This window comes from Leptosomus discolor, chromosome 11, assembly GCF_034619465.1.
Source record: "Leptosomus discolor isolate bLepDis1 chromosome 11, bLepDis1.hap2, whole genome shotgun sequence".
Lineage (NCBI taxonomy): Eukaryota > Metazoa > Chordata > Aves > Leptosomiformes > Leptosomidae > Leptosomus > Leptosomus discolor.
In genome coordinates this window covers 24,187,327-24,259,415 of record NC_141401.1, presented here as the reverse complement: position 1 = coordinate 24,259,415, position 72,089 = coordinate 24,187,327, and the positions used below count along the sequence as shown (strand labels likewise).

At 38.2% G+C, this 72,089-nt stretch overlaps 1 protein-coding gene across 1 annotated transcript; it reads left to right on the top strand.

Annotated features, from left to right (window-relative positions):
• Positions 1 to 21,475: 21,475 nt before the first annotated feature.
• Positions 21,476 to 70,681, top strand: TRPM1 (transient receptor potential cation channel subfamily M member 1). The gene is made up of 27 exons (XM_086471347.1): positions 21,476 to 21,482; positions 23,648 to 23,667; positions 25,840 to 25,919; positions 26,404 to 26,599; positions 28,186 to 28,399; positions 30,162 to 30,286; positions 30,987 to 31,158; positions 33,606 to 33,780; positions 35,128 to 35,251; positions 39,698 to 39,770; positions 40,314 to 40,414; positions 42,635 to 42,808; positions 43,857 to 43,991; positions 44,934 to 44,984; positions 46,505 to 46,645; positions 48,200 to 48,229; positions 50,669 to 50,958; positions 52,103 to 52,331; positions 53,820 to 53,942; positions 54,275 to 54,406; positions 56,396 to 56,524; positions 57,840 to 58,091; positions 58,834 to 59,026; positions 63,867 to 64,011; positions 66,110 to 66,309; positions 67,496 to 67,628; positions 69,409 to 70,681. The coding sequence occupies exons 1-27, from the start codon at positions 21,476 to 21,478 to the stop codon at positions 70,679 to 70,681; spliced, it is 4,917 nt and encodes a 1,638-aa protein (XP_086327473.1).
• The last annotated feature ends 1,408 nt before the right edge of the window (positions 70,682 to 72,089 follow it).

Here is a 72,089-nt window from a genome sequence, read left to right as displayed (position 1 = left end):
ACATGACTTTCTTTTCACAAACTGCAGTGCTTTTACATTGCTATTTTACTTTTGCAACACAGGGATGTGTAGCAGGATTGTGGTAGTTAAACTATAGTTATTTATACAGTTATTAACCAAAATCATCATTAGAGCAATAAATCAAGTAACTGATATCAGAATGCCCATTATTTCCTTAAGCCTCCAATGGATAAATGGCCTGATGAGCCTGGGAAAACTGTAGGCATACTTTTATGGAGCTGTTGTAGTTACCAGCAAAAACTAGAGACCTTTCCCCTGTGCTGATGAAATCCATTACTCAGTTACAGGGGACAGAACTTAGCAGCTCTCCCCCTGCTATGTTTGATTAGAAGCTGACACAGATTAGTGTCCAATATGTCCCCTAGATGGATTATGAGATTGGGAAAAAATGTAATAGCCATTTGCATTTTCTGAATTGGGCTTCATTGCGTTTTGGATTCACCATGTCATGTTGATCGGTTAGGTCTTCAGTACCAAGTCATTTCTCCCATACCATGTCTGCTGCAGAGCACAGAGGGTGCGGAGAGGTACCTAGCTTAGTCCTGCTAAGGAAGACTATGTTATCCCACAGTATGCTGCAGCCATTGCATGTAGATCATCGTGCTTCCAGGGTGAACGAGTCAGTGCCTATGCCCTCAGCATTCAGGGATTGCCCCTACCCATCCAGTGCTGTGGCTGGGGAACAGCAGCAAGCCTTCCTATCTCCCGCAGCGGCACACAAGTGGTTAAACAGAGGATTCCCAGCCACCTCTTCCACATTGCTCAAACATGCCCAGAATAACTCTGACAACTTTGAATCCCAATTTAGGGGGAAAAGCACATGTATACAATTAAGAACTGTCCAGCTGACCTTAATGGGTTTATCCGTTAGATCAATATTTAGCTACCCTGCTTGAATAAGTATTGGAGCCCCTAGTTTTTTCCAGCGTATTTTATTGAAAAAGGTCTCATTACAGAACTATCTATGGAATCACATTCATCAATGCATGTAAAGATAGGATTTAGCTAGTATACAACCTTTCCTGGTGTATTTCCAGACTTATGCAAGGTGGATGACAGTAGATCGAGATAAGAAAGTGTCACCTTCCCAAAACCTTTCTGGCCTCCATCAAATTCATGATTTAGTCTTCTTTAAACAGTCAGATGCACTTGGATTAATCAACCGCTAGATAGAGCTATGCTATATAGAAAGGACCTCACTATGAAGTCTTAACGCTAAAATTCAAATTTTCCCTAGTAGTGAGCCAAAATAAGGACCAATTATTGCACAAGACAGATACGACAGGAAGAGTTCTTTCTCCAAGCTACAATAAAGTCCCTCCTCTGCTTCCAACAATGAAGATCACAGACCTTTTTCTGAGTATACCTTATAATAAGACTTCAGTGAATAGTCCAATTTAATTCCCATACATTAATTATTAAATAAGGCATATCTTTAAATTACCACAGCAATTAATTTTTAATCAAGCAGTCATCATAGAGCTAGTTTATCATGACTGTGGACAGGAGCCTTGAAAGCAAAGGTTGTATTACCTTTTCTTTTTCATTCCCTGCACTCCCCCCTCTCCCTCCCTCCCCCACACTCCCCTGGTGCTGAGAAATGCTTACATATTGATCAAAGGGTCATAAACATGAGAAAAAGGAATTACCAATAATATTGTCTAATATAACTCTGAACCAGCGCAAGATTGCTCTGTTTAATGATTTCTGTAATTTTTTTCCAACTTATGTAATTTATAGTACTAAATGTACTTTTGACATTCGGGATGTGTTTATTATAAAGGCTCATTAGCAAAACAACTAATGATGGGTTTAGTCTTATGACTATGTTTAGGATTTTGTTTGCCAAAGTTGTACTGAGCTGGTACAAAAGCTACACTAAATGCCTGAAGCTGCAGAATACGGTACAGTTCAGACTGACAGATGTGCAGAAGTTGTAAGGGAGTTGAAAAATCTGTGGATTTGACAGCTTCTGCTGGTAGTAAATACTACTGTAAGAGAAGGACAAAACCAACCTCCCTCCAACAAAAAAATACCTCAGCACACCCACCAAAACAGGTGTCAGTGACATCCTGTAGCTTTCAGCAGGTACAGGCGTATTACTCCATGCTTATTCTGAAAGTGTGCCTCAGCCATGAACAGAAAGAAATACATCTGAGAATTTCTTAGCGGCATGTTCAGTTCTTGGCTCTCATTAAAACAGATCTGAAATTCAGGATTTGGGGCCAGGTCAGTGGATATGTGTCTTGCAGCAATAAGGCCATAATAATGAAATTATTTTCTAGAAAATTCCTACATTTACTTTTCCTATTTTCACTTTTTCATTTTCTGTGGCTGAATTAAGCAAAGAGCCCTTTATCAGACACAAGGAAAAAAGTTTAATAGCCGCTATTATGAGTATGTATTTGATTCCACTTTGTTCTCAATTCTTGCCAGTAAAATGGCACTCAGCCCACTGGTTGAGTGGATTTGTGATTCTTTCCAAGGATCAGCCACGGATTAGTGAAGTACAGTTGGTATGTTTCTCATTCCAAGTGGTTTTGGCACTTTTTTTTTTTAATTTTTAATGTCCTCCTCAAAATAAATCCTGCTTCTTTTTCTCTGCCATTCCTGGGGATCTCTTCTTGTTCAGTGGCAAACTTCGTCTTTCACCAAACTGTATGTTCATGAGACTGAGGAAACAGGCACTGCTCAAATGACTCTTTACCAAAAAGGGAACTTAAGGAAATGTTCTTTGTTTAGTTTAACAAGTAAAATTTTGTTCTTGTTTGAGGAGTCTAACTCAGTAGTGAGTGAATCTAGGTATACCATGAGGATGGTATATACTAATGGGTTCTTGAAATGTAGAATTCATGAGACTTCCCAGTAATAAAGCTGTCTTCATTTACAGTGCCACTCTGGCAGTGACCAGAGCTGTAATGCTTGTACTCCGGTTCAGGATCTGTGTTCCATATCCACCTTTCATTTAAAGTTGCAGACTAGAAAGTTTAATATTTCTACTGTGATGTAGAGAGCTATCAGAGTTTCTGAGCACCTTATAATACAACTTTAAAGTATTTAAGGTTTTGTTGTGGGTTTATTTTGGTTTTTACTACGTCCCGTAGTCACAAACTGATCCATCTTACCCTCTGTCAAAGATGGTACGAAACAGAGTAAACTCTTAAAACTTGCCCTCTGGCCTCACCATTAAAGCTTAACCCAGCAAGCCCTGCTGTATTTGGCACATGCCAAACCCCTTTTCTCTTCACCTAGCAGTATAAAGTATTCAAGGTAGTTGATTAAAATAGAGGTATACTCATGACTTTATTTTTCCTTGCAACTTTAGAAATCCTATTCAGTTCACTCACTTTTGTATCTGTGGTAGATAAAAATTCATTCTGATACATAAAGAAATGCTTACTAATACTGTCTGTTACGTTATTTCTTCTTATCCTTGTTGAATATAACTATACAGCTAGGTTGTGCTTTTAACGATTTATAACTTCGAACACCAACTTTTTTCAAAATAAGTGCTTGCATGTAGGCTTTCAAATCCATGTAGAGAAACCTATTAAAAAATCTTGGTTTTGGAAGCTTGAATCCTTCTTATCTCCCACTAAGTAGTGAGGAGTGTGTAGTAGTTTTAAAAGCTCTGCAGGTCTAGAAACTGAGGCATGTTTATTCAGATATGTACAACTTTTTCTATCAAAAAGCATGTCCCACATCTCCATAGAATTGGTTTGATTTTCTGTCATTTCAAGGTTCACTTTTCTGTGAACCAGAAAATTGTAACAATGAATTTAGAAAAGGATTTGATTGCATAGCACATGTCTTTAAGTAAGTAACTTCTATTTCAGCCTTCTACATCTGTTAGTTTTGCCCAGTTTCATCACAGCACTAGCCAATGCTTAAAACATCAAATGTTAATTATTTTGCTCCTCATGTAAAAACCATGACTGAAGAGTAAAAGCAACCCCAATCTGTCAGCAAGGAATCTCACTTCAGCCATCGAAGTATGAAGCTCACAATCTTTATTTGCAGATTTTTCACTCGTGGTACAGTTGTTCCAGGTAATTGTAGAAACTTCTGGAAACAACCTGGGCGGACAGATCCATTTTAAGATTCCCTGGTCATAGATTTGTTCTGTTGTGCCAGTGCTGGCAGACTCATAGGCTCCGTGGCTGGGTTCCTCAACCAGCTGTGATTCTGTTAGTGACACTGAAGGAAACTTAATATCAGTTCTAATATGAAGGCTATGCAGCTGGAAGTCGGATATCTTTCAGTTCCTGAGATGGTGATTGCTCCATGGGTGTAAAAGCAGCCCACAGCTGCAGCAGTGAGCACATTAGCAATTTCTGCTGCAGTAATCCTTATCAGCATTCTCTCTTCTCTGAAGGACAAAGATGAGGATTTGTAAGAATGACCATTTTTGCACGTAAAAGCAATAAATAGATTGGATGGATAATGAAAAATGCTAGTAACTGCTAGCAAGTAACTGCTAAAATACCTAGCAAGTGTATTACAAGGTAATGCAAACCTGGTTCTCTGTGTATATATGTATGCTCCATGAAAATTTTAGTGCGAGGCTTAACTGACTTGTTTGAATCTTAGCCCCTGTTTGGATTCATTTACAGTGAAAAGAATATGCATTTACTTTTAAGAAGTTCTCGAATGACATTTTTACACTATTGCTGTTTCTGATGCAGAACAGCTTTTTGCTGGAGAAGCACATAATATCTTAGACATTTAAAGCTATTCACAAGAAAAGACTGAAAAGTTACAAATCCCACCTTTCTGTGTGAGAAAAGTGAAGGAGGTGTTTGGTCTCTGTAATTTAGCTGTGTGGCAGAGCATGTTGAACTACAATGCACTTTCATCAACTCCTGCTTGTATCTTTGCATTCGGCTTCTGTTGTATTTGGTCTTACATTTCAGTGCTCGAAAGCATTGATCATAATGCTTTCCTTTTTGAAGGACTCATCTAACTTTCTACCTGTAACTGCAAATCAAGCATATTGCTTTCTTGTTAAAAAAAAAAAAAAGAAGCAAAATCATGAATGTTTCACTGGTCTTCTCCTGACAAAACAAACCAATGCTGTTGTGCACAGTTTGGTTCACTGATAGGCCTGAACTAGCATTATGATAAAATAGAATTAAGATTGCTGGCAGTGTTTTAAATAACATGTGTATATTTCCTTTACAACACTTGTTTTAGAATGCTGTTTTCTTTCACCATACCCTTCTTGAATGTCTGCAGGGCGGGGGAAGTAAAATCTTATGCTAATGCTTTATGCCAGTGAGCTGCAATTCTGTAGCTGCAATTCAGAGTTTCGTGGAACTGCACATTCAGCAAAGTTGAACAGTGCTGAGAACACGTCCTAAGAGCGTTGAGCTTAGCTTGAGCTTTGCAACTCAAAGGCACAAATCATCTTACCTAATCTTTCATGGGAACTTCCAGCCTGCAAAGCCAATAAAATAAGCATGCTGATGCTTTCTACTGCTCCCTGAAAAGCATTTTTTTATTATTTTGGCATAATTTAGGTATACCTTTATAATTTATATAGAGGCCTCTGTCAGAAGTGTGGAAAAAGTAATGAACATAGTAAAGAGAGGTATACACAACACAAGGAAGAATCTGAATTAATCTGTGCAGTGAATAATACGTGGTCAGTGCCTTTATGAATTAAAGCAATCGGCAAGCCACTCTGTGCAGAGCAGATAAGAAGACATGATGAGGGAAGAGTATGTCTTGATTAATGATTATAATACAATGCTTGCAGTATCTATAAGATGGAGTTTTGTTTTCTGGCTTTTTAATACTTGTCCCCGACTCTCTTCTATGTCAAGTCAAATACTGACATAAATACAAACTTCAGTTAATGCAAGTAATGCTGATAAGGAAAGCCTAGATTCTGCCCAACAGAGTCACTGGTGATGGCTCTGCTGCATGCACTAAGACTTGACAGCATCTCCGTGCCTTCATTTACACTGACCTTTTTTAAACTCCATGTGGCTCAATGCCCCTCCACAAGGATCTAGTACTCTTCTGGACCTGTTCAGGAACCCATTCAAGAAGGAAAGGAGCACATCATTTAATGATTTTTTTAGAACTATGATAGTTTGGGGGTAGAAGAGGATTCAAGACAAGAAGACTCCAGCCTGTATCTCTCAAACCACAGCCTTAATACCAGACAAGCTAGGAAAACAGTGGCAAGCACTTCAGCGGATGTTGAGATAAATGCAGTGGGATGTACAGAAATACACTTTGAAATCTTATTTTTCACAGCTGTAAGTTGAGAGAGCTCTTGTTTAAGCCTACCTGCATTTATCAAGTATAGCAAGAAGTCAGAATGTAAAACTTTTAACAGTAAAAGGGAAACAGTGTCGTGCTAGAGAAGAATGTCCTAAACAGGCTCAGGTAGCAGAAAGTTTAGATCAATATTAGGCTTTCTTTCTCTTTTTCTCCTCCCCCCACCCCCATGACCCCTCCCCCCCAAGAAAAGGGAGGAAAAAGTAACTAACAGGCTAACAGGAATGCTACAAACCTTCACTGAATTAACAAATACCATATAATATAACTACATTAATGAAAACTGATAAGGTCCAAACAGAGTGCACCCACAAGCTCCCAAATGAAAGGGAAAGCAAGCAGGAAAGACATCTAAGAGAAGTTCTCATAGGTTCCAGTCAAAGAATATAGTTATCTGAGAGAAACATACTCCAAATAACTTGATTAATCAGAGCGCTGCAGTTCTGTAAGTGTAACCTGTGGTATAGCTTTGATGAAATATGAGAAACATTCACTCTTAAAAGGCAGGCTAAGAAGGTTAATATACACTGTGCATTCTGCCACGATTACTACAGAACAGGTCTTGGAAGGAGATAATGCCCAAGATTTCAGTCTACCACATGAAAGCAGCATAGATATGATTGCTACAGCTGGATTACCAGGGGATTTCTAAATGTTTTTGAAAGGTGTGTATAACATGTTGCACATGTACTTTAAATCACAGGTATGAGGTCTATATTTATGCTTTGTGCTTTACAAACAGAAAAAAAATCTGTCTCTGCCTTGGCAAGCTCTCAGTCTCAATAGCAGTGCATAATTGGAAGCTCAGATGAATGGTTTGGAGCGTGTATTTTGTGCTTCCACATCTTCAGTGTTCACATCCTCATATTAGATCCAGGAGTGTACCAGACCTTTTGTAGGGAATCTGAATCCTTTACGGTCTCTTCAGATGAAATTGTTGTGAGTCAGCATGGAAACAGATACAGAGTTATGGTCAAGTCTTCCCATATAACACCTTTTACAGAGTTTCATTAGCAACTCTGTTTACTTCTGCTTTAATATAAAACTGTGTTCTGTGTTTAATGAACCTCCCTCACGTGCTAGACAAGACAGAAAAGCAGTCTTGTGATGGGTATGGCAGTAGCACTGACTAGGAGAATTAAAAGAAAAATCTGTTCTTTGAACTCGCTTCTTTTTTTTCTTTTGCTAAGAGAAACATCTAAACTAATTAATTAAAAAGAGTCTTCCATTCAGAATAATTGAATTTGTTGCAAACTATACATTTGTTCAGTATCAATTTAAGTGAGGAAATGACCATTACAAAATTAGAGCTATATTAGTATACTAAGCAATTCAAGATGTATCTTTTAGGGCAAAAGAGAAATACCTTTTAACTGGGTGTTCTCTGAGTGTGTTTTTGTGCAAAGTGAATATATTACCTGAAAAACCACCTGAGTGGAACCCAGTGTCTGGATAACAGTCTCCTCTTTAAAAAAAGTGTTCCTGATTTGACTAAGACCAGCTCAGAGACCAAATGAACACCTCTTAGCGTGAACACGTGTCCTGTGCCTTACTGGACCACCACAGGCATTTCTGCTTCTCAGGCTCTCTTTGCCACCTGCTCCAGTTCCTCTCCAGCTACTTTTGTGATGGTGCACGGGGCTGTACGTTTCTCCTGTGGAAGACTGGTAGTAAAGCTTAAGTTCAGCATATTAACACATGCTTAGAATGGCAGTAGGGATTAAGCTTAGGTTGTTACTTTGTGCTTAGGTACCTGTTGATAGTGTACAGAATCACAAAGTACATTAAGTTACCACAGTCTTTCTAGAAGGAAATAACAAAACTTGGGGCTACCATATTTGAAACGTGCTTTCCTCTGTCAAAGAGAACTCGATAAGAATATCTTGAATAGAAAGATAGACAATTTTCTATATGAATTTTCATACCAACTTGCAAACTCTATGATTTTTCAAGGTGAAATAATGGTATTGTAACCCACGGGTGAATTGTGCACATATGTCTCATGGCATATAATGAAATTGAGCATTTATCCAGAAACACTTGCATTTGTTCAGCCATTACCCCACTTGTTAGCAGAGAAACTATTTGCACGAAAATGTAAAACTAAATACACTAGGGAGAAAATTGCTAAATTCTTGTCTAGCAGTTGTGCAGCTGAAGATTACTGAAACTAAATAAGATTTAGAGATTCCACCCTGCCCCCTCCCTGTCCCTCAGTAATTCTTAGAAGTATTATTAACTTTAGAATCTGTCTAATGAGTATTTTGCTGCTTGCTGGCATTATTGTTTTAATTACTGGGGTGTACTGGTTTGTCTGGGGTAGAATCACAGGCCAGCCATGCTAGGCAGGCTGTTAGCAGGGCAGCTGACCTGAGTTAGCTACAGGTGTAGCCTGTACGATAATGTCATGGTCGTTAGAAAGGGGGAAGGTTTGCTGAGGAGAGGGAGCTCCTGTGGAGTTCCTGCTTTATTCTCTTTATGGTAAAGACACTGTTTTATGCTGTTTTAAGACTCTTGATCCTGTGCATGCTTAAACACCACCTTAGCTTTAAGCTCCTGAAATGTCCCATCCACTTTGTTTGAACAACTTTCTGTGTTATGGCATAGTTTTGTGGAAATCAGGGGGGCTATTCATGGCTATAAAATTAAGCATGTGTATAAGCATTTACAGAGTCAAGAGTTAAGCAGATGCCTTTGGTGTTAAAACCTGGATGTGAGCAGTCCAGGTAGGAGAGGAATTCAAGTGCTCGGTTCCCTGTGGAGGTGGTATTGGTATGTTGCTGCCCTGAGTGATCAGCACTTTTTTCTTCTTTGTTACAGCTTATCTTAGATGTCAGTTGTGCTTAAACTGAACACGCAGTTAGTTGCTGTTTTTTCTGTACAAAGCCTCTTCTAACACAAAGAAAAGCGGGGAACGAGGGAGAATTGTGAAATACATACAATTGCCACTGTTGCTGTGTGAAGTTTAAAAGTGTTTCCATGAGGGAGGAGTAGTACTTGTGGCATTTGACTAAATTACAGAAACGTTTATCTGTGGGTGAAATATTGCCAAAAATAACTCATTTTCCTGCAGTTCTCACAGCATGGAACAGCCTTTCTTGCATTAGCACCAGATTTTTAAAAAAGCGGTTTCGATTTTTCCTCTGTTCTGCTTTAAAAATACTCTTTCAAATTCTAACCACTTGACGAAACTAGAGGAACGCTGAAGATGAGTTCAGAGATGAACCTGGGCAGTAAAGAAGACCATTATTTTACTTAGTTATACATGTATGTCATCCAGAGAAGAATTGCAGTGATAATAAACCAAAGTTGAAAGAAACCACCAAATTTCTTTTACAATCCTGTCCACCTAAAAGCATTCATTCCCTGCATAAGAAGCAGTATGTTTTTTGCAGGAACTCAGTGTTTTCAGTGGATTGCAGGTTTGGAACTTATACAAAGGAGGGAGGGAGTGGAACATATTTTTTACTGTTGCTGCACTGTGTGATTTCATCAGATCCTACTTGAGGCCATAATAAATTTGCTGGGGATAATATCCTGTACTTCAAACAAGGCAGATAATTCCCTTGCACATCCAAACCCATTTTGTGCAGAGATTGTCACATTTCAATAAATGCAGCTTGCTTTATAGAAATCAGATTGGGAACTAAGCCATTTCTCACCACTTCTGTTCATGGGTTATACTGTTAATTGATTGTACTTTAAGGCTTTTGAGTTGTTTGTACTAGCTGTTTGAGACCCAGAATGCCTGGGTAATTCTTCACCGATATTAAGAGGACTTAGGATCATTTTGTTATCAAACGATTTCTTCTTTGGGGTTGCTTTTTGGCTTTTATGAACTCAGGTCTTATGGGCACTCTAGAGGCTACAGTCAGTCCTTTTTTTTAGCTGTACAGTAGGCAACAGCCCCACCTTCTACATACCACAGCCACTTCACCAGCATGTTCCGTGTTGCAGTGAGACCTTGGGCTTGGAAGGGAAAAAAACTCAGGTGTTACTCCTGAGCAAAATTATAGTTGCTTTTGGTGAGAACGTTGCTCTGCCTTGGGTGTTTTGTCACTGACTTCAGTGCTCTGTTTGAGCTTACCAGATCATTTCATGTGAGCCTTTCATTTGTGCTCACGTAGTATATATATGGACCAAATGCTAACTGCTGCCTCCAAGCCAAAATGAGAATAACCAGAGCAAGAGACACTTTGAATCTAGTTCACCCATTCAGTCTTGCACAGTGATCGTAGCCCAAGGCACTAAGACACTCTTCCAATGTTTTGTCTTTGAGTTTTTCAAATAGTCCATTTAGATACAGATTTGATAGTGGCATCAGGTGATACGTGTTGTACCAGAATCTGTTGGGACATGCACTTTTAAAAATAATTAAATTTTTTAATAATTAAGAGACCTGTAGTTCAAGGGTTGCGTTTGTTTTTTCATATGTGCTTCTGCTTCATGAGTTCTTTGTGGTCAATGAGAGCATTGCAGTGAGTGGTCGTGCATTTTGCTGCTACAAAACAGTATTATTAGGATGGTTATGAATAAATAACCCTATTCCATTTTCATGTGAACAGGCTTGTCATGAGCAATCCTGCCTTTCATCTTTATCCGTTCCTGACTGAGTCTCAACTAGCTTATTTTTCCTCACAGGCAGATAGCTGTCGCATCATTTCTCATCTATTCTGACATCCATATCTGTGACATTTGTATTAATGCTCACCACAAGTTTCAGTAGTTCAATAGTGTTGTAGTCTGCGAAATCCTAGTCATTGGTTCAAGATTTAATTTGGCTATGAAAAAATACAGGAGTCCTTGAGCCACAGTTTGTCTCGATTATGATAACAGGCTTGGCTTGTAAGTAGCGTTCAGTTCCTCTCAGATATCGAAACTCAGGTCCCAAGGGGATTTTGGTACTGGTTTTTGTGGGTCCTCCACCACTCCTTTCTTCAACATTTTCTTAATTATGTCACAATGTAATTACTGTTCACTCCTTTATTACTTTCGTGTTTATAGTTTGCTTGGACATTTCAAATTCATACTGCATTTTGGCATTTCAGATTTCAACTCCCACATTTGCAGTCCTTAAATTTTATTTTTGATATATGGATGCACTAGTCTCTACATGACATGGCTTGTGAGATCTTGCAGGATGCTACGTAAACAGTGCAGAAGAAGAAAATGAGGGGGAAAATATTTCCTTCATACTAGGTGTATTAATTTGCTTTTATTAGGGGACTAGTTTCAAGGCCAATAAATACCTGAAAATAAATGATACGTTGTCTGTCTTTGTATTGATTTCATTGATATAGACACATCTGGGAGAGACCAGCATAGGCATCGGACCAGAGAAGAGTGTAACGTATTTCATCTTTTTATTAAAAAATGCTATTAGCTGCATTCAGCAAGTGAGCTATCAAACATGCCAGCCAAAACTTATCACTTGGAAAAAGTTAGGTTTCCTGAGTTTTCAGTTATACATACATATAGCTGATTACCCAGGTATTAGATTTGCATCAGTTGTAATAAAATGGTAACAACTTGTTACTTCTTGAAGGTAAGTTGTTCGCTATCGGTGAAGCAAGTACACTTTATTTTGGTGGTGGGAGTAATAAGGGCATGTGTTGACAGTGAAGGATGTAAATAAATCTTGTTTTGGCATGGACTAATGCCTCTATATTGTATGTGAAGATACTGTTTAAATTCATAAAACCAGATTCATCGGTTCTTCATTTCTGCCTACTCCCCGCAGGCATGTGGGTACAGAATACGGTTGGAAACCAAGGGAATTGTTTTTTGGAGACAGTCACAGTGAGGGCAGCAGAGAGATGCATATCTTTATCCCTTTCCTTCACAGTGCATTTATATCAAGCCATGTCACAAAACAAACTCCAAGTGCTGTGAGCCTTCCCATAGTATGAGTGCAGGCATCCATGAAAACTATCTTTTGTATAGTGGCATTTTCTCTGAGAATGTAATTTTTTTCACTCATGTGTGTTATTCCTTTGAACTCTGAATGAGCACTTTGGCTGAACTTGGCAGAATTATATATTTGGAATTAAAGGCCAGTGATTTCTTCCTCTTACTGTGCAGAATTTTGTCATAGGCATTTCAGACAGTAAGCACAGCAGACAGCAGGCTGTTTGCCCTTGACAATGGAAGCATGTTTATTAGGTTTTTAGCTAACTTGGTTAAGCTTTATTTCACACACACTGTGTATAAGTCCCTTTGCGTTTACATGGCTGTTCGTCACCCCTGGAACATGCTAGCAAATTCATATTAAAGTATATAAGTACTATTATATTTTTCTATCTATAGAATGATATCTTGTGTTATCTGAACTGCTATTCAGAACATTCTCGTTAGAGCGTAGGCATCCTGACAAGATTTGGCTTTGCTTAAAACACCCAGTCTGAAATTTGTGTTTTTCAAAATTTTCAAAACTTGTTCTTTATTTGCAAGAGAGGAAAATGTTCTTATTGCTCGGGGAGGGGGGGGGGGGGGTGGCGGGCTTTGATCTCAGTCACCTTAAACTGAACACTTTAACAGCTACAATTTTTTTTCCTTTTGGGTAGATGTACATAGCTTGGTGATCTTGGATCAGTCTCATTACTTAAACCGAGGTGCCAGAGCAGTTGCAGTGTTGTAGAAGAGATATGATGGCAGGCTTGCATGCCTATCAAATTTCCATTACAGGAAGAGTCAGCAAAACTTGCATTTGATTTTAAAAAATTTTGGTATACATTTCTGTCATTGCAGATTGAGCTAAGAAATAGAAGAACAAAACGCATAGGCGTGATATTTCCAGTATTGATTCTTAAAATGTGTCCCATCTTCCAAATGCAGACAGATACAACCTATGTTCTTGCACAATGGAAGACTCCTTCATGAGCAAAAAGGAATTAATTTCTTTCTTACTTATGTTTCTATAGAGAACCTAGCCAAAGATACATACCACACTGCACATCTGAGTTTCATTTTCAGAAAGAAGTGCCCAAATCACTTTTTTTTTAATAGGTTTTCTGACTTATATATCTTTGATAATATCTCTTGCAGTTTGTGCAATAGGTCAGCTTTTTCCTGTTCACAGAGTGCACCGTGTTCCAGATAGAAGAGGCATTCATAAATGCCACTACGTCTGAAATCTGGTTTTCACTGGAAAAAAGAAACATCTGTTGACTCTATCATATGTCCTCTATTTCTATGCTCAGCTTTCAAGAACGGTGGGTAGTGGCTTTGAGACAATCCCTTTGCTTGAACAGGATATCAGACACCTTCTGCAACAACTTAAACTTAAACTTCACGTGATTTCAGAGGTCAGAAGTAGCAACATGATTTTGAAAGCACAGAAGAAGAAATTTATGCAACTGTGGAGTACACCTCTGATATGACCTGTTTCAGTGTCTATTGAATACATTGATAGAAAGACTCTCATTAAATTTAGTGACCTTTGGATGAAGGCTTCAAGCAAAAAATGCCCTAAATGAAGGAAATCGCTCCATATTTCTGTTATTAATCGAGTCGTGTGCCCCACAACGGACTCTGAGTTCTTGGTCTCTTACTGGTGCCTTGCTTTCTGCAAAATGTACCGTTTCCTCAAACAGAAATGAAGTCTAAAATTTGTTTGGCACCCTAGTTTTCCAGAGGCATGTCTAATTCCACCATTCCCCATTGCCATTTCTCATGAAGTCAGCAGGAGCTTTGTCTCATTAGGAAGACCAGGGTCTGGGTCTAAAACAAAGCTGTTTCAGCATCACGCTTTGGCATTTAGGGCAGGACAGAAGTTGAAATGATGTCTGTAAAATATTTCTTTGCCAGTCACAAATGGCTATGTGTTCAGTACATTGGAGATCAGATACAGGAACAGTGAAACAAGATCAGAGCCTAGCAGGCTACTTGTCTGCACAGTGCAGTACAGCAGAAGCAGGGAGCTAGACTGCCTTTAGCTCTACATAGTATGATCCTTAGATGTGATTCTGGATGTCATCTTTGTCTACTGTGCTATGTTGACACCTGGCACAGCAAGACAAGGTAGATATCTGAAAGTCAGTGCAGAAAAAAGAACTATCTGCAACACATTGTGTCCTTTGCTATTGGTAGTTTTAAAGTATGAGAAGATGCAAAAGAAGCCCTTCACAGCAAAGGAATTAAATTGACAGAAGCAACAGGGTATGAAAATGCATGTGATACATAAAGTTACAAAATTAATGGCTTATTTACTACTTCATCTGTTTTAGTACAGCGTTTTGCCCAACTTCAAATTGTTCTAAAAAGGATTAGATATAATTAATGCTGTATGACCTCCTTTCTTCTTCTTTTCAAAGAATGTAGAGCTGTACATCTAATGAGGACCCCTGAAAGGACTATTATGTCCAATTGTCTCAATTATGCAAATAACATTGATATTTTAGCAGAAGGGAGGGGATACTTCAAATTAAAAGTTTCAGCTCCTGCTTTAGCCTTTCTGCAGTGCCGGCATTTTTACAGCAAGTACATCCACTGTTTGAAGAGAGGAAAGGAGGTTTAACAAATTGGAGATTTGGGCACTATCAAAGTAGATTTGTTGTGCCTTGTTCCACCATGAGATGAAAATACCCTCTGGGCAGGGAGATGGGTCATGAGACTTCTAAAGGATTACCTTCAAAGGGAGTCATGAGATTGGTTTGAACAAAGAAGCTGCTCACATGCTTATCATATGAGATTCTCTTCTTAAAGCTGTGGAAACCCATCTCCTTGGGAATTCTCATGAACTTCAGAGAGACTGGAAGTCCTAACAGTAAAATGAATGAGAAGTCTGAACAATAAACAGAAAGATGGAACAGAAGCTCAGAGTTAAATGCGATTTGTTTATTCTAGATGTAATTCATCTTCCCAAACTCTGAAACACTACCACTGATAAGCAGGTAGGACATGATTTTAAATTATTTTTTGTTTCATTCCTTTGCTTTGCTACCTTTTTTAGCCTTGATGTGCATAATTGAAATTTGCGCTGAAGAGCTGTATAGTGACCTACAATTGATTGGAGGAAGATATTTTAGTTGAAATGACAGTATTCTGACCAGACCGCTTCCTAGATTTCTCATTTATTTTGAAAGGCGTGAAACATGAAGTACTAATTGAAAGAAGACAAAATGAGTGTTCAAGTCCAAAAAAGGTGTCTTGAAACATTCCAGAATTCGAAAATTGTTTGGGTATTACTTATTAAAGAGGTAGAAATGCCAGCAAAGAGAGATGAGGCGAAAATGTATGTTAAATATTTCAGCGTTTTGAATTCTAACTTAGAGCTACCTCTGCAGCAAATGGAGTTGGAGTTCCAGGGTTTGTTTGGTTTTGTAGGTTGGGACTTTGCTTTGTTTTGCGGTTGTTTTCAGTTTTCAAAATTAGCCAGTAATAATTTCTGGACTTCACTTTTGGCAAAAAGCTTTCTGATAAGCAAGCCTCTTTCTGTATGTGTTTGTTTGTTTCCAACTGAGTTTATGAAGGTCCAATGGTATCTCAACTATTATGGAAGTCTTAGAACAGAAAAGGGCATAATTTATGGTGGTTTTCTTTACCCCAGTGACGGTTGCCAGTAAAGGGGCTTTCCCAATGAAACACTTACAACAAACACCAGCAGCCCCATCACATTTGTATCGACAATGCTGCTGTTGTCACTTGAAATAATGCATTTCTGCCATAAAGCATATTGGGCTCTGAGATGAGAAGTCTCTATGAGAACTCCCTCATCACAATTCAACCTACATGTGATCCCTGAGTACTCACGTACCAATCTTTCAAATGACTGAGCCAAGGAAGCCCAGTTTTGGCCCTTGTTACCCCCTAGCTCTTCAAATCACAACTCCAAAGAATGACGCTCCCCTCCACTCTTCCGTCATTACTACCCTTTCTGCTGTAGTGCAGCTGGGGTCTTGAGGAGGGACACCTCAGAGTAACAGTAGCTCCAAGAGGGCCTATTCCTCTGCTGAGCCAGAGACAGCCGTGATGCAGCTCCTGGTCTATTTGAGTCTCCTTTAACTCTCCTAATTCAGGCTTTAAAATTTTTCTTCCCCATTTTTGGTAATGTATTAAATCCAGTAAACTGACATCTTTATCATAATTTGTCCCCACTGTCATTTTAATTCAAATGGTAAAATGCAGCTAGCGTTTTTAAGGCAAATATGTTAATGAGTTATACATATTTGACAACTGTAAATCATACTGTGTATCAGTACAGCCAGAGTATTTCCTTCATTGTATTTCCTGGATTGTATTATGATCCATTGAAGCTAGATGTATTCTTCTCGCTCTTTAGAGAAGAACAGTGTGTTGCACACCATGAAAAAAAGTGCAGAAACATCACTGGAGATACTCTTTGCTGGTTCTATGGTGCCTATTAATTCTTTTCACTCACAGCTGCCAGGGTTTTGGATGAGTAAGGACTGAAAAGAAGATTGGCCAGATTTTCTGAAAAGTGTTTCTATCTATAAACTTAATTCAGATCTCCCATTACCCTTGCCCTTTGTAATTGTTTCAGTCCTGAATACTCAAGTTTTCAGAAGGTTCCTCATTTAATATTAGCAGCTCTCAGGTATATATAATACAGTATTTTAAACATACCTATTTAGCATCTCAGGAAATAATTTAACCCTTGAGTTCAAAGGCTTTCATAACTATTTCTGAAAGATCATAAGGAATTCTTTTGTGAAAACCCTGCAGCCCGAGAGTTAAATTAGCAGGAAATTCTTTCTTTTTTGAAAATGACAGAAAGAAGCAGGGTATAAAATGTGGCTGATTGTGGCATATTCTGTTAAAGCTTATATATTAGCTAATGCCTGGAAAAGTATTGCTTTACTGACTGTAAAATTAGCCACAGCAAGTTGCAAATTTTCAACAGCTCAAACTAACAGAGTTCTACCTGGAGAATCTTGCTTTCAGGAAAACCGTATGTACTGCAAACCAATGTTAATTTCTTAGGGGACAGATTGGCTAACTAGTATATTACACATATATTTGCAAAAAGACTGCATATTTACAGCAAGCAGAAGAGAGAAGTAAATATTTATGTTACCTTTTCTCAAAATATGCATTTGTTCAGCATCTCCAGATTTTAGAGACTGAGATATGCATATATTGTATTATATTGTGAATATAGAAATTTTACTTTGTAGTAATTTTAAAGTGTGTTTTATTAACAGGCCTACCAGTTTGCTTTAAATAGTCTCTTTCACCACATTTTGAAAATGTCAGTATAATAAATTCTCCAAGCCTACCTGCTCACTGCACTCTGCACTTCAGGTAGTACTAATTAGAACTATACATTTAGAACAAACTCTCATAGAGAAGTAATACCTCACACAACATGTAGTCATTCCTTCAAAATATTTTTCATTCATGGTTTGCCCTGTTTCTTAAAGAAAAATTATTATAAGGTCTCAAACCATACTATTACATCATGTATGAAAAATCGGCATGTTTAACTGGCTTCTTGGAAGTTCTATAGAAGTTATCTCTGAGCTAGTAACGTCTAAACTCTTACATCAAAGAACTGCTTATATTTTTAACCCATTTTCCAAACAGCGCATTTTTGATCATTTCTGCTCTAATAGTCATTATTCTTAATAATGTGGACTCAAATGATCCAGATCTCTCTGACATAGAAGCAATATTCTAGTCGAATTCAATGTTTTTTTTAGCTACATCACTAAGTGCAGGTTAGTCTTTGTTTGCATGCATAATTAACATCTATTGACACAGTTTTCTAAACCACAAATAACCAGGAGAATTAAGCATGTGGGTAGCTGTAGCTGGAACTGTTCATATGAGGGAAGTACTTTGTTGTGTTGGTTATGATTTCATAAGTATTGATGAATTTCACAAAGGAGGATCTGCTGTTAAGGGTACAGAATCCCACGGGGTTTCATGATAATAGCATTTTTCTATTTCAGGTCAGAATAGACTATAATAAAGGCTCATAGTTAAGAGCAGTTTAAGAGAAATATCCCACATGCATATAAACTGGAAGCTTCCATAAACATATCTAGCAAAGAGTCTTTATGTTAGACAGGGCAGGTAATTGTTACAGTACAAAAATAATTCCTGAGCCTTGTCATAGCTAGATACCAGGGTCATCTTATATCTTCAGATAAGAATTATTAACAAACTATCTTATAGGAGAAACTAGTAATTACCAGGCTACTTTGGCTAGCATCATGTTAGAGGCTGCTTGCTGTCTCTCCCTGCTCATCCACTCCGATCTACTGAGCCTCTTGAGAATGGTTACTTACAGGCAGGGATGACTCCACTACCCATACAGAAAGTTGCTCAACACTTCCTATCCTAGCATCTTGGTTTGTGTTCGTTAAAACTCTGCTACCCAATTAAGATCTTGGAGTGAAACTGGCTAGATGGAGTGTCGGCAGGCTGAAGGGGTTTTGGGGGAAAAAAATCCAAAACAGATCTCAGAAAGGAGTCTAAATACATTTGTGTCCTTCATCTCCCTAGCATCTAGAGCAGAAGGGCTAAAGGCAAGAGGAGAATTTGGCAAGTTAATAACACAACTGGAATAGGTAACAAATGGAGATTATACATTATTGTTAACATTTCTTAGAAGATCTCTTCCCTGATATTTAGTACAGTAAGGGATGTTGCAAGAATGGCTTTTGCTACCTTAAAATGTGGCAGGTGTGGTGTGTAACATGGTCAGTGAGTTTCTTTCTGCATTCTGCACACACAAAATGTTCTCCATTGCAGACCTACACAAGTATGCTTTAAATGGTTGTTTAGTTGCTTTATTTTAGTTGCATTAGCTGTATAGGTACACTAGTGCTGAGCTATGCCCAAGCAGTTGTGCCTGCCTCTCAGCAGGATATATGAGCCCATCCAACACACTTCACTAATGTGCTTCCAAGGACTCTGTGCTGGAGCTGGGTATATCCAACCATGTCAGAGCAAGTCAGGACTGCTGTGGTGTTGAGGCTATAGCTGTTTTTCACGTCTCTCAGCCTCTGGGGAAGAGCTGTGTATGTCTAAGAGATGCAGCAGAATTGCGTTAACTTTGAAAAGCTAGCTTGTTACTTCCTTTTGTAGGCTATGTCCCTAAGTTAATGAATGTGGAGACAAAATTATTGCTCATTTCAGTGGATGTTTGCTGCATGCCTCACCAGCAGGCCAGGAACACAAAGCATAATGAAGGCATGAAAGCTCATTACAGCTCTCTCTGCAGTGTAGCACTGTTTACTGGTTTCCACATTATCAGCAGGAGTGATTTCTGGCCTCAATTTGAAATAACAACATTGCTTACTGACACTGCCATCCTGCCTGTTGTGTGTTAGCCTCAACCACAGAGCAAATGGTTCCCTGGCAAGGTTGCTACAAGAGAATGGGTTCACATTGAATCATATGAAATATACAGTGGGATGAGAGTAAGAATTGTACTGAGGAAATAATCTTTTATTTGAAAGAATCTTACAACTGTTATAAATCCCTTCTTGGTGCTATACTTGCAAACAATATAAGAGATCCTCTTTCTATTGGATATCGTTTGGTACTTTGTATTCTAATAATTGCTAAAACTATTGCCAGTTGTACAAATAAGTATTTTTGATATAACTTATGCAAAATAGGGTTTTGGAAATTTAGTTTAGATTCACAGGCTGTCCTGGTGTTCTGTAGTTGGGGACATTGTTCATGGCTCTGGCTCCCTTGTGACACAACACAAATTTAATATAGCACTATGGTTATATGCCCTGTATTTCTTAGCAATGAGCAACTTTTCAGTAAGATCTCACTTGTTCATGAGTGGCTACAAAATTAGCTATTAACATTCATCACATAGTTTGGAGTATTTTTCTCCAAGCAAGAACACTGCTACTGGGAGGACAATTGTTCTGGGTAGAACTAATCACCTGAAAGGTTGATTAGTTGGACATTTGGAAAAACTATTCCTTCAAAGTGAAAAAGAATGATGGATAGCGTAATTGGGATGCTGCATTTAAAGGCAGCGCAAAATAGAAATCTTTCTAGTATCAGTTTTAAAGTTCCAGATAACAGGGATTCTGCTGATATAATGATTTCTTTTCTTTTTTCTCTCAATTGTTTATTGGGCAGAGTTCTTACTTGTTTTCTCTCAAGTAACTGGATGTGATTACCTACATGGCATTTACACAAGTCTCCGGACTTGTTTACACTGTGAATGGACATGCTCACGGTATGAATTTTGTTCCAGCTCCGAGTTACTTCTTTCTCTTGCTAGCTCATCAAAGCAAATATCTCTGCTCAAATCTGGCATAAGTATCCCAGTTTAATTTCGTAGGGCATTCTAATTAAACGATTGGGCAACACAGTTGAGATTTGACTTGTCTGGTGATACCACCTTTTGCAGCATGCTGCAAGTGAAAGGAGGGTTACCAAGAAATGTTGGTAAGATGGTGTGACCAGGGTTAGAGCTGAATGTTTCCATAAATGACAATCATCAATCCACATCTTAACAAGATGTTGGTGAAAGTAATTTGTATCATACCACTGAAGTGAGCTCTGCTGCCCAGCCGGCTCCATCTTTGTATTATTCTGTGCTTGATTTAGCCTGAACAGCTTTGTTAAACCTTGTATTATGCATGACATATATTCATTTTGTCCCCCACCTACTCCCCCGTTGCATCCGTGTGCCAGGCACCATCCGCTGTATCTGATCCCTGTACACGGCTCCGTGCACAGAGCACTGCTGCTTGCATGCCCGCTTGTCTGCTGACCAGCTGTGCCTGGTAGAGGCAAAGAAAGCCTCGCTGGAGTGCAGCAGTTGAGGAGCGTGTGCTCTTTCACAGGGCTCCAGGTGGCAAAGAGCTGTCCTATGGTGGATACTCTCTAGTTGTAAGAGGAGGCCAAAGCCCCATCCCATCCTGTAATCAAGTCAAGTATGCCAAGCCATCCAGCAAAGACATGGATCCTGTTGCATGGATAATCTTTCTTTGGGGATCATGGTAGTCGAGAGGCTGACTACATTGGCTTTAGGTCTGGTTGAGTATGGGCTTCGGATGGTGCTTCAGAGAGACTGTGACTCTCATCCCTGGCCCCCCTTCACCTCCCAAATTCTTTCACTTCCTTTGGTGGTAGTTTTATCATTATGATTATTCACAGACGCTAAATATTGCTGCTATCCTGCAGAGGTATTTGACAACTGAAATTCACAGCTTCTGGTGGCACAATGGCAGGTAAGATTTTGTAGCATGACGTTTCCAGTGGCTGTGCTATCCTGTGTTGATTCCCACCCTGGATTTTCACTAGAAGTGCATCGCTCCAGAGCCCAACTGCCACTCTTGCGTGAAGCTGCAGTGAAACAGAGCTGCGGGCTCTGTTTTGATACAGCCTGAAATTCAGGCCTAGTTCTTGTTCATTAAATGATTGTTTATATACAAAGTGAAATACATAAAATTTAATGTATAATTTAGCAGCAAACTGGAATTTTCTGTGTGTGGTGGTGAAAGAATATTTTCTCCTCAATTACTGCATGTCTGCAGCCCTAGATATGCATGTTTCTCAGTAAATAGGTTAGTTGATTTGTGATAGTCAAAGGACAACCGGTCTATGTATAGCTAGTTCTTGTATTTATTAATGGTTATGTTAGAAAGCTGACTGTTTGTTTAGGGTCTTGATTTTGTTAACTCATCATTTACAAACCAACAACACTGATTTCCTTTCTGCAGGAGGACCTTCTGCAGGAAGATACTTTCTTTTAACGCTAGAGAGAACTAACAAATACATAAAATGGAATAATATAAACCCAGTATTAATTAATACTATTTTTCCACCACCTATTGATTTATAGGCTGAATACCAAGAATTAGCAGTGTTTTTCTTTTGTTTTTACAATAATTTAGGAGACCCATTGTCAGTTTTCATAAAGGAGAACAAATATGCCACTGAACATTTGAAATGTGTTTTTTTTTAAATTAGACTCTGATTAGTGCATTCGGGATTTGCAATAATAAGCAGGTTTGAACTTTGCTACTATCAACAAGTGGGAATCTTGCTTTCTTTGTGTTTCTTAGAGGTGAATGGAAAATGTGCAGTGATTTTTAGTGCCATAATCTTGAAGGCAGCAACTATTTGTCTGTCAGCCTAATACTCCCACTGGCTGTTGGTCTGAAAACTGTAGCTGATCTGTCATAGTCCTTTAACAATTCATCCATTCCAAGGCTGTTAGAAAACGCCTTTTATTTTTTTTCAAAGTCCCAAGAGACAGTATGTTTACTTACATTTTTCCTCAAGAAACCAAATAAATTTCAATCCAGACAGAGAAATGTACAGAAGTGCCCATTTCCTGACAGTGAATGTTCCTGCTCAAGTATTTGCACTGGATTATAATGAAGCTTTGGTTAAGCAGATTAAATAGACAAAAGCAGTGAAACTTCAAAGGCTGACCAAATGTGCTGAGGTTTTATTTCCCCAATCTGTAATGCCTGCTTTTGCCTTCCTCTCATTAGCACAGAAAAATAAGCCAGTAGAGCATAATGTGTTGTCCGACTGTAGTGCTTACAATGACTGATTTCTAGCAGAGTTTTTAGGTGTGAGTATGTAAGGTTTTTATCAATGTAGCAGTAGATAATAGACCTCCCATGAGAGGGGTTTTAAGAATGACTGCACAGCTGACAGTTCAGCTGTATTGTAGAGTTTATTTTAGATACCAAGATGCAAAATCTTCATTCCAAACACAGATATTAAGTCTGTGATTTAGTCCAGTGGTTAATTAACTGTTTTTACATGGAGCACACAAAATAGCGAGAGGAATGCTGTTCTTTGGTAAGCTACTAGGAATAAGGTTAAAGCAGTACTCAGTGATATGGCGTCAAAATCCAAGTTGTTTTGGTATTTCTACCTCGCATGTTCCAGTGTTCTCTACAGAACACTTAAATGTGCAGCATCTGTTACCATTTATATTTTGAAGAGTGTTTCCTGCACTGGGAGGTTGATTTGAGCATTTGTGTCACTCAAGGAGTTATGAAACCACACAGAAGTCTAAAATTTTTATTGGGGGAAAAAGTGAATATGTTTAAGATATATAAAATAAAACCTAATTTAATTAAAAACTAATTAAAAATTAAAATAATAATAATTAATAATTATTTTTAAAGTAGATAAATTATGTAACCTCTGTAATGGCTTCCTGTTAAGCTCATTTTATAACACTAAAGTTCATGAGTTATGTACTAATATGGTGTGTGTAAGCACAAGTAACAACACTGCACATAGTTGTAAAAAAGCAGTGAATTTGGACACTGTGGTTTTGGATTCATTTTAAAAAACTAGTGTAATTCCAATCAAATAGACTATTTTTGGCTCGCTGAATATTTTGAGCAGCCTGAACACCTGTGAATAGCAAAATCTGGTTCTGAACAGGTAAATAGCATTCGTTTGATGTAACCACCCATCCCCACATACCACAGAGCCTCATGGATCTCCCTGACCTGAGTGGTTTCTTCTGTACTTTTCTAGAACTGCACCTCAATAACTAAGCTCTGATGCTGTAAAACTAAAGCATTTACTGAGCTCTATTTCAAATAATACTATTGCTAAAGCTTGTCATCTTGTAAAAGCCTTGCCAGAAAGCATATAAAAAGAAACTTTTAAATATTTTTGTGAACAAAGGCTTTAAAAAGCCTAAAGATTCATTTGAAGAAGGAACGCACGGCATCGAGACAGGACAGCTGACCAAGCCACACAGCCTTTAGATATTACATTTAATACTCCCTTCAAAATTTGCTATGTAATCAAGCTCTTTATGCTAAATGCCTGAAATATATGCCTTGTCATTCAGGAAGGAAGCAACATTGTAAGCTACATGAAGTTTTCTCTAATGAGCTTTTAACTCTTCCTCAGTCTGTGGTGCTGTGAGCTCCCAAACAACTCCTTTTAAAACTCTGGCTCAGAGGCCCCTGAAAGAGGCAAACGTTTACATACCTGGACAGATTATGTGCAGCTTTTTCATGAAGTAGGAGCTTGGGTTTCCAGCTTACTTGCAATTATTTGCAATGAGAGAACTTCAAGTAGTCTCCTATTATTTCAGACATAATGGAGGAAATGAAGAAGCCAGACAGGAACTAACAAGTCAACAAACAAAGGAACCTCAGAGACAGCTCTTGCCTCACACAAGAAAAAAAGATGAACAACCACACCCTCTATTCATCGTGCTGTAGACTGTGCAGCACTTCGGGGGCTAGTCCAGTCTCGAAGCTATTACCAGACAGGCTGACAGAGCATTAATCCTACAAATCCTCAGCTGACTTTCTTAAGTCAGGAAATCAGCAAGGGTTTTAGTTCTTTCTCTAGGAAAGGCCCAATTTTTTTAATTATTTTTTGTTGCTGTTGAGGGCACCCTGAAAGTTCTCACATCATTTTTAGCTTTTGTCTCTGCAAAAATTTCATTTCACGTCCACAAAGAAAACTAAAGCAAAGCATACAACATTTGCTTGCTACTTGAAAAAAATGAGTTAAGACACAGTTCCCTCATTCAAACTCAGAAGCAGCAGCTTTCATCAGCAAGGCAAAGTTATCGGTGTCATCGAATCGTGAGTGCTTTTTAACATTTTTCATTCCTTTAAAATTAAAAGGCTGCTTTTGTGTTCACTTTTTAAATTTTATTCCTAAATATTGGTTTATTATTGCAGTCATGATGATACTTTGCCTTGGTGGTGGTGGCAGGGACAGAGAAGGCCTGGGGTTTGCAAGGAAGAATTTATGGGGAACTCTGGCCTGCAGCTATTTCTGAACTCACTCCTTTCAGTGTTCCTGAACTCAACTGGGCTGCGCTTCCGCAATAGACTTTCTAACCACATTGTGCAGAGCTATGATTTTGTTCTAGCTCGCCTCCACATCATTGTTTTTAAAATGCTGTGAGCTTGGTCTCGTTTCTGGTTTGTAAACACAGTATAATAGGCCAATACAGTTTTATTTTGTCTTTAAGGTTGTTTTCCTCTTCCTGTTTCACAGATACACCATGCCTGAAGAGTTTGTACTTTTTCTGTCAAACGTTCTCTCAATTTAAGGGATGCTTCCTCTTGAGGCACATCTCATTAAGAGTAAGATGCCTTAGTAATGACTGGAACTTGACTTGAAACAGGAAAAAATTCATTTGAGAAAATTGGTAATCAAGGAGGGAAAGTTTTGGGGAAGCAATTTCTACATACAAAGAACAATACTGAAGTATTTGGAGTTAATCTATGTCACAATTTATGCTGTTTCTCTGTACTACTTTGAGTCTGTTTACTGTTTACTAAAATAGGAAGAAGCAGCTGCATTTTTTGGTAGACCTTCAGGTAAACACTGTAACTTCAAGACCAACATCTTTGTGCATAAATTTTTTACACACATTCGAGGTCTGATTTTTATCCAAGTCATGGAACATCACCTATTTGCTTCATGAGAAGATGTATTATCTGGTGTTTAAAAGTGATTTAATGAATTTTGTGCTTGTTTTTAAAAACAGCAGCTGAAAATGGAAGGCAAATGTTACTATATCTGTTACACAGAAGTATTTCAGTAAGTTTCTTATTTTTTTTTCTCCCTTTTAAGGGTCAAAAGGCTTGGATAGAGAAGACCTTTTCAAAAAGAGAATGCATCTATGTAATTGCCAACAACAAAGACATTAGCAGGTATGACAATACCAATAACAGTACTATAAAGGGGGGACTGGAATTCTTAGTCCAAATACTGATATTACTGCTACTGCATGGGCTAGCTAAATTGTGGTCCAGCTTGTTTGGATGGCATAACAGTTTATGTCACACATTAGCTGTCACCTCCGAGTAAGAAACATGGTCACTGCTTCTGTTCTGCATTCTTCCTCCTTCCCTGTCCTTTTGCCTAGAACAACCTTCCAGTGTATATGGCAGTAAAGTAGAATTTTTTATCTTTGCTTGTTAAGAAACACCTGTGGGCTGGTAATTCTGGCATACGTGTATGTACAAACACAACAGATACAACCTAGAAGAAGTGTTTTGATGATTCATGTAGAGCAAGGCATGGTTAGCTGAAAATCTAATTTCTGGTTTATCCTTTGTTTGTTTGTTTGTTTTAAAATCACCATCCAATATTGAAGATACTGTAATCAAAGTCACTTCAAATTTTAACTTACAGGTGCTGCTGTGGCCAGGTCATTAACCAACATATTCCACCTCCTCCAAGTATAACAGCTAATAAAAATGGAGAAGAAACAAAACAAGTGGAAGCTCAGCCAGAGAAATGGTCCGTCAGTAAGCACACCCAAACATACCCAACTGATGCCTACGGAAACCTTGAATTCCAGGGAGGAGGACATTCAAATAAGGCCATGGTAAGGAGCATAGGCTACACTAAGGTGTTCATCTGGTATGTTAGCTTAATAGATATGTGTCAGGATTGCAGCTCACTCAGTGCATAATCCATTGAAATGAAAGGAGGTATCTTTGCTGTTTCGGAAAGGTGTGGACAAGATGCTCAAAAAGAGAGAGAAAAGGCAAGAGAAAAATAATACCTACTTAGGAAGCACCTTGCAATTTCTTGATGAAAGAGTTTCATTGATGTTACTGTCAGTAAATACCAGCTAAGGAGGCAGCTGTGTGTATTAATGCAGCTTAGATTTGATTAGATTTGTGGGCCAAATAACCCAGCATGGACACAGATCTTTTTCTAAGGTTTGAAGTCTAATAAAAATTAATCTTGCTTCCTGAAAGACAGAGGCCTGACAGAGCTGGAAAATGGACTGTTGAGTTTTCATTAGCAGTAGAAGTAACAGTAAGTCAAGCTTCTGCAAAAAATACTTCCTGTTTTGCTGCGGGAGCTGCGTGAGGACACTGACACGATCAATGTGATCTAACAAGTGAACCTTTATTTCCGTGTTTCCAGTGCAATTTATAACCCTCGACCACACCCAATAAATATTGATTGGCTTCATCGCAAATAACAGCCCATAGTCCAACCTGATTGGCCACATTGCGAGTCATGTTCAAGTCACGTTCACAAATGTTCACACCCATCTTCTTCAAGAAATTAAAACTGCGTCATTAATGGCGGCTGTCTCTTCTCCTGCCCCTGTAAGATGTTCATGCCCCCTGCACCGGAAGTTGTTTATGCTTTCGGCAGTTCCAGTACGTCCCAGCTCAGATTCTCTGGAAAGGCTGGATTGTTCACATGTCCCTTATTTCATAAATGTCCTCCCACATTTTGCCTCTCTTCTGAGCAAATCCAACCCTATGTTTGTTTCTTTGCCCATGTGCTTTCCTATCTCTCTGCTGAGACTGCCACTCGAGACAACCACACTACAAAAACTTATCCAAAATGTATGGCAGAGGTTAGTGGTTTGGGTTAGTGGTGGTTGGTTTGTTCTTAAAGCAGAAATAAACATGAGTTTATGTCATAGTTTTCTTTAATAGAGTAGGAGTTTGACTAGAAATCACAATGGTGGAACTAATCTGAGAAGAGTGCAAATCATTGCTTCAGACATATGGACGTAATAGTGAATGGAATAAAACGTAACAAGCCTCCTATTTCTTATGAAGGTTGTTGCTTCTCTTTGGCAGTCAAACCAGAGGTTTTAGGAACAATAAAAGACCTTCCAGTCATATTAAATAGGCGGCTTCCAAAAATACAGATTTGTAATAAGAGCTTAGGATCACTTGATTGCTGTCAGTTTTGCAGGTGAAGATAGGAAAGTGGGTCTTTTAAAAATTTATGAAGTGAATGGTAAATTCTCGATAGCAAAGTGAATGGTGTTAACCTGTTTTTTCTAATCATAAGGAGCGGAAAAATTTAATAGTGTGTTGCTTAAAAATTGTAAAACTTTTCTTCAAGGTGGAAGGCTTAATATAACCATTCTTTGCTCAGTCAATAGACAATTTACAGAGCAGATGGAGTGATAATATTACACATTGCTCATTGCAGTATATCCGTGTGTCATATGACACTAAACCAGATTCTCTGCTGCATCTCATGGTGAAAGATTGGCAACTGGAACTGCCCAAACTCTTAATCTCTGTCCATGGAGGCCTCCAGAACTTTGAAATGCAACCTAAATTAAAGCAAGTATTTGGAAAAGGTCTGATAAAGGCTGCCATGACCACAGGAGCTTGGATTTTTACTGGAGGTGTTAGTACAGGTAAGCAATTACCAGCACTTTTGGTCTACTTAATGATTCAGTGATGTTCATTCACTAATCTTTCCCACAGGCAGAAGATTTAAGTCTACACAAACGATTCATTAGCCACTAGACCAAAAAAGGAGCATTGTAATAATTTGTGTTTATCTCCTACCCAGCCCATAAGATTTTCCTGGGTCAATATCGATTTGCATTACTTGCTGTTTCCCCTGAAAAAAATTTTCATTCTCAGTTTCAGTAGCAAGGAATCTACCACTAGTTAAAATAGGGTTTTTTCAGTGGTTGGTTATCCTTATAGCTAAGAAATCTCCTACTCCAAATTTGCCTAGCTTTAGCTTCTTACTGGTTTTTTGTACAAAGATCTTTCTGTTACTAAAAGTGTATTTCCTGAGTGTGTTTTTCATACACAGCACTTTTGTCAAACTGCACAGGCTGAGTTCCATAAAACTCTCACACTAAGCAAGTTTTCCAGTCCTTCAGTCATTATCACACCTCTGCTTTGAACTCTCTCTAGTTTTTTTAACAGCTTTTTTGAATTTTGGACGCTGCAGTTTTTGAGACAGTGCTTGATAAAGCTTTTAATCCCTGAAGTAAAACAGCCTTTCTGCTTCCATTTGACACTTCCCTGTTCATGCAGCCAAGAAGCGAGTTAGGCTTTAGGCTGTGTGATCTTTCTGAGATGTAGTGATCAATTGATAATCCACCTAAAATGCCATGTCCCTGAGTCACTGTCTTCATGGGATCACCCACCACCATGCGTGCACATGCTCTGTCTTGTAATTATGCAAGGTATTTGTTCTTAAATGAATGACTGTAAATTAGCAATCTTGAAACCCGGAGTCAGTTGTAAATGTCTCTACTTGAAGACATTGCAATCTCCTGTTTGTGTTTCCCTCTGGTCTTCTGACTACCTGAAACAGTTTTGCTTCTGTATTTCCTTTTTGACCATGTCTAAAATGTCAGTTGTATAGCAACTCCACCAGGAAGATTTTGGCACTCTTCCTGGATTCTGTCAAAAAAAAACGGTGTATGATATGATGTCCAAAATTTGAGAGACATTGAAGAATAGCTGTTTTGATGGTTCCCTAGATATTGTTACATTTTGAGACTCATTGGTTTCTAATTAATTTCATTTATGTTAATATCAATTCTGAGTGATCTGCAAAAAAAAAAATTTGATGCAAAATTTCATTATAAAATTTCTGTAACACTATCTTTATTTAGCTGAAATAAATCTTTATATCAAGTTATTTCTCAGAAAACTTTGTAAGATAAGAATTAATTTCTTTGACTTTCGTTTTACAACAAAGGTCTAATGTCTTTAAGGGAAGGTGATGATTGCTATTCAGAATAATTTTGAAGTGAAATTTTGTGGATAACTATAGGGTTGGGCTTTTTGCTTGCTCAGACCCCGGTGATAGCATTCCATATGTGTTTAGCATTGTGTACAATGAATAATAACATTCCAGACAATGGTACAGATTACACTGTGGCAACTTAGGTGAATTTCATTTCTTTCTTTCAAAGAATTCCTTGAATTCAGAACAAAAGGCAATAGGATTTACACACAACTATTACAAATTACAAAATAAAAGCATGGGTTTGTCTGCATTGCATGTTCTACTGCAAAGTAGAGATAATCAGTTTCATAGTGAAAGCAATCCAGAAGAGCAGATAGCTCCACGAGAGGCAAGACGAAAGTTCTGTTGTTTAGTGATCTCTCAAAAGTGCCAAGAAAGAATTAAATTAATTGTACCTATAGGTGTCATTCGTCATGTGGGAGATGCCTTGAAAGATCATTCTTCCAAATCCAGAGGACGAATATGTGCCATAGGAATTGCACCATGGGGCATTGTAGAAAACAAGGAAGATCTGATAGGAAAAGATGTAAGTCTTTAAGGAAACTTCTATGTAATTAGCAATGTCAGCTGTCTAACAAAATACACTGTTCATCTTTTGGAGTATTAATGTTTTCACTGTTTCTAAAGCATGCCTAAGAGCTGAAATTGAACAATTTTTTGAAGAAAAGCTGTTGTTTAAATATATTTGTCAGGTTGTCATGTATGATGTCAAAGTAAATATGGCGCTAGTGAGATTTCCATTGTTTTCAATAGTAGAGACCTCTCTGTGGTGACAGAGTTTTAGGTCCTAACTTCAGTGTGGCATTCTGAGACTTCTATAAACCATTTAAGGGCCTTTATGGGTACAAGACTGGCCTTTATTGTAGATGGGTGCTCTGCAGTGGCATATTAATTACTAGGAACTCCAAATGAGAGTGTATTTTCTAATGCACTAAGAGCATTATGTAACACAGCGTGTGATCAAGGAGAGTATGTTAATGAGCTTAGGGGAACAGGCAGGAGAGTGCACAGATGTGACTGTCACCCCCCAAAGAAAACACTGCAGTGAACAGCTCAAGTTTTGAATGTAAAAGCAAGCTCTATTTCTAATTCTCCTCTAATTTTTGTTTTAAAAGTCTGGTTAATTCTTTTCCTCATAAGACATGTGCTTCTGTTGGCTGCTGTGGGGGATTTTCACATTTAGTTCTTTGCGCTAATCTAGGTGCATCTATCCTTTTGACACACAGGTAACACGGGTTTACCAAACGATGTCAAACCCTCTAAGTAAGCTCTCTGTGCTCAACAGTTCTCATACCCACTTCATTCTGGCAGACAACGGCACGCTAGGTAAATATGGAGCTGAAGTAAAGTTACGGCGTCAGTTGGAAAAACACATTTCACTCCAGAAAATTAACACACGTAAGTACAGTGGGGCGAAACGTAAACGTAACATCTTAAAGGAAGGGAGAGAAGGAGGGCTTAAATACTTTAAGGTATTGAAATTAAATGCTTCTTCCAGCTCTTTCTAGCAGGAATTTGATCAGGACCGCTTGACTAAACTAGAACACATGCTGTCTGATAAGTGGTGAAAGAGCCCACATATAACAGCACTGAAAACCCAGAAAAGTAAGGATTGCACAAAGAGAGGAAGAAAAATCGACAAATAATAGCAAGGAGAAACTTCAAAGCAGTAAGAATTTAAGGAAAGGGAAATGTAAAGAACTTGTGCACTTCTAGCTAGAATTCATAAGCATCAGTAAATACACAGAATGGGGTGATTTTGTACAGTTTCTGTTTACAAGAATCCTGTGTGGCTCAGTGGTTTCTGATTCCAAATAACCTTTTATTTTCTCTTTTACATGAGTTTGTTTAATTTGAAAAATGAGACTCAAAATTCTTTGATCTTCCAGATAAACTCAGCTGGGATTTTGATTTTTAATGAAGCCATTATCAAGATAATTTCACATTGGTGCTTTCATATTTAGAGTTTTGTGCAGTTTTAAAATTGCTTCCGGTTGTTACAGCCTCTCTAAAACAACTTTCTAGAATTCTTTTTGTCACTACTTAAAAAAAAATTAAAAGATGGTTTTTCATTAACATTTTTGTAAGAAAAAAATATTTTTTTAAAGATTCACTAAATAAACCTGTTAATAGCTGTGGTTTTCCAGCAACTGAAAAACCCAACAACCTAATTAAAAATGGTCCAAAAAAAGTTGATAGTCTTTGAATCCACACTTCAATTAAGAGCTACTGGTGAATAGACATCAGTTCTACCAATTGCCTTTCTGACTTCTTGCAGATGTGACTGTAACCTGTGTAGGCCCATATAAATAAGAAAAAACAAACATTCAGAATGACAATTGCACTGAACTCTACAAAAGTTTCTAATAGTGTTCAAGTGCTCTTTTGGGTAGAGCAGAAAATGAAGTAGAGTGCTGGGTAAAGCCGAAAGGCACAGTTAGAGATCAGCCACAAGATACCTAAACATTGTGGAAAGTCTTTAAGTACTGCTTTTCACTTAGGGTAAGCTCAAGAAGCTGAACTCCACAAAATGGTGCCCTTTGCCTCTGAGTGTGTAGACAGCGTCATGCACTGTTGCCCACAGACATTAGAAACAGCTAACGTTAGCTATGCTTTTTTTCATCTCTGCCTTCTGCAGAAGTGCTGGGAGATTTATAACATTGTAAAAGGGAGCACTGGCTTGGAAGATAAGGAAGTCAGGGCCCAGAGGCAAGATGTTCTGTGTCATTTCTTTTTAATACCACTGGGGCTGGGGATATCGGTTCTGATTTAAGTAGTGTTTCGTAATTTTTGATATGAGAAGGGCAAAGTTGGGAATTAAGGAATAGGAATTAAGAGTTCTGTGAAGGGCAGCAGTACAATTGCTAGTAACAACATACAGGGAGTTGTTTTGTTTCTTTTTAATCACTTCAAGCACAGGCACCTCTTCTGGAAATCTCAGCAGGAATCACTAAGGATTTCATGGACACACAGGCCGGCCCATGCTCTGTGACTTCTCCTTATCAGAGCTGGGGTATACTGACAGGAGGATGTCAGGAAACTTCTGCTGTTATTGTGCATGGTGTTCCTGTTCTTCAGAGAGGAATGAAGGTTGAAAATATGAACTTTCACGCGTTCTCAGCTGTACAAAAAAAGTGCATCTTCTTTATAAAGCACTGGTCGTTTTACAGATTAAGAACTGAATTCAAATGTTTATAATAGTGGAATTAGTCATCCTCCAGGTACTGTTTTGTCCTTCATATCCCCAAGTATCTTGTGACCAAGGCTACTGAGACTATGTGACCTGTGGGCTTCCCTTTGTCATCCTATGCCTGGAGATCACAGTGAGGCAGGGACAGCAAAGGGATGCTCAGCTGTCGTCTCTTCCATCGGCCAGCCATTTCAGCCTCATGATAAAGACACTAATTTCATATTTTGTATCTTAGGAGAAAGCATAGGTATATGTCACCTTACACAAGACTTCCTGTAGGTAACCAATGAAGACAAAGTGGCTGGGAGCCATCCGAGTAACAGAAGCTAATGAAGTAATAGGAGAATCATGTTAGCTGTTTTATCTGTACACGGTGTCTGTCAAAAGAGGTTACAAACAGTTAACCAACACTGAGTGAATAAATGATCAGTGTGGAGCTGATGCAAAAGCAAGGGCAGACAGACATCTTACTCTTTTCCTTTTGGGGCTCTGAAACAGCATATGGACATTTTTTCCTGGTGTTGGCCATCATTTTTCCTAACTGCTCTGGTTTAAAGTGATACTGTAACATAGAAATCACATCCACTCATAATATCTCGACTTCTTAAACTAAGTTTCAATGACACTTCTTTTGTTTCCGTTCTGCTTTTTGCAGGTCTAGGACAAGGTGTTCCTGTAGTTGGGCTCATAGTGGAAGGGGGTCCCAACGTGATCTCCATTGTCTTAGAGTGTCTACGAGAAGAACCCCCACTCCCTGTTGTGATATGTGATGGTAGCGGACGAGCATCGGATATTCTGTCATTTGCACACAAGTATTCAGAAGAAGGAGGGTAAGATTTTGAGATCTTCACCAAAGCTGTGTCTTACTCAGGAGGACAATGTAGGACTATATACCTTGCTTTCATTAAGGCTTCATAAAAAAAAACATCTCAGGGACAAAATGCTACTAACTGAGGCATTCTGCTGTCAGTCAGCTTTTCTTGCCTGTTTGACCTTAGCCCTGGCATTAATGACTAGAAATTGTTATCACTTGGAATGTACTTGATGTTCCATTGAAATAAACTTGCTCTCAGAGCAGCGCACGGTCATACAAGTGCCACCAAAGTTAGCTGCACTATACTTGGTGCTGGGTTGGGTGTGTGGGAAGCGAGGAACAAGTGGTTCCCAAGAATTACTCCTTTTTTCAGGCCAGGGCTGAGATTCGTTAGTGCATGCATTTGCAAAAGTTGTACTGTCCGATTCTAGTGTGTTGTGTGAATAAGCTTCATTCTCCAAGAGAGCCAGACCAGCTGAAAAACGTTTGGCTTCCTTCCATTCTCTTTCTATTTTTTGCATCTGCGATGGTTCTTCAGGGCAATGCTGCCTGATGTCATTAACAAAGTGGAAAATGTCTGGAGCATTCTGCTCTGCAGCCCTCCTGTCTGTTGCCCAAATGAATCTGTAAAAGTCACTCCTAATTCAAAGTTTTCTGGAACCTGTTATTTTTGTAGTTGGTTGTCTGCCCCTTTGGTTGATAGAAAGTATGGTTAGTTTAAGGCAGACACAAAGCCTATACTAGCAGCAGGAATCTCCTCTGCTCTGCAGAGTAAAAGACCTGTCCTGACAAATACTCCAATGGAAGCGGAGTATCACATTTTTTATTTAAAATATTGCTTCTCCCAGTCAAGTAACATACATTCCCCATTGTCATTATTAATATCAGAATTTTATTTTTAGTAGCCAGATTCAGTCAAAAACCTAGTATCTTGTCTTGGTTAGGGTATGGCACACAGACAACTAGTATTGTCAAGCAGTGCATGTTATTTGCTGAATTGGGAGAGCAGCTCTGATGCTGGATTTTTTTGATGTTTACACATAGTACAGATTTAATCCTACCAACAGTGTTTATGATTCAGCAGCTTTCTTCTCCTTTCTGTTGACCAAGCCTCTTAGCTTAGATCAAACCTTCCTTCTTTTTTTTTCTTTCTCATTCATCCTTCCTATCAGCTCATAGGATTATGGTTAACTCTTCATGAACTCCTTACATGTACTGAACACAAAGATGCTGCATGTTTTCATTTATTTTCAAAATTAAGTCATTGCACTGGTGGATGAAAAATTGTTTCTCAAACAGCAGGCCTTCTGACTAATATGTTAACTCACTCAATGTCATCTTTTATGTCTCATTTTTCATTTAGGATAATAAGTGAATCCCTTAGGGACCAGCTTCTAGTTACCATCCAGAAAACCTTTAACTACAACAGGAATCAAGCTCATCAGCTGTTCATCATTCTTATGGAGTGCATGAAAAAAAAAGAACTTGTAAGTGTCCTATAAGTAGTTCAGAAAGATAATTTCTGTGACCAAACTTTACAGAGTACTTTCAAGTGTCATTCCCCCAGGGTTACAGTTTACCCTTTTTTTTTTTCTTTTCCTGTAAGTCCATAAATGTACACAATCATTCATTCATAAGCATAGGCCAAGAAACAGATTTTGACTTCTGGAAAGCCTCTAAAACCAACTTCAGATTCTTCTCCTGTGTAAGTTGATAGTCTTTTTTTCACAGACTTCTGCAAGGCAGACTAAGACACTGAGATAAATGCAATAAAACCAGGATCAACTGCAGAAAGTAGAGGAAAGATAATTGAAGAAAGGGTTCCTAAGAGAAATAAGCTCTTAGAGAGTGCATCAGTGCAGTTTTGATATTCTGATATAGTTACTTTTTAACAGCATTTTATTCCAGTAAAATGGGCTATTCAGGTCTTTCAAATGAAATTGGAACTTTAAGTGTTCTTGAAGATCCCAGCCTTGTTTGATCCTGGCGTGTTGCAGGCCTGTTCTATGTATCTACCTCTCCGTCAGGTTCCTACCTGTCTGCCGTATCCCAGCTGCAGAGAAAACTGTGCTCAGGAGAAGAAAATCTGTAACATTCGTGTCTGTCACCTGTGAACGGTGTCTTGAAATTGCATTTACTATGCCTTTGCAGGCAAAATGAATCTTTGAGTGTTTTCCTTTGACTAATTGTCTTAGCGAATTTTTGTAAATATGACCTCTTCCTTGAGTCCCTTGTATAAGTCCACCTCATTCTTTCATAAAATCCTAAGCAGCTCTTTTAATAGCAGATGAACAGTCTGATGGATTTTTGTGGGGTTTTTTATTAACAGCTGGAACTGGTATGGCTGATATTTTTATTTTTTGCTAAAGTTGCGTATTTCTATTAGATAGAAAAAAGAGAGAACTACGACGGCCTTCTCCTCAGACTGTGTGTAGGGAATCAGACAACCAAACTGCTACTGAGTTTAAGCATCAAATGTTTCATTCTTCAGGATGCCTAACTGGATCACTAAGGAAGTGACACATATAACAGGAGCAGCTGTAAAGAAACTATTTGTATGACAGATTAAATTTTCTCGTGAAGCTGAGAAAAGAGGGAATTTTTTTCTATGTTCTTAGAAAAAGTGTTTCAAGCTCCTGTAAAACTAAGTATGTTTTCGTTCCACAGAGCCCACATTGTCTGTCTTGGGTCGGCTTGGAGAAAAACTCTAAACTCTGATCTTCCCAAGCTTAATACTATCTCCAACAGATGATGTGAAACTTTTTTCTTAAAAGTTTAAATAAACAATAAACTGAATGTAGCATTCCTTACAGTTCTTACTCTTTTCAGCAGGGAGTATTCTTTTGATTTCTAGAAGTAATTGTTTAGTTGTTCGATGAGAAATAATAAATCCTGATGTATGATGGAAGGGGGAAAAAACTTTTCCCTGGAGTATTTGCTTGTTACTTGCCACGGCAATGCTGCATGTAGTGGCTGTCAATGTTTGCAATTCCAGTCTCAGACCCAGAGCAAAGAAAATGAATAGAATGTTACTTTTAGTTGTTGAAGCCTAAATCCTGACATATTTACTCCAGAATAGGTGCAGTGGTTTAGTTTGAGCATGAGATCAGGTGCATTGTGAAAAAGGGGAGCAGCCCCTGTATGTTAGTTTTGTACTTGTGCCATTGATTCTTAAGTAACAGCCTTTATGCAAGTAAGATCTGAATCGAATTGTCTAAAATTTGACCCAATTTACACACAGAGATCACAGCACATGAATGGTGCCAACATTTTTGCTAGGGCTGTCACTACCATGCACAGGCATGCCTCGGATTCTGTCTTTTTCTGTTGTGTGGTTTCGTATCGACTTCGTATTATTAGTGAGTGAAGGGCTAAGATAAGAAAGATACCACTTGATCCCCACTTAGTGTAATAGTGTACAGAACTGAACTCAGCACAGTGGTACTAATCATAATGCAAAGAAACTTCTTCAAATCTGTACATCAAGCTTTGTGCTAGTCCTCTTTTTATACGAGCTGCCACCAATGATCAAAGTACCAATCAAGGCATTATTTTTACAATACTCTTAAGCAATTAAAGTAAATGAGGAGATCACTTTTATCAGATTAGAATTATCCCTGATGTTCTAGTCAAGGGCTAAAAAGGAGCACAAAAAACCTCCAGAAATCCAGTTCATCATTCCACTGAATGCACTCTGATTCTCTGAGTTGTCCTATTATACTTTCCAACTCCCTTTAAGTCTCACATCAGTAAAAAAGTGGCTAGCAAAGAATTTGGAACATAAAGGAAGTTTATGTTATGAAGAAGTTTGCTATGGTTTCTTTCTCCTGCTTTGGAAATTTGGACTTCTAGAACTGGTTTTCAAATTTTTCAAATGTGAAGTAAAATTACTTCTTAAAGTATAATGCCAACAGTACTGTTGTCTATTCTCTGCCAGAGACATGCCCAGAAGAGCCTAGCCTCTCCGAGGTAAAAGCTTGTACAAAATACTCAGTGACGTTAGGGGATTTTTGTCTGAGGGAACATGTGAAAATACATGATCAGTGGCTCCCAGGATTAATCTACGAAGATATTCTCAACACCTTTCAGGAAGGTGTCCTATGACAATTGAAATGACATAGGATGGGGTAGGAATCTGTGTCAAGTAATTGCCAGGTTGTCTGCAGACTTTCTACCAGTCTCGTATTCTCCACACTCTCCAAAAAGCTGGCCTTTTTCCAGAGATTATGTTGGACATTGGCTCATGCCTCGGACTTTTCTTTGTAATGTTCATTTCGGCTGCCAAGGAAGTTCTTGCTTACATATCTATACATTTCAAAATAATGAAATACTTAAACGCTAACAAGTCATTTCCCACCTCCTATATAGTATCATAGAAGGCTTATTTGCTAACTGAGTTTCCCTTCTTCCTCCATTCTCTCCAATGCTTTTCTCTCCAACGTTCATTACATCTGATGGTGAATTGGTTTTAGCGTGGGAGGGATTTCTGCAAGAAGAGAAGGTCCGTTTTATTTTTATCTCTGTTCCTCGATTTTTGATCAGATTTTGATACTACTTAGTTCTTGGGCTCATAAAAGCCAGGTTATGGAATTTTGAATAACTTTTAGCAACATATATTTAAATACTTTTGCCAGAACTAAATTCTCTAAGGATTAATCCAGCTGCAAATGCCACTTGGAACAGAATATGGCAAATGCTGTATTTTCTAGTAATGCAGCTTGTACTGCAAATAGACACCCATCTGTGCTTTTTTTCTTACCCATTCAGAAGTATTAGTAGCATGCCCAGCTGATTATACAAAATCTTGCTTAAGGGCTCCAAATGTGAAGTCTCTAGATTGTCTGGGTAATGTAAATGTACTGTTGATACATCTACATTTGTATGGTGCCAAGATCAGTTCCATGCATACGCCATCATCAGAAGCAAGTTGGTAATAAGCATGACTATGATAAGCTGACTAATAGCCCTCCTAGAAGAATTGCTTGAGAAAAGAGAGCCCACAGCTGCCTTAGTCAAACTGCTTTGAATTTAAAATGCGCATCAGAGCAGGCCTGATTTACTCAGCAAAATTCAGACACTGACTGTGCAGCCTAAGCAGGCTTATGATTTGCATTTGTTGATAATTTTGTCTGCTTTCTGGTTAATTACTAAGATTTTTCCTTTAGTTCTTCTCTTTTCTAGTGTCATTTGCATTCATGCAAAATCTATTCTAATGGTTGAGAAAATTGCTATTCCCAGTACTTAATGCTAGCATCTGCTGTGAAGAGCTGCTTTTGGAAAATGAAGAATTTGTTATTTTTTTTGTCTACATTCAGTATTAATTAACATAGAATATTAGGCTATGCTGCTTTTGAATTATTAATCTTTTAAAATGTAGTTCAATAGCTAAGCTTCATATGAATTACTATTTTTAAAATGAATTGTAAGCAAATATGACTTGAAATAATTGCCTTTCTTTGTTAGTCGACTGCTTTTTTGGTTGTCAATACGTAGCATATCCTGCAACTAATGAGTGTTATCGTCAATAAAATTAATGCTATGATAGTTATCTTGGGTTACTAGCATTTCCATTTCCAAGCTGGCACTTCCATTACTACTGGAAAGTAATAGAACTGTCAGGAAACAATCAGTTTGGCACGGCAGTTTTGTCACCACTTTTCAAAATTCATGGGGTTGGTGAAAAATTTCGTCAAGCTTGTCATGTTTACCAATGCTGGGATATTTTAGGATAACTTTATTGAAATAGTTTAATTAAGTGCTTTTGTGAAAATTAAATTTCAAAGAAAAATTCAGTGGAACTGCACTTTTTGAAAAATCTCAAGTCCTAGAAAATAATAAAGCTTCCCTATTCTGCTCTTTTTTCTATCTACATGTTTGGTCTCTGTCTTTCATGTGTTGTAATTTTATGTGTTTGGTTTTATGCTATCTTTTAGATTACTGTGTTCCGCATGGGGTCTGAAGGGCAACAGGACATTGAGATGTCTATCTTAACTGCTCTCCTCAAAGGTGGGTTTTGCAAGCAATTAGGAAGGATGCACAAATTGATCCCAAGAAGACAATTCTATACACTGTCTGAGGTTCACTTTTGAGGTTTAAGTCTTTGATTTATTCATTTGGATTTTAACAAGTAACCCAAACATGCTTGGTTCAAGGTTCAGATTAGCTTGAAGCATAAAATTGAGATTGAAAGTTTTGTGTGGCTTTCCTCACCTGAAAGCAGCATTAGCCAGAGGAGCTGAGAGGAGGAGTCTTTTAGAATAGTTAAATATCTATCTTTAGCATCAGAATATAAAGCCGATGTGGGAGCTTTAAGGAAAAAAAAAGGAGAGAAACTGGTTAATCCTTTTGAAATTAGGATTATGGGGTTAAATGAAAAATGCTATAAATTGATTTGATGAATCCACTGCTTTGTGGTAGAATTATTGTAATGGTAGTATGAGATGGAGTCAGGCTTGCTGTTTTCTAGTTCTTAGAGAACTGAGTTACAGAAGGTTGTCCAATCTTGTTTCATCATGCATGAAATACTAATATCTGTGTGTTTCTCTTTAGGTACCAATGCATCTGCTCCAGACCAGCTCAGCTTGGCTTTGGCCTGGAATCGTGTAGACATTGCACGCAGCCAAATCTTTGTCTTCGGACACCACTGGCCAGTATGACAAAGTTTTCCTAGTCATATGGTTTGCTAACAATTTAAAATAAGTGGTGGAATATTCACACCTTGGATTTTGTTGGCAGAAGAAACAGTATTGAATTTTGTTTTATGCTGAACTGATGTAGGGTATCTCATTAATTAAGAATGACCTATTTGTTTTGAAATTTCCTTATGCTGCCATTTGCAAATATTTAGCAATGATTTAAACTCTGTGAAAGAAAGAAAAGCAATTTTGTGACAAGCAGAAAAATAACCTTATTTAAGATTCCTTGTGGGATTGGAAGGCAGGGGAAAAAAAAAAAAAAAAAAAAAAAAGGTGTTTACTGGAAACAATCCGTGGCCTTACATGTAGCTGGACAACAGCGGTCCTGGTCACCACCAGTGAACTTGTGTCATGCACTAGCATTGCCTAGACTTCTGGCTGACTGCGTCATTGACATGTGCTAACAGTTGGGAAGGTCCCCATCTACCTATTAAAGTACGGAGCAAGAAATTCACAGGGTTGCTTAGAAGGAATTGTGTTGTTCACTTTATTAAAAAGCTGTGAAAATCTCTATTTGGATTAATGGAGCAAAATCCTGATGACCAGAAGAAACCATTGCAGAAAACAGGCCTCTGGTGGGCAGAGCTGTGCTTCTAAATGAACTAAGCAGCAGATCTTCAGTAAAGCTTTAGGTTCTGAAATGGGATTTTCTTTCTCAAATTATTGGAGTTTGATGCTGCACCAGTTCAAGTCAATGGTGAATCACTGCAGTGCCTTTGTTCATCGGTGTAACTGAAGTCCTCTATTTAAGCTACTTCATGTCTCACTGTATTGATGATTTTTGCTTTATTGTGTGAACCATCTGGTGTTGAATCACTATAAAGTGTCATCTGTCTCTCAGAGGAGACTAGCCTAAAAGAGGCAGTAAGAATGAAGTGCAAGAATATATTTTTTAATTAGTTGTCTTTCCTGAAACTATGCAATAAAATGACACTCAAAGGAACACTATTCATATGCATGCTATACAGAATGATGAGATTTATTTCATTCGGAAGCCTGCATAATTATATTTAAACAAATGTTGCTGCATATGCTGTTTTATTCCTTCACTTATAGTAATGTGACGTTTCCAATATTCAAGGTTCATTAAAATGCTTATACAGAGAGAATTTAATCATCCTAAGGATGATGAAGTATTATTACTATAAAACATTTATTTGGAGAGAATGTTCCAATCTCCATATTATTGTGGTTAGATTCAGAGGTACCACCTAGCAACTGAAGCCAGTTACTGCTTTGGCCTATTTCATACTCATACTCTGCACCATTTTATGGAAATAGTGTCAGCCAACTGCAATTCACTGTCATTTCAAATTCCTAAAGATCGCTTTCAGACTAGCCTGTGCTGCAAGTTGGCAGTTGCAGTTTTGTCTAGGCTAACAGACGGATTCATGGTAGCTAGGCAGAGATTTTTTTTTTTTTAAGATGAACAAAACCACAGAAAAAAGCCTTGTTAAAGGCTTGGTTCTGTAGTTCTCTGTGCAGAGCATGGACAGTTGTAATCCAGTTTACACATTCATGGAGGTTATATAAGCTAAGCATTAGCTGGAGCAAGTTAAGCCACCAAATCACAGACAAATAGTATCAAGTTATTTACATGTATGCCTGCCTGTCTTGGGTAGATAGGTTGGAAACGGGAAGGATGTTGCAAAGGGTAAATGTGTCTGAAGAGGTATAAACAGAAATATTGTCTGCAGAATGTAAATGAACCTGTTAGTGGCTCTCTTTCCTCTCCTTTCCGCCTCCGCAGTGTGGATGCTATTTGGCATCATGCAACATTCTTGTTAAGCTCTTTCTGTCCAGCTCCTTATCCTGCTTGTTGCTATTTATTTTGACAACTATTGCTTTCACTGAGAGCAAAGAAACGGAAGTGTCACAAAACTGAATAGTGTCTCTTCCCAGTTCTCTTGTACTGATTTTTTGCAAGAGAAATCCTCCACAGTCTACCTACTTCACTACTTTGACTTTCAGTGTTACTGGCTACATTAGACGTAACAGCTTTAAAAAAAGTGTAAAGCTGTGGCTGGGCAAAAAGGTCCTTATACTTCAGAAAATTATCATTTTTAATTGACTGCATTTGAGAAGTGGTGACTGGGGAGCAAGTTCAATAGGAGTGTATTCAATGAAATAGTTACTGTACGATCAATTTGATTTCTAATGCATTATTAAATGCAGCCTTTAGGAAGCCTTACAGCTCCTGATGGTACAGCTCCTGAGAAGGAAAAGAAATCTCCAGCAGCTCAGACCAAAGCAGCCAGAGGGAAAGGAAAAGGGAAGAAAAAGGGAGGAAAAGGAAAAGAAGAGCCAGAAGAAGAAACAGACCCAAGAAAGCTTGAACTCCTGAACTGGGTGAGATAAAAGTATTTGTATTAAAACTGTTGAATAATTCAGGGATTTTTTCATCCTGAAGGGACAAAGAGAGATGGAAAATACACTTTTGCATTCTATAGAATGCTCGTTTGCACATTCTCACAAGATCAGCAGTAGATTCTGCAGGGATGCTGTTCAGTCTTTGAACCAGCAATCCTCCTCTCATCCCATGTGCACCACATGCAGCCATACCACGACAGCCCAAGTCAGTGCTTATCTGCTGCATCTTCTTACCTCTGCTTGTCAGAAGGAAACAAGAACACCAGTGAACATCTTCATCCTTCCTTGTACATGTTATATATCCAGTGAAGGCAGTTTAAACACCCCCATTTCTAAGTGCTTCATTTTCCAGTTGCAATAGGTTAGGTTGTTCTGTTGTCTGAGTTAAAGTTCATGTGTCAATGGCATTGCTGCTGAAGGGGTTTTCCTCTCTCCTACTGGGTTCTAACCCCTTAGACCATATTAAGAGAAGATCTGTTACACTTCCCGACCAACATTTTCCAAAGGCAAAGCTAAGGTGAAGGAAGAGGAACTGCTTCCTCCCGAATGATTTGAGTCTTCCAGCATTATATGTTGTCTTTTCTATGTGAGGCAGCAGTTTGTGTGGATGATACATAAGTGAGTTACCAGGGTAAATAATGTCAACCTCTTCTTAAACGTTTACAGTGTGTTTTTCTTAAATTTTGACTTGTTTCTATAATGTTCAGCAAGGAAATCTCTTTTTCACATAATGAGTCAAGCATGGTGTGCCTGCTCTAGTTAAAAATACTAAACAAAACTATTGAAAGCTACAGTTGTATTGCTAAAGATTTTTTTCACTACTCTCCTCTCACCCAAGACCTCATTGGAAAACTCCACCACCTGTATTGACTTGCACATGGGCAAAATGTCATTTTCTAAATTCTTTTTCACTTACAGATTAATCAACATATTTGGGAATATCCTAAGTAATGAAAATGTTTGTGGTTGTTGGCCAACCAACTCTTCTGTGCTCAGGTAGTCTCACATTCTCCATTCTGCAATTCAGGTGAATTCCCTGGAGCAGGCTATGATGGATGCGCTGGTTCTGGATCGAGTGGACTTTGTGAAACTACTTATTGAGAATGGAGTGAACATGCAGCACTTCCTCACTATTCCTCGACTGGAAGAACTTTATAATACTGTGAGTGAGCAGAAATAATAAAATGTCCTGTGATATCTTTGCTACTGTCACTAACAGGGGTGCCCTTTTTCTTCTCCTTCTGAGATATATTTGTGTTTCAAAAAAGTTCTAGGTCCTGACAACACAGAGAGGTTGGATAGTGGTAAAGGGAGCCATTGCTACTACATAGTATCCTATTGTTTCCCTACATACACACATTCCTAACTAATAAGCCTACAGCAGCTTTCAGAAGGTATTGCAGTTTATGTAAATATAGTGATGTAATTAAAATGCACCTTCAGAACGCTTGAAGAACTAATGTGGATATTAAAAATCTAATACCAGCCAGTAGTGGTCATTTACTTTTAATCTCAATTACTTTTCACGTATGTATACTTTAATATTATTGAAATAAGCCTGTAAATTTGGCAAAGTACTTACAATGCAACTTTTATTCTTAGCACATTGCAGAAGTCAGTATCATTGTTCCTTGTGGCCCAGCAAAGCAAAATATTTTTCCAAAAACCATAGAACATCGTGCTTTTTTATTGAAATTCTCCCCGACTCAAACCACAACAAATTGATCAGGAACATGAATATTTCTGGTTTTCTTCCCGTCATTTAAGTGGCAGGTAGTCTGGGGCAGCATTTATACAACATATAACCTCAGTCTAGTCCTTCAGTCCCTTTATTGTTCCTGCAGCAAGTACAAGTTCAGACAATACCACAAACTGATGTGACTTGAATCATCACATAAAGGATTATAAGAAAGGTTTTCTGTAGCTCCTGATAGAAATGTGTTTGTCATTGTAGCCCAGTCCCTTCTTTTCACCCCTGCAGAGTGTGATGGCACATGGTTGCTTGAAGTTCTGCTTACAGTGCCAGATCATGAATTACATTTGTGTTTGCAAAAAAATTGGAAGAATTGAAGCTCTAATGGACTGTGAATGATTTTTGTTTCAGAGATTGGGTCCACCAAATACTCTGCATTTGCTAGTCAGAGATGTGAAAAAGGTAAGCTTAACTAACAGCAGCATTACATTTGCTGAGCCAACAGTAAGCATAGCATGGGGGAAAGCAGACTTTTGAAATTAGATGGTAACCGTTAAGAAAAGTTAAATTCTTGTGACAAACAGTGATGTAAGTCTAAATCAGGTATGGTTATATAGCACAGCTAGTAATTTAAAAACTAAGGAGAGGAAAGTTAAGCTCCTAGTGGTGTATTATATCATTTGAGATTTAGGTTGATACTGCTTCTTGGCTACAAGAAGTTCCCAATGCAGCATTACAAGGGAGGAGTGGAAGGAAAGGCCTGCTAGGTTAACTGGAAGCTCCACTCACAAGCACAGAATTTGTTCCCTTTTGTTCATTTCCTTGTGTGTTTTTCAGTTACTTTTCTCCCATCCATCCTACTTTTACCTGGGAGAAAATCTGCTCTATTTCTCAATGCTACAAGTCCTAAATTTGTTATTCATTTGTTTCCATTACATGTAAATTTATTCATTATACATAAATAGGGTCATTGTAAGATTTGTTGTGGTATTTGCTCTCTTTAAGGTTTTGGAGCTTTTATTCAGTAAGATTCAGCTCCATGTAATAGCCTGTATTGGTTTTTGCCATGAAAACTCTCATTTATTCCTGGGAGGTTTTGATGTGAGAATGATGCAGTACTGGGTTAATGTATAATTCATATTGTTCTGCTTCATAGTTTAACACTTTTCTCATTCAGTGTTTGTCTTTTTGATGTTACTAATGCCCTTCTGCATTCTGATTTCTGTCTGTCTCTCCTTTTCATTGCATTTTCATGGTTCACTCATTCAGCGGCAGTCTCGGGGATTTGGTTGGGTTAACATGGAGGTGATGTGTTTGCTTAGGATATAGTTGTTTGATCATAGCAACAGCTCCGTGGTGCTGTAGAATCAGTTATTGTTGTAGGATGTAGCCTGAACAATGAAACCAGTTTTCAGCTTGTGATTCTAGCAGAGTCAATATCACTATCCATTTTTTGAGTGTAACAATGGAAATTATAGTCTGCCTTTTTTCTTTGATTCTGGGCAGCACGTTAATCTAAATCATGTTCTGCATTGTAGTCTTAACTCTGTAGATAATATTACGATGAAATATAAGTTTCCATAAAATCTAAAGTATGCCTGATATTCACCCTGAAATTAAGTCATGAAATTAATGATAATCTGTACAAAGTTACTTAGTTTCATCAACATAACTCTTGTAAACCACTCAGGCTTGTATGGACACTGACATATTGTACAAGCAAATCAAATTAAAATTTGTCCTCAACAATGAACACTGACAACAACAAAACAAAAAAAAAATCTGCCCCCCCAAAATTTTCATTATGTCAATCAGTTATCATTAATTTCGTACAAATATCCAGAGACTAAAACCAGTGGCTGTAAATAATACCCATGTGCCAATTTAAACATGATGATATGTCTAGCCAGGCAATTTAATATGTATTTTCTTACCCTAAGTCCTTATTTTGCTATTTATATTTTATTATTATTTTTTGGTAGGGAAATCTTCCACCAGATTATCATATCAGCCTAATAGATATTGGTCTCGTACTTGAATATCTCATGGGTGGAGCTTATCGCTGCAACTATACTCGAAAAAGTTTTCGGACTCTTTATAATAATTTATTTGGACCAAAGAGGGTAAGTATGAGTTCATTCTGGATGTGGCCATTGTGCTGACGGTAAAAAATAAGTTACTACTCTGTTCCTTTGTCTTTGTGAAACACTACATGTTAAATTCTAAAGAAATGCTGCAAGATTGAAGTTCAAACTCTGGTAGTGAAATATAAGGATCCTGTTAAACATTTGTGTTAAAGGATGGGAGGACCTTACAGCAGCCTTTCAGTACCTCAGGGGGGCCTGCAAGAAAGCTGTGGAGGGACTGTTTACAAGGGCACGCAGCAATAGGTCGAGGGGCAATGGTTTTAAACTAGAAACGGGTAGATTTAGATTGGGTGTTAGGAAGTTCTTTACCATAAGGGTGCTAAAGCACCTCTTTGCCCAGAGAGGTGGTGGAGGCCCCATCCCTGGAGATATTCAAGATCAGGCTTGATGGGGCTCTGGGCAACCTGATATAGCTGAAAATGTCCCTGCTCACTGCAGGGGGGTTGAACGAGAGGGCCTTTGGGGGTCCCTTCCAGCCCAATGCATTCTATGATTCTATGACCCAAAAGGTGGTAAACACATTGATCTGGAGGTGAATTTCCTCCTATTTCAGTAGTTTACAATCCAAGCATTTCTAACTGTGGTGTTAGTATATTTACTTACTCATACTTGAAGCTGTAGCTCTCTTATAACTGTAAACTGTATTGGTCAAGCCAAGTCTATTGATTAAGTAATTATAACCAACAGTAGTGTAACTTGGGTAAGGCAGAGATCTTAGTCTGAATACAAAAGAGCTATGAACCTATTAGAGTAAGTCCTGTAAAGAACTGCTCTGAGTATAAATCTTACTCTACGGAAGCCACTGCAATCTCAGAAAAGGATTTCATATTCATGTACCAATCCTGAGAATATCAAGCATGGCCCTTGCTTTATTAAAAAGCGTGGTCTAATCAAATAGAATGATTTTCTTCATGGGATTGCTTATTTGATGGTTCAGCTTTGAAGATCAAGTGAAGCTTCCTAGTCTAATTACAGAAAGCCCCATACTAGGAAACACACTAGGAAACTAGCCCCACAAATGGTCAGAAGGCCATTCAAAGACAAATTATTCTGTAGCCGATATATAGAACATATATAGTGTTGTACTGTATGATGGAACAAATAAACCTTTTACATAAAATACAAAACAGAGATTTCACAATAGAACAGAGGTATTTTTTTAAAGGGAAATTGTGAGAGGTTTGAAGACCTATTATAATTTTACTTTCCTGTGAGTATCTTTTGTGACCATGTGATTTTAATTCTCAAAGCAGTATATTATTGAATAATTCATTTAACTCTTCCATCTGAGTACAAATATTTCACTTGAGTGCAGGATGGAAAATATTTTCTAACCCATTGCAATCCTGCAAATACAATTAAGAGGGAGATTAATTAATTGCACCATTATTGGCACAATTACTTATAATAATAAGTTTAATAATAAATACTGTACATTTATAAATTAAAATGTCTTTTTCCTGGGTATTGTTTGGTCTTTGAATTTTCCCTTCCATCTAACTAATTTTCTTTTCTATTTTTAATATTCAGCCAAAAGCTCTTAAACTACTAGGGATGGAGGTAAGTTGGATTTATTGTAAAATACCGGTTTTATCACAGCATTTCTAGGTACAGTACTGCTCTTGTTCTTAGCTTTTTCACTATTACTGTGGCTTAAAGTAAATTTCAACTAGACAGGATCTTCCATTTGCAAACAGCCTGTGAAATACTTCTGATTTTTTTTTTTATGGATAGGGTCTTAAGAGCTGCTTAAAGCTTTGCTCAATAGTCATCAGGCAGTCTTTAGCACCGTTATGTAATAACACATGCCATGTTGGAACACATTGTAGATTTAATCATTCAAATGTGAACATCAATGATATTGAAAAGAGAAAGTGATCCAACAATGCTACTTATGGTCAAATCTCTTTAACCATGAAGTAAGAATTTACGTGCAAATGAGATTTTACCATATAGAAAACATTTAGCTGGAGTGAAAAAACAAGGTGGTATGACATGTTAGATGCTGTCCTCCACTATAAAACATCCTTGCTACTGTGATGGCAGTATGCTTTGTAAATGATGAAGCTGATGGAGAAATTTGGGTCCGACCCCTGCCTCAATTACTTGGGTGTCTGCAGAAATTTTGAGTTGATCAGAATCGAGCCTAAAAACTCAGTCTGTTTCGGAGATGGTTGCTTTTTGTTTCTGAAAAAGTATTAATATAGACCAGGAAAGGATTTACACAAAGAAGCTGGGTAAATTTCTCTATGAAGTATGCTTTTATTAGTGCTGTGATAGTATTTGAACACAGTGTATGTCCATGTTGCTTGTGTTACATTTGATATCAACGATACTCACACACAAAAGCCTCTATTTGCCCAAGCAGATAAGCAGCTTTCTTCTCTACAAAGTCCAGGTTATGTTTAATTTCTCTGATCAGCTTCCTGTTTTTCTAATGGCTCAAGGCCAAAAGCTCAGCCCCTCCGAGGTGCAACCCTTTTTAATCGGCATTGATCAGACGTGGGTTGCCTGGAGCTTCTCCAAAAGCACATTTTGATTTTCCTATTCTTTCAATGAAAAATGTTTTCTGCAGCACAAACTGAAGTGTTTTCTCCACTTGACAGTGGGTGTAGGCCACTCTCTTCTTCCAAGAGAAAGAAAAGGTGAAAAGAAAAATGTCTTTTGCTGAAGTGGTCAGTAAATTGATGTGACTCCAAGTGTTTGATTCTTTCTTCATTTCCAGTGTTAGCAGCTCTAAACCAGGAAGTTCAGACTACTTAGCACTTTATCTGTCTTACCCAGGGTTTTGTTTTGATTTTCCTAGTGTGGAGAGGACCTAATTTTAGGTCTTCCACTTGAGATTTTATGTCCTGTGCTTCAGAGATGCTCAACACTTTCTTCATGTGCATGCAATTAATGACCCCTGAATTTTCCATAAGAGACAGAGGTCAGCACTTGCAGTTCTTAAAACTGCTGGAAGAGAAATGCATACTTAATTGTTGACCTGAAGAGTCATCGGAAACCTGGGGTGTGAGGCTGAACCCTGAATTTGGATTTAAGTTCATAGTCTGTCAAAATAGTGCATTGTGCTGAGCTTGCTTGAACAGGAACTAATTTTGTAGAATGGTATTTTCTTTTGCTTGCAATCCACTTCTGAGATTGGAATCAAGGTCTGCAACGATAATGAGCACTGTCTACACCAATGTATGCAATGTTCTTCCTACATTATTTAAACCCTAATTTTCACAATCATGGCTTTTCTTCCTTCAGGATCCTGCTTCTTTGTCAGTACTTCCCTTCAGTTACCTCCATGTTGGTTCCTGTAGTAATGGCCTACCCTCCCTATCCCTTTAATTAATGAGATACTTATACCTTCCGTTTGCACTGCATACATAAGAGGAGATTGCTTATTCAAAGGTGAAGACTCCCTTTAGTATCTTGCTGTTCTTAAGGACACTGTCTGCCTGTCTTTTCCATTTGCATGTTATCACTCTCTCCACCTGCATGTCAGTCTGAAAACTGCTTTGATACCTGTAAGATATGCAGCGCTGTTCTTCAGGAATAGATGCAGACATATCAAATCAGAAATTACAGTGGAACCTATTCATGGTGAATTCAGGTTTGTTAAAGCTCCATTGACACGGCAGAGGAATTCATTAAACATTACTTAATTGCAAATCAACTTGCGTAATTACACATGCAGTAGAAGTCTACTTAGAATGCAGTGTAAAGTGATGCCTTCAGTACAATAGGGTTCTACTATACTTATCCAAGATGAGTGACTTGTAATTAAGTATGCAAGAAACAGTTCTCTAAATAAAACATTAAGCTGTGTGTGCTAGCCCAGTGCATGCTCTGTCATGTGTTCTTCAGTTTTATCGCTATTGGCATTCATTGTAGCAAACAGCAAAAACTAATTAGAACTTTAACTATTAATATGTCCTCTTGATACTTGTTCTGTTGGTGTCTTTGTCAGCTAAAAATTGATGGGAATGTTTTTTCTTCTTTTGTTCCCAGGACGATGAGCCTCCCACCAAAGGGAAGAAGAAGAAAAAGAAAAAGGAGGAAGAGATCGATATTGATGTGGATGACCCAGAAGTCAGCCGCTTTCAGTATCCCTTTCATGAACTGATGGTATGGGCCGTGCTGATGAAACGGCAAAAGATGGCAGTCTTCCTTTGGCAGCGAGGAGAGGAAACCATGGCCAAGGCACTTGTGGCCTGTAAACTGTACAAGTCTATGGCCCATGAGTCTTCTGAGAGTGAGCTGGTGGATGACATCTCTCAGGATCTGGACAACAACTCAAAGTTAGTAGACACAGAGCAGACTATGTCTGCTTGATATATGGGGTTGTCTGACCTGCTGAGAAGCTTTACTTTTCACAGAATCACAGAATGGCAGGGGTTGGAAGGAACCCCTGGAGATCACCTAGTCCCACCCCCCTGCTAAAGCAGGTTCATCTAGAACAGGTCACACAGGAGCACGTCCAGGCAGTTTTTGAATATCTCCAGGGAAGGAGACTCCACAACCTCCCTGCGCAGCCTGTCGCAGGGCTCTGCCACCCTCAATGTAAAGAAGTTTTTCCTCATGTTCAGATGGAACTTCCTGTGCCCCAGTTTGGGCCCGTTGCCCCTTGTCCTGTCACTGGGCACCACTAAAACAGGCTGGCCCCATCCCCCTGACACCTGCCCTTTAGATATTTGTAAGCATTGGTAAGGTCCCCTTTCAGTCTTCTCCAGGGTAAAAAGCCCTGGGTCTCTCAGCCTTTCCTTATAGGAGAGATGCTCCAGTGCCCTCCGCTGGACACTTTCCAGTAGTTTGCTGTCTCTCTTGAACTGGGGAGCCCAGAAGTGGACACAGTACTGCAAGTGTGACCTCACCAGGGCAGAGTAGAGTGGGATGATAACCTCCCTCGACCTGCTGGCCACACTCTTCTTAATGTACCCCAGGGTAGTAGTAAAGTAAAGTGCTTTTAGTAAAGTACAGTTGATTTCTAGAATATAGGTTCACAGAATGCCATTTGCAGCTGATTAATCAACAGTAAACAAGCCAGAATGTGGTCTCACCATCTGAAGGCAACACTAGCAAGAAGACTACCTGCATTTTTCCTGACAGAACACATTCTTTCTTCAGCTTTTCTCTCTTTAAAACCAGCTAGCTTTATTTGACAAAGTTATTTTCAGGGTTTACTTGCATAAACTAAGGGGCATCTGATGATATATCCAAAACGGCCTTAAGATGTTATCAGTCTAAGCTAATTCTCTCTGGTCACTAAAAATTTGTTTGGAACTTTTGTAGAAGGTCCCAAATCAAGCTTGAGACTCGGTTGTTCTTGTCATTGTATACATGTGTGGAAAAACATGACCCCCTGAGACAGGAATTAAAACCCCAAATGCAAACAAACACTGATTTCTAAATCAATCTTCACTGGACTTACCTTGCATTTTCTAGAGATTTTGGCCAGCTGGCTGTTGAACTCTTGGATCAGTCCTATAAACATGATGAGCAGATTGCCATGAAACTACTAACCTATGAACTGAAAAACTGGAGTAATTCTACCTGCCTGAAATTGGCTGTGGCAGCTAAACACAGGGACTTCATTGCTCACACGTGCAGCCAGATGCTCTTAACAGATATGTGGATGGGGCGACTACGCATGCGAAAAAACCCAGGCCTTAAGGTATTTCTGTTCTGCAGTTGTTGTCAAAGATATAGTTTGTTGCATGTAACACTACATTATACATACTGTATGCATAGAACAAATTGGCTTACTAATTACAGATATTTTAAGAAAATATGTGTTTTAAAGCTAATTTTTTTGTGTTTCCAAATTTAGGCTAGCTAAGGAACATTACCCCATGACAAAGGAAAATATAAATCCGTAAAAGGCCTAGCATGGTTGGAATCTGAGAGCGAAGTTGTGGCTTTCAATAAATGATGAGATCTGTTAATTAAAAACATACACATTTGACTAAAAATTAGTTGGAAACAAGCAAAAATTATGGTGTCCACGCAATGGGAACAGACAGAAAATGAACAAGATATCGACACATGCTTCTTACATTGCTTAACATTGTACCAGAAGACACAGAGTCAAGACTCGGTGTTGAAAAGAATAAAATCTGTGCAATTGCATTGTGTGAAACTATGCGATTTTTATTTCCTTCTTCTGTGACTTTATGACATGGTCTCTCTTATTGATTTTTTTATTTCCTGATTGTTAGATTTATAAAATAATCAAGTAATGTGAGGAGGCTGGCACAAAGGAGTGAGCCAACATTGAGGAAGCAGAGCAGTGTTTGCTTGTGTGTTCTTTCACATGAATATAATCCTTTGTCATGTTACGCAGTTGCTGTCACGTGTATGGAGGCCCATTGTGATGGTGTCACCTTCAGTCTCACCTCCTTAATTCTCCAATTACTGACAAAGTGCCATGCCTGTCTTCCCAGGTCATACTCACAAGCTTGCTGACATACACATTGTACTCTCTCTGTTATTCCCAATTTATTTCCACTTTCACATATCTCCCTCTTAAACCTATTTAAAATCTTCAGGCAAGCATCTGGCCTTTCAGATTGCATCATGATGCTTTTTGAATCTGTTTATTGACTTCCTTTCTTTTCTCCAAAAGATTAATCAGCATACTAACGTTTTAGTTTCATTACCTGCATTCTTTTCTTTGCTCCTTCTCTGTACTGTAGCAACTCATGCTTGTGTTTCTATATCTCAGCAATCTCATATAGTAAAAGAACTCTCCCAGTGCTATCTGCAAAGCTTCTTTTACTTTTCACAAGTTTTTTATTCTATTGAAACTAATTACAGTAGGTGACTAAAGTAACTAAACTCCAGTAACAAACTTGAAGCCCTCTTCCAACTGCCACTGTGTCCATTCCATGGAATTTCTCTGCACAACTCTAATTCTGGAGGACAATGTCTTAATTTTAGTGTATTTGTGGAGACAGAAAGCCTTCAGGGTGCCATCTTTCCATACAAGACCTTATTGCCAATGCTTCATAAGTACTACTTATTTATTTTGTAGGTTTGAGGATAGCAGAGTATCTTGAATGCTAGACAAAAAAAAAAAAAATTTATGGGATTTGCTTTGTTATGAAATCTCTTAATGTAAACAAATATTGCCACCTGAGTTTAATTCTTTCTTGTTGTACAGGTTATAATGGGGATTCTCTTCCCTCCCACCATCCTCTTCCTAGAGTTTCGGAGTTATGATGATTATTCTTACCAGACATCAAGAGAAAACGAGGAAGGCAGAGAAAAGGAGGAGGAAAATGTGGTCAGTAACGGAGATTATTAGGAAGTTCTAATATCTCAAGAGTGCTCAGTGTTCTAACTTCTCTGATTATGCTATAGGTCACTCAGGTTAAAATCTCAACTGCCTCTGTGCGATAAAAATCAGTCAAGAGTTTGGGAGTGTATAGGCTGAATTCTCAGGGCATGTAAATTATCTGTGTAGTTGCACAGATTTATGGAATTCATCTTTTTAAAAGAGGTCTGCTGCTCAGAGGAAGCATCATGTAGTTAACAGCTGGCTGGGGCTGTAGCTGAGGAAAATCTACTATTTTTACTATTGTATATTGACGAAAACTGAGAACTTCCGTCTTCCAGGATGCAAATGTGGATACAGGCTCCCGAAAAGGAGACGAAGAGAATGGAAAAAAAAACCAGAAGAGCCTTCCAATTGGAACAAAGATCTATGAATTCTATAATGCACCTATTGTCAAATTTTGGTTCTACACGGTAAGTCATGATGATCAAACTGATAGTGATCATTTTTCTCACACCTGTGAAACAATATAGTACTGACTTTCATGCAATCTGATGAGTAAACCACTCCCTTTTTTTGGAGAAAAATGCATAGACAAACAGAATGAAGAACTGAAGTTTATGCTGTTAGCCTCTAAAGGTCCTCCACACTTTGAAGGAGTCCCTCTCTGGCTAATCATATGCCAAACTCAGCGCAAGCTCCGCAATCCAGTCACTCAATCTGAACTAGGCTGGATTTTTTTGCTTTCTAAAGGCTCTGGCTCCTGTTCTGTGTCAAAACATGCTTTAGGACTCAAGAAGTAATGCCACAGTATCAGTGCTCACCATAGTTCTGTTGACAGGCTAAAATGAGTGCAACCTAGATGGAAGCACAGATCCCAGTCTAAGTCTTAATAGGTACTTTTCTCTTGTTTAAATAATGAAAACAAATCTAAACTAAAATTTTAATTTTGACAAGCATCTCATTTTCTCTGTAGTCCATCAAGAATAATCTGGTGCTAAACTGTTTTAATAAAACATATAAGCTACTGCTTATAAATTTTGTGTGTGCCTGTAAAAAGGATACGGATTTCTTTTTTATTGAAAGTTAGGACTTCCAATACCTAGTACGTAGGTTTTTAGTTTTAGCACATATTAATCACAAAACACTGTACCGATCCCTTTCTGCTGCCTGTGTTAATAATTAAAAAGCAAAATTCCAATTTAATTTCAAAGAAAAGTATTCAACATGGTTTCACAGCATAAAGAAAATACATTTTAGTAGATTAAAAAAGCCCCAGACACAAAGGGCCTGATTTAGAGTGCTTTGGAATTGTTTTACTTCTTTCAACAAATGAGATAATTCAGCTGTCTGGATCATATGTTCCACAGCGTCTATCATTCCTTCAGCTGCTGGAGGCCCATGGCCTCTTCCAGCATGCACAGCAGCTCTAGGAAGGGCATTGCAGCAGGCCTGCTTCCTTCAGAGAAGAAAATCTTTTTTTCTTGTGCAAGTAAAGATCTTCAACAGCTGAATCTTTCACACATAGCCTCAATGTATGTCTTCATAGACGTTCATATGAATGTCATAATTAGGGTGGGCTTCATTTTCATGCATTATGCAGGCCCCTCAGCTAACAAGATTTTACTGTCTTCTGGTTGGTGTTTCTTCTCTGACATGGTGATGCAGCCTTCCATGCTCTTACTGAATCAGGCTTCAGCAAGAAACTTGCGCCTATATACTAGGGGCTACTTAAAGTAACCAAGATACCTCCAACCGTACTGTTCATGCCGATAGGTTTAAGTAACAAGTATAGAAAGACATGTTTAAGGACTGATACGCGAAGTCTGTACGCCTCTGGCTTTACACAAAGAGTATATTCTGCCTAGATGATCTCAACAACATTGTTACAGGGTGGAGAAAAGCAAGTGGCCCGTGTGGCTTTTTATTTCCCCCACCCCTCTAGGCAAGTGCTGCTCACAGCCCCGCCTCCCCATTCTGCTTTAGATCTGTTTTAAGGTGGTGGATAGACATTTCACATGGAATATCTCATTCTTTAGAAAACTCGATTTTCTCCCCGGAAAATCTTTTGATTTATTACTGCTTTGATTCAGATCTTTTTTTCCTGCAAAGCCATTGAATCCATTTTGGTTTCTTGACTCTGGATTTCCAAGATCTCTGAAGTTTTTAGTTTGGCCAGTCAACAAAGACTGCTGTGAGGCATGGAGACACCAAAACGGCCAGTTTGACATTTACCCCAGTAGTTATAGAAAAGTAAATGACAGCTTTATTGACTTACACTAATAGCCCAGAACTTCCTAAATGAAATTAGTGGAGACTGTTTTGGGGTTTGTTTTTTTTTTGTGTGTCTAAGACATCTCAAGTAATTGAATACTGCCTAACTGTGGAAGGATCCTGGGGTCCATCACCTAAAGTCCATAAAGGATTTCTTTTTACTTTTTTCTTTTTTTTTTTCCCCCCAGATATCATACCTTGGTTACTTGATGCTATTTAATTATATTATCTTGGTGCGGATGGAACGGTGGCCATCGGTCCAGGAATGGATTGTCATCTCCTACATTGTGACATTGGCTTTAGAGAAAGTAAGAGAGGTAAAGTCCAATCATACTAACATCACCTAATCCTTAAAATGAAGCTTGCTCTTAGAGGTAATCATGCCATGGACTTGTGCAGAGGGTTGAGAAACCATACACAAGAGAAAAGATTCTCATACCCACAGAGTCCCAAAATGTCCATCACCAGAGAGAGTTTAATTCATAACCCATTTCCATGCATTAAAAGTTTCTCTTTTGGGGCAAAAAGGTCAGGCAAAAATGCCCTGAGATCAGTAGTCAAGATGAATGCTGTCATTCTCTTACGTGTATTTCCAAGGAAAGGCAGGGCCATAACCCATGAAGGAAATCTCAATAGGTACTGTCCTTTTCTTACTAATACAGCCCTTGACTGCAGGCAGAGACGTGCTTTGAAGAATTAGCCAGGAGTGCTATTTGAATGATGTCATTACTTTTGTATGAGGAAGGTAGCATAAAAACTTCTACTATATTCACAGGCTGTCATGTGGTTTGCACTTAGCCTGTCCTTCTCTGATTCATGATTCCCACATCTCATACTAATTTTATTTGGAGATAAATATGGATGCCATGTCAGTAAGCCAGATCTCCTGGTTTAAATGTTACTGATTAAAACCTACCAAAAAAAAAGGCTTACCAAAGCCAAAATAGAAACAAAGATGAAAAGGGGGTCCAGAGGAGGGCCATGAAGATGATTGGGGGCTGGAGCACCTCTCCTATGAAGACAGGCTGAGAGAATTGGGGTTGTTCAGCCTGGAGAAGAGAAGGCCTTATAGCAGCCTTTCAATATGTAAAGGGGGTTTATAAAAAAGACACAGAGAGAAACTTTTTACCAAGGCTGTAGTGACAGGACAACAGGCAACTGCTTTCAACCGAAAGAAGATAGGTTTCAATTGGACATAAGGAAGAAATTTTTTATGATGAGGGTGGTGAGACACTGGCACAGGCTGCCCAGAGAAGCTGTGACTGCCCCTCCCTGGCAGTGCTCAAGGCCAGGCTGGATGGGGCTTTGAGCAACCTGGTCTAGTAGAAGTTGTCCCTGCCCATGGCAGGGGGGTTGAAACTAGATGGTCTTTGAGGTTACTTCTAACCCAAACCATTCTATGACTCTATGAAAAGAAGAGTTTGCCTGCTAGTAATTAAAAATACCGCTGATTGAAACAAATTTTTCTGGCTGTGGAGGGGTTCTTAGACACCTATTGAATGTGACAAGATTGGTCTTTTTTTCATGACCGTTACTTCAAAAATGTAACTTGGAGTTTTTCCTAGTGATTTCTTTGTTGGTTGTTTTTTGTTATTATTTTATTTTATTTTATTTTATTTTATTTTATTTCAGATTCTGATGTCAGAACCTGGCAAGCTGAGCCAAAAAGTGAAAGTTTGGCTCCAGGAATACTGGAATATTACTGACCTGGTGGCTATTTCAGTATTTATGATAGGAGCAATTCTTCGCCTACAGAACCAGCCTTACATGGGTTATGGAAGAGTGATTTACTGTGTAGATATCATTTTCTGGTACATTAGAGTACTAGATATTTTTGGTGTGAACAAATATCTGGGACCTTACGTCATGATGATTGGAAAGATGGTTAGTGCCTAAATTGCTGTAAATTATGTATTTCAGAACTTCATGGGAAATGAAATTCAGTTCTGATTTTAAAAAGAGGTTTTTCATCTGAGTAGGACTCTGAACTGTGAAAAAGTTGCCATGTGAAATTCACACACATACGAGATGCAATACTGTTGCTAATAATTGCTCAATTTGAAAGGGAATAGTTTATTCTTTTTTTCCTTTTTTCCTTTTTTCCTTTTTTTTTCTTTTTTTCCTTTTTTTCTCTTTTTTTCCTTTCTTTTTCTTTTTTTTTTTTGACCCAGCTTGTGGAAACTTTTTCACTTTGCCTTCCTTCTGCCCCCAAAAGCCATAGCAATGACAGATTACCAATACACTGGGATTGTCCTCAAAACCATCAGTTGTGGACAGGAGATGATACAGCAATGATTATATCATCTCTTCGCAGCCACAGGAGAGGTCTGTGCTGAAGTATAGTGCACTTGACGCAAAAGAGTATAGGCATAGCAAAGATTTTGCCATTTTAAGTCTTTTAAAATATAAATCTAGTATTCCTTTAAATGACTGTTTTTACTGCATTTTTATGTGTGCTTAATTCATGAGCAGCAGTTAAAGAATCATATCAGGAAAATTTCCAGGAGAATGTGTTTGTTCTCTTGATACTTTCTTGTTCACTTTAACGCATGCTGGCAGACAGACATGCTGGTGCGGCTGTACTACCTGGTGATGATAAGAGCCTCTGTATGGTCTCTCTGTGCAGATGATTGACATGCTCTACTTTGTGGTCATCATGCTTGTGGTTCTGATGAGTTTTGGGGTAGCCCGCCAAGCTATCCTGCACCCAGATGAGGAGCCTTCTTGGAGACTAGCTCGCAACATCTTCTACATGCCCTACTGGATGATCTATGGAGAGGTGTTCGCAGACCAGATAGACCGTAAGAGTAGAATTCATAGTAAGAGTCTGTTTCCTGTTTCTGAGGCAGATGATCAGATCCAAATTAATGATTGTTTTTAATTTGGAAGTAGTGTTTTGTCTTTGTGATTATATTGTTGTTGTTTTCCTGTGACAGACTCCAGAGACTGAACAATTTTCTGTTCCGCCCCTCAGTTTATATTCAAATTCAGTTAACACTGAGAGTGATACAGTCTGGAATACTCTCCTGTCCAAGAGTATAACAGTATTAAGTGTTCTGTTTACTTGCAGGGATCAACAAAGATCATTCTGAAATGTTTTTTTTTGAACCACTGTTTTACTAATAGTCAGTTCCAATAGAAGAAGAAAAAAATAAATACCTTGCTCAGGAGATGAAAATACATGTATTTCATCTCCAATTCTCAACACAGGCAATGAGCTAATATATTTTCACTCCCATTGATACATTTATCTACTTTCCAGAAATGTTTCCATTTCATGAATCACTCATATTCTTCTCTTCTACACCTGTGGAAAACCAAAACAAAACAAAAAAGGAAAACTCCACTTGATTTGCTTTGGGTGTGAAAATAGCCTTTCTCATATAAAAGCTGCATAGTTTAAAAAAATAACTGTTGGTATTTTAGAGGAAATGGAAGCTGTCTTGTTACTGCTAGTTTTGTGTTAATATTTGAAATTTGTATAGGCAGTCAAACATGCAGCTGGCCTCCTCTAGTTCACATCTCACATAGTTTGCACTTTATCTGAAATAATATAAGCTGCTATTTCAGCATTGTGTATGTGTTATTTTATTAATCTGCATATATTGACAAATGGTGAAAGCTGAAAAAATTGTGAGGTCTAAGTTAAAAAACCATAAAGATCCATCATCATGAGAAACCTTTATACCAAATGTCATTAAAGTGTACTTTAATTGCTTAGAAAGGAACAAAATGTCATTAGTCTGTTTCTGAAGTGTACACTGTTGCAAAGATCTTATGATCTTCATTTTCCTTACGAATGCTTGTCTCATTAAAGTAACTTACAATGCAGTAAATTACTCTTGACAAATAAAAGGTCAAGCCAGTCATTTATTGTCTGATATTGCAGTTTCAGTGCACATGTGAGCCAGAATAAGCTCAGGATTCCTCAAGTGGGTTAATTCTCCCATGGGGAAGAATAAACTGTAACAGGGTATCCCTTACCTTTGTGGCTCATAATGTGTATTCAAATCCTACTTCACTTTGACTAAAGAATGTTTGCCAATGTAGATAGTTTTCTTTCTTTATAAACCAAAACTCACACCTTACCAACAATACTCATATCTTTAGTGTAAGTGGTGTCCCAGACTACTCTCATGTTTCCAGTCATTTCTCAGTTATCCACTCAGCATCCTTTGAATTAGAAATCTTTCTTCAGCAGCACAAAAGATTTTAGGGAAAAAAAGATTGAGTTTTCCAGTTACACAACTTCAATCCAGCTATTTGCTCCCTAACCTTCCCAGGTCAGAAGCTTTGCTGTGTCAGCTAAACCGTAAGCTAACCTGGAAACATACTGTTTTGTTGTTTCTTTAATATTGAAATAAAAGTGGCTACACAAGGAGTTCTACTAGTATAATTAGACTGCATTACAATTATTCTGTAAATTTCTTCTATCTAGAAATCTATGGACTGAATTCTGAAGATCTTTTTGCTTTCAATAAGAAGTTTTCACTCTGACCTTTCCGTGATTCTCTGTAAACACACCACAAAAGCAACCTCAGAAGTCACTGAGGAGTGATTGCTATGGGCAGTCAAACCTGACTCTGTGTGAAGTGCTTATGGGTAGTTTTGCAAGCCCCACGAGTTTAAAGAATTTATGGAAAAATATTACATCAAGTTTTCCATCTGATAGAAGGTGTTTGGACTTTTGTCAATAGCTTCACTGACGATAGGAATTGCTGAGGTTGGAAGGCACCTTTGGAGATCATCTAGTGGAACTTTGCTGCTCAAAGCAGGGTAAATTAGAGCAGGTTGCTCATGGACTGTCCAGTCAGGATTTTAATATCTTGAACGCTGAAGATTGTGAAGCCTTTCTGGACAACCTGGTTTAAATGGAATTTCCCTGTATTTCTGTCTTTGACCACTGCCTCTTTTCCTTTCACTGGATGATACCTCTGAGAAGAGTCTGGTTCTGTCTTCTTTACTCCCACCCACCATCAGGTATTTATAACATTGGTAAGATCTCCCTTGACCCTTCTCTTCTCCAGGCTAAATTATCCCTTTACTGCAGTCTTTCTAGTATGTCCATGTCTGATTTCTATGGAGGAGCCCAGAACTAGACACCCAAGTCCAGATGTGGTTTCACCAGAGCTGAGTAAATGTGAATAATTATCTCCCTGAACTTGCTGGTAACACTTTTCCTAGTGCAACCCAGGATGCTCTTGTCTGGTTCACTCCATTTAGATGTCCATGAGCAAGAAGTTAATGGCATCTAGTATGCAACAACAACATATTCTTAAACAACAGAGAAGCCTAGCTGACTTTATTTCAATAGTGTGATTTTTCGTAAAACCGCCATGTAGTGGTTGGCAAGCAAGTAGTACTGGTAGTCAAAATGGGCTTTAATGATATTGTAAACTGTAATAACATCAGTATCATGATTATTAACATGCCACGTAGAAACATAGTGATTCAATACAGACAGCTGGCAGACTCAAAGCCAGGGTGGTTCTTAAAAAAAAAAAAAAAAAAAAAAAAAAAGGAAAAAAAAGGAGGAAATGTTTTCATAACAGCTAAAACAATGATTTTGTGTGATAATGTTGAGTTGTTTTGTGTTCATGGTGACCACCAGTTTTGTTTACTTGCCTGAAATATCCTGTATATTTAAATGATCATCTGCCAGAAGCATTTTGTGATTTATTATTATCATGAATTCACTGCCGTATGTAACATTTGGGGAAGACAACATGAAAAGGAAATTGCAGAATGCAAGGCATTTTTAACAAAGACATTGTTTCTAAGCATATGCCTCTACTGTTCTGACATTTGAGTTGCTTATCTTTTCTTGGCGGCAAAACTGTATTTTCAATCATTTTTTCGTTGGTGTTTTTTCCTGTATTATTCTATTGTTTTCTTTCTTTCTCTCCCTGCCTCCTTTTCTATTTTGTTCCTTTGGAATGCTGTTCAGTCTATGCCATGGAAATTAATCGTAAGTCTCTCTGAAGAGCCGATTATCTCATTTAGCTGGATATGTTCATTAATTTTTTTCTTCACTAGATACTGATATTTTAATTATAGGGCTCATCCAATATTCAAGTCTGAATCTTGTTTTTCTACTGTAATAGTTTCATTTGAAAAGAAGTCGAGGAAAAATATTTTATTTTAACACAGACTGCAGATCAGAAGTTTTAATTGAGTTTATGTGGTTGCTATGACTTGTTTCTAGTATATTGACAGTAAAATAATCCTTTTTTTAAATTATGACGCATGTGTGTCATGGTATAACTCATTCCCTTTGATTGCCTAGATACTGCCAAAGAAACACTGTTTGTGTTTCTTTGGTAGTACTTTCATTGGTCCACGTGAATAATATTACGATTTGCTTGACTTTCCTGTTATACTTTTCTTATGATAAACAGGAACAATGTAGGTCTGATGTTTGAAAACCAAGTAAAATATATTTTATTAATCATAGTTTAAATATCTTTTTCAGTCCACAGTAAATAAGATTAGTCTGTTTTCAAATCATGTGAAGTGTTTTTCAGTTTAGGTTGAAGCACTGGGTTTTTTGCAAAACGCTTAAAAACCTGGTTTGTCTACTCACGTAAACATGATCCATAAACACTTTACTTGCTACTAAATGATTCCAAAAGTTAGCCTTGTATTTGAAATCAGATACGCTGGCACTGCACTTAAAGACAGAACAAACCTGCTGCATTTACCCAACTCCAAGACAGCTTTTACCCCAGGACAACCTATATATTCTTAGGATTTCTTCAGGCCATTATTTTATATCAGTTTGATCAATATTCTCAATTTTTGTCTCATTCTCACCAGTCTATTTTGCTGTTATTATATCATTTTTGTGTTATAATTTTATCTCTTTGGTTTAAAATTTTATCTAAAATTTAGAATTACTGTGAAAAATAAGGGAAACAGAAATTGGGCCAAAAGTGGCAGCAGGGCCACCTGCTGGTAACAGGAACAGCCCCAGATGGGACAACTAATAGTCTAGGGTCCATCTAGGGAGCCCAGTCAGGGGCAAAAGGAGACAGGGCCAAAGACAGAAGAAGGGTCCATCCAGGGGACAAACACAGGTCCAAGGTCCATCCAGAAGGCAGGGGAAAGACCTGCACACCTGACGGCTCAGGCAGGGACATGTATGCACAGGGGGTGTAAGTGCAGAGCCCAGGTGAAGCTGGTCAGGATCATTAAGGCTTCTTTAGTACACTCATGGCCTCAATAAAGGTTTAATTTATGCTCAGCAATCTGGAACCACTAAGTAAATCCTTTATATATCTTTGGCAAGGTATTCACACAAGTTTGGTTGGAGATCTTTTTTTTTAATTGCACTATTAATATGCACGTATGCACATTAAGATCTTGTCCTAGACTATTACTATGAGAAAAAGAATATCCATATGAATTTGAAGAGAAAGCCACACTGCACAGTAAACTTGGAGCTGCCTCTCTGTTCACTATTATGGGAAATTATTTTTGTATGCTGTAGTTAGAAGCAGAATTTGAAGTAGAAAATACACATACTTGTTATTGGAAATAAACTGAAAAAATTTGTTTAGCTTGGTAAATTTTATGCATGTGTCATCATTAAATAAATGTGAATCGTGTTTTGAAGTATCAAGCAATTCGTGAAAAATACATTTCCTGTTTTTTCTTCAGCTCCTTGTGGGGACAATCTTTACGATGATGATGGTAAACGCCTCCCTCCATGTATACCAGGGGCCTGGCTCACTCCTGCTATTATGGCCTGTTACCTTTTGGTAGCAAATATCCTGTTGGTAAACCTGCTGATTGCTGTCTTCAAGTATGTATATGATCATGCACTATCTTTACTTTCTTACTGCCTAGATAAAGCTTCTCTCAGAGCCCATTAACTGATTTTTCAAGGGTTTGCATTCGCACTCAGAGTCTAATTACTCTGTGAACATGACTGACAAATACTTGGAATAGTCTATACTCTGGGAAAAAGTGGAGGAAAGGTTGCTTTGAATTTGCCAGCGAGTGCAGTAATGCGTATGAGAGAATCTGGCTACTTCCACTTACCATTTAGTGTATGGTGACAGGCCTCAGGATTGCTCTGGAAAGATGAAAAACTTGCTACATACATGATAGAAGCCCATGTAACCACTAGCAAACATGATTCTCCGATAGAACTGCAGAATGAAAACCTGAACATCAAAAGCAGGAGGCATTTCCACTACCACTACATCATCTGGCTTCTTTTTCTTTTTTCTTCTTGTTTTGCTTTTCATTTAGAAAAAGAAATTAGGGCCTTAAAGGTTCTTATACTACCCAGGAAAAGTTCTTGCCTTGAAGCAAGAGAAAGGATGACTACACATTGCCAAGATCTGTGTCCAGTCCAAGCAGTGTGCACTATGCACATTCTTAATGTTACTCCACAAGTCTGTATTTAGACGTCTCTGGAGTAAAACTAAATCAATTTATGCCACTTGTTTTCTACCCACGGTTATGTCGCACGCTTTTCCTGTCATGACGTAGGTATTAAAAAATAAAAATTAAAAAAAAATGCTGAAATATCTACTTACTAGTAAGACTTTCTGAACACACCACCTGAGAAAAGCAGGTGATCCATTTTTGATGCCCATATACATGTAGTGTTGGAGGGCTTGTTGGCATAGGTAGCTGGTATCACAACCACAAAAATAGCTCATCGTTTGCCCAGAAAACTACAGCTCACAAAGCCTGTCTTTCATTTGATGTATGTAGCTTAAAAGGTCATGAATTTTAAAGTGCTCAAATGCCAGTCACAGCCTAGGGGGAAGAAGAATCTTACAATGGGAGCTATTATTGGCTGAAGGACCAAGGAATCAGCAGTTTGGGAAGTAGGTCATGCTGTTAACTCCTGCCATCCCAGCATGGTTGCAGGAGGGAGAGATTGTCATTTATCGTTGCCAAATAATCTCAAGTAGACTTAGCCAAAAGAATCCAAAAGCTATGTGTACTCAAGAATTCTCTGATTTCAAAGAGATGTTTTAACTGGTTTTGTGAATATAGATATTCTAAAGCACAGAAAGTTAGGAAAGAAGTGGACAGAAAATACAAAAAAGGAAGCGCCAATATCATCATAGAAGTGGAGCAAGCTGTCTGAGCATGCTTTAAAATAGCTTGAAAAGCTTCATCTAAGACAGAACATCAAGTCTGCTTTCTCTTAGTTGGTATTTCGTAACCCTAACTATTGTTATGTCTGGATTGAATACTATCACTTATACTCCTTCCTACCCACTGAATTACCAAAAACCATTTTTATAACACACCTTATTTTGGTATAGAAATAGTAAGGTCATAGCTTCCAAAACCAAATTCCTTTACAAGAATATGCACCATGTTTTTAAGTCAGAAGTTTGAGAGAATAAAGTTTGAATTTAGGACGTTTTGTGAAAACTTTAAAAGTCTTCTATGTAGGTCAAAATGATTAGCATATTAAAGGTAAACTATGCGAAGCTTCTGGGTTTCGCATACACAATACCTTTCATGGATTTAATACTTTGTGTAATATCAAATACTGACATGTATTAAAAGGAATACTTCATAACCAAGCTCCAAAATACCAATTATGTGATTCATAAAACACGCAAGTTTATTTTCACTAACACTTAAAGGACTTTATACAGTAGGAGCAAATAGTCTAAGAGGACAACTGTTCTGGGTGGTACATAAGGCATGCAGAGCACCTACCTTGCTACCCTGAAAAGGAGTAGTGAAATCATGAGTTCAAGTTATTCATCAGTTCAGCAAGTCCAGCAGCATCAACAAAGAGCTGAACCAAGCAAGTCATGTGGCCTCATGTTGGTACTTAGCTGGTACTTTTTTCAAAATAGTACTTGCTCAATGATAAGTAAACTTAGGGGCCTAATAGAAACCGTACCTATGTTCACTTTCAGCAATACCTTTTTTGAGGTAAAATCAATATCCAACCAAGTCTGGAAGTTCCAGAGGTACCAGCTGATCATGACATTCCATGACAGACCTGTCCTCCCGCCACCAATGATTATCTTCAGCCACATCTACATAATCATCAAGCGAATCTGCTGCCGCTGCAAGAAGGGTGAAGGAGATCCAGATGAGCGTGACAGGGGGCTGAGTATGCAAGAAATCTTCTCTAAATTGAGCTCTTTGCACCGTATTAGCAGAAAGCAGCAGCTCTTCCAATGCTGAACTATTTTGTTCATGTTGATGGTCAAGCGTATTTGCAGAAGACAGTATGGGACAAAATTGCTACCAAGTTAACAGCTCTTGAGCTCTGTGGGCTCCTGAGAATATGCAGTGCTGTGCTGCTAATAAAGACTTTCTATAACACACTTTCTTGAAACAGTGAGATGGCATCTACTTAATCCAGTTTTACCAAGTTCTAGCGAAGTCCGTATGTTGGGAAGAGCAAATAGGAAATTGAGAAGAAGCGATTGCAGTTTCAAATGTCAGCTGTAGTGTCAGCTCTGTGATTGTGAGCAATCTATGTCTAAAATTATCCTCACTTTTATTTCTCCATGTTAGAGATTTATCTGTCATTTCACAAGAGAACTGTGAGGCGGCTTCTCCTAACATACTCTATACTTGTTGATTATTATTATTTTCATTATATGCCTCATTGAAATAATCAGATGCTCACCATTATCCCTGTATTTCTACGTTTCACAGGAAATATGTTTTGTAATTATATTCCTGCACAATATGCTTCTGAGTTAAAAAAGGAAAAAAAAAAAAAAAAGGAAAAAAGTAAATTTGACACTTCCTCTAAATACAAAGAGACAAATTCAAATAAAGGATGAATTGTTCCTAAGATTTTATATTTCCCTTGGATTTTCTTTACATGATTATAAATTTTTGAAGCTCTTATCCAAAGAATGTCTGGGAAACAATTTGTTATATTAGATTATCCATTGGCTATAACTGGCATCCTTTTAAGAAAAATATTTGAATGAAGGAACAGTCAAACTGGCAGAGATTTCCTTAGTCCCTGTAAAATCTAGGCAGTTTGTTCAATGCCTAGCACTGCTGTTAAAAAGTGCAAAGGTAATTAACAAAATACAGCCCCCAGTGGTCACAAAAGCAGATCACAGAATCACAGCAATGATCATATTGCCTTCAGGGCTGTGGCCATCTTTGGCTAAGCGCTCATTCCCTAATTACCAAATCACCTGTTCATTTAGTGCAGCAGTAGAATCTACAGTAGCCATATGTTCAAAATAATCTGCTAAATTGAATTTAAATTGACTGCTAGAAGTTCGGGAAAAGAAAACTCATATTTTCTGTTCTTCTGTTTTGCACAGAGTTATTTCTGAATGATGAAGAGCTGAAAAAACTGTATGAGTTTGAAGAGCAGTGTGTAGAAGAATACTTCCAGGAAAAAGAGGATGAGGAGCAATCATCTAATGATGAACGCATCAGAGTTACCTCTGAAAGGTACCTACTATAAGAAAAAAAAAACCACACCACTTTTTGGGAACAATATTTGCTTTTTTATGTCTTCATTACAACCAAAGTTGAGTTAAAGTACAAAAGATTCAGATCTTGAAGAAAATCACCACCAGTTCAGAAGCCGATCTGAATCCTGAGTAAATACTTGTGATGGTGCATCTCTTGCAAGAGTAAGCTTTTTGTTGTTCCTACTGGTATATCACTAGGGCTGCTGGTTTGGGTAGCTTTGGTATAAGGACAGTTTTGTTCAGGCAGAATTTTTTCCCTCTCACCCATCTGAAGATCACAGTTATAGTTTTTTATCTGTTTGAGCAAATTACTACTTTTTGAGCTGCCAACAGCTCATCCAACCATGAAAATCATGTTGGAACTGAATGACAAAAGCACTGAGGATTTTTCACTTGGACCTATGGTTTACACTAGGGTCCAGCACTCACAACTGCTGAATTTTAATCTCAGCCACAGATTCTCTTGGAAGCTCTGAACAAGGCATTTAGCTTTTCAGTACAAACTTCCCCATTATCACCCAACAGTGATAACGTCAGCAGCACCTTTTTACCAGGTCACTCGGCAGGACTGTTCCCAAAGGCTCTGCCTATTGTGTCAGTAGTTCTAAGTCAAAGGATGGGGTCTTTTGCCACTTCCTTGAAATGATGAAAAATTCTCCCTGTAATTCAAATGATACACAGTTTAAGTACTCTTCCACCTAACCTGCCTCACAGTATTTTGATGATCTGTCTGTCTATCTATCTTCCTTTTAAGATTTCTTATGAAGTAGCTCTGTGAGCCATATAATCCTTTAACAGATAAACATTTTTCTTTTGAAGGGAGACCCTGAACATCTTGCATTATCATATGTGAAGTCTGAAAATAGAGAAGTAAATGAAATCTCTTACGTGTATTTGTGTAGTTTGTATCACACTATTTATCCATGGCAATTTGTCAAAATCCTAGGTACTGTGGCAGAGAATAAAGCAGGGCTGGTAAGCCTCACTGATTCACTATGATCTATGGCCACAAAGCAGATTTGCTTATTCTCATGGCTTCTTGCTCCAGATGCTTCATCATCTTTTGTGTGTGAGAGCAGAAGAATGTTAATTTAATTTCCACAGTTGATTTACTAATGTATGATCTCTAAGTCACATTCTAATGCATTACTTTTATATACATTCTTCTGGTACCATCACTTCCATTATGATAGAAATGATAAAAGAAAATGGGGGAAAGTATTATTTTAATGGAACTAGACAATAATTCCACTCCCTTTAGCTGATACATAATTGAAAGGTATTTCAAGAGCTAAAGTAATCCCATACACACCAGCATATGTTCTCTCTCATACAGCTGCTAAACCTGTTTTACACCATGCCTTGATGCTATTTTAAGTCATCCTGTAAGCATGTCATTAGAAAGTGGTTTTCGTATAATTACTTGATGCTTCACAGTGAAAGAGGACCACTGAACATGAAGTGGGTGGCACAGTCAGAAACGTCAGTAGTAGGCTGTCCCTAAGGGCTGCAACTCTTATGCTCTCCTAGCATGTAAATAAGGTCAAAGTTCAAATGGCCCTCTAATATGGTGTATGGAAAGCATAGGGAACAAGAAAACATGCATGCTTTTGATGCTGCACATAAGAAAAAAAGGGTATGCATGATACATAGCCCAACAGTCTGCCTTACGAAGAAATCACTAGCTGGGTGCCTGTAAGGGGTTACTGCACCATTCCACAGCTTCTGTTCTGTGCTTCCTCTTTTATACCCAACAGAGTTGAAAATATGTCTATGAGGCTAGAAGAAGTGAATGAAAGAGAACATTTTATGAAAGCTTCACTTCAAACAGTCGACCTTCGACTCTCTCAACTGGAAGAACTATCTGGTCGGATGGTGAATGCTCTTGAGAAGCTGGCAGGTATTGACAAGTCAGAGCTGACATGTACACGCTCACGGGCTTCGTCTGAGTGTGATGCTGCATATCTCCTAAGGCAAAGCAGTGTTAACAGCTCTGATGGCTACAGCATGTATAGGTACCATGTCGGTGGTGATGAGTTAACATATGATGACAGTACAACTCCTATGTCACCAGCCATGGAATTGCGTAAAAAAGCCCATTCTATTGGTACCAAAGAAGATGGAGCAGACCCAAGGATGCTGGTTCCAGAACACCACACCATTAGCACCTCCAGCACTAATGCAGTCACCACAGCAGATTACAGTAAATCTACATTAGAAATTGCACAGAATGTTTCCAGACCCCATTCTGGTTCAGGTGGCTTGGGGGATGAAAAGCAGGGGATTTTCAAGAGTGATGGAATGGTTCCTCAAAGTATAAACCAGACGGATGCTGTTACAAACAGACAGTCAGTACCAACATCAGATTTTCAGAACACTCAGTTAAAAGTAGAACGTACCAAGTTAGAAGCAACCATCTCTTACCCCTTGGACAAATCTAAAGCAATGCGCTATTTTCCTCCTGAAACATTCAGTGCTTGTCAAACCACTATGATGAAGTCAAGGAGCTTTATATTTGCACAGGGTGGGAAGCTGGTTGAAGGAGTTAACAACTGGACCACAGAGTATAGTACCATCATGGATCAGGTGTGCCCTTCTACAATTGAACAATGGGCCACAGAGTGGAAGTATGAAGTTGAGCAGCAACTTTGTCAGGAACGTCCTCCAGAATACCCTGGGTTTATCTCTGAAGCAGAAAGGCAAGCAGAGCAGAAACAGTTACAGACGGACACAGATGATGACAGTGATGTTGGTGAAGCAGGTATGAGTGCCTCTTACACCTCAATGCCTGCCACTGTCAAGGCTGAGAAAGAGAATTTACTATCAGTAAAGCCAGAAAGGACTTCTGGGTTCCCATCAGTACGGTCAAAGAGTTTGCACAGCCATTCTCGGAAAACCAAGTCTGTAAAGGACAAATTAAATAGACCAGGACATGCCAGCAGTGTAACTAACTTGGTGGTAGCATTTGGCAGTGCAACAGAAGAACAGAAAGCTAGGCAAGAAAATGCATCCACAGAAACGGAATGTTAAAAGTGGCTTATGGTCCCTGTTTTAACAACAGTCAAGAAAGCAGCATGATTAATTGAACAAATTACAGATTTTTAAATTCATTTGTAAAGAAGAATTTTGCATATATTTGTTTCTTTTCATTTTAAAATAGATATATGTTCTGTTCTTAAATAAATGCTTGCTGGGTCAGGTGAAAGGGAAATGTTCTCTCAGGGGCAGATAAAAAGTAGGCACAGTCCGCAGATGCCAACACTATAGATCTTTCTTTGTTCCATTTCAACCTCTCTCATAAGCTCTTTCACTGACAAGCTCTTTGTAAAAGCTTGTGAAAGAAGGACAATACTATCATGTAATAATTTAGAAAATATTTTTCTTCTTCTATATCAGAAGACTTCTTAAACTGAACAAATTTTTAACCACCCTTAGTTTTTATCCTTAGTCATGCAGCCGGTTTCTTTGTGGCCATTGTGTTTTTCAGATCAAAACAAAATTGTTAGAGGCAAGGAAAAATTATGCAGTCCTCTCTTTCACTTCTGATTTCATACATACTTCTTAGTTCCTCTTTCAGAAAGGCACAACATAGCAGTTTTCATCCACAAAAATAGGTCTGAGTGGCAAATACAGTTGTGTTTGGAGAAACCTGACCCAGAAAGCCATGTGTAGACCTATTCTTGACCTCTCCTTGAACTTCAGTGACATAATCTTGTTTTCAGGATCTTATCTGTCCTCACCCCAAAGCATACTGACAGCCTTAAACTGTTAAAAACAGTGATCATTGTTTCAAAATGTTTAGGGAGATTTTAAGTATATGAAGTATACGGAGGTTTTAATAATATGAATCCAACATCTGCATTAGTGCTTTGTATAAATGGGGGTCACAATAGAAGTCCATGTAGAGTAAGGAATCTGGCTTTTTTTACATGCCTGAGAGAGAAAACCAAACAAAACAGGAAAGGTGTTCTGATCGGGTAAGATCAAAATGTAGCCAATCTGTGTTTGAAGCAAATCTACTGTGACAAATTAATCTTTCATTTTGCAGTTTCATTATGATGACACATGAGGAACAAGGAACAGTTTCTAGGAGACAATCTAAACAAAAAATAAATTTTCCAGATAAGAATGAAAATTCCATACATTTTCTTGAGTAAATTTCAAAAACAAATGTCAAAGGTGAAAAAAAGTCCCTACGGCAAAAGTGTTTTCTATCCCTCAATGACTAAGACTGGAAATCCACATCTACAGTTACAGTTTCCCAGCATGCTTGACTCAACAGTGGCATTCCAAGTACTAGGTTTTGATAGTTTTCTTCATAATAGCATTTGCCTCATTCTTTGCTACATTTTAGGAATTTTGTTTTCCCAAATATTCAGCACCTCTCTTTGCAGGGGATGTGTACCATTGAACAGACAAGAAAGCAAATCAGTTAAAG

Coding starts and splice junctions, on each gene's coding strand:
- TRPM1 (XM_086471347.1), top strand. Junction 46,646..48,199: donor ATTTATTTGGACCAAAGAGG/GTAAGTATGAGT, acceptor TTTAATATTCAG/CCAAAAGCTCTTAAACTACT. Junction 59,027..63,866: donor CCGTAAGAGTAGAATTCATA/GTAAGAGTCTGT, acceptor TTTTTTCTTCAG/CTCCTTGTGGGGACAATCTT.